Source organism: Leopardus geoffroyi, chromosome A2, assembly GCF_018350155.1.
Source record: "Leopardus geoffroyi isolate Oge1 chromosome A2, O.geoffroyi_Oge1_pat1.0, whole genome shotgun sequence".
In the NCBI taxonomy this organism is placed as follows: domain Eukaryota; kingdom Metazoa; phylum Chordata; class Mammalia; order Carnivora; family Felidae; genus Leopardus; species Leopardus geoffroyi.
Window position 1 is genome coordinate 84,208,678 of NC_059331.1, and position 72,089 is coordinate 84,280,766.

The 72,089-nt window shown below is 35.6% G+C and overlaps 1 pseudogene; it reads left to right on the forward strand.

Moving 5' to 3' along the window:
* The first annotated feature begins 10,638 nt into the window (after positions 1-10,638).
* LOC123607246 lies at positions 10,639-34,773 on the forward strand (annotated as a pseudogene).
* The last annotated feature ends 37,316 nt before the right edge of the window (positions 34,774-72,089 follow it).

Genomic DNA, 72,089 nt, shown 5'->3' on the forward strand with positions numbered 1-72,089 from the left:
AAGAAAGAATCTAGGCATGGGCTGGAAGTGGGAGGATGTACTAACCGGGTACTGACACTATTCACCTTAGAATGTAAGCAATTTCTCCACTGTGAATGGAGTGTTCAAAGTATATTCTATTGTTTTGAGACATTGTTCCTCTTTTTTAATAGGACTCTGGGGTGTATTATTACTGAAGATTGATATATGTCCTCAGATAGTATATGTGTATAGGTGTATGCGTGTGTGCGTGCATGTGTGGGTGCACTTGGTACAATATTTGATGACCAGGAAGAATGAGAAGACATGTGTTACTGACTGAGAAACATTGGCCTGTCAATACCCACTCTGGAATGTTCTTCCAAAATCCATCTGCTCCTAATCATGATATTATTATGCACTCACTAATTTAGATTTTGAGAACTATATTACTACCAATTATTATGTTCAGTTTGCATTGCCGAAAGAGAGAGGGCAAGAAGACATATTTAGTTTCTGAATCTAAAGACTTACTCCTTCCCTACTATCCTTCTTGACAATGAGTAGCAGAAGGGTAATTTTTACATTTATACTACCTTTCCCTTAATTCCCCCACAAAAATCACCAAAAGGTATATGGAAGTAACCAACATTAGTAATTTCTTAGTGGCTAATTAAAAGAAGTCACAATGCAGGAAGTTTAAAATCATTAACAAAATATGACATTATTCAGTTTCCAAAAAACTTATGGCTTCACATAAGGTCTCTTCACAGATTTAAGAAAATAGTTTTCCTGTCCCCAAATCAGTTATTTCATCTCTCTTCTTTTCAAATAAAGAGATAAGAATATGTCAAGATACATTAAGAAACAATAGTGTCTATAGGTAAAGAAGGAAATCCTTTGCATGCCTAGGAAGCTAAGTAGATGTTTGGAAGACTTGGGAACTAAAGACTAAACATATCCTAGCCAAGATGATTGCTATGGAATGAATGCTTATGCTGTCCTCAAATTTGTATGTTGAAGCTCCAGCCCCAAATGTGATTATCTCAGAGTCTTTATGGAGGTAATTATAGTTAAATGAAGTTGTAAGATCTGATGAGATTAGTGTCCTTATAAGAAGAGACAGGAGAGAGCTCACTCACGGCTCTCTCTTTCTCTCTCTCTCTCTTTCCTGCCATGTGAAGTCTCTGCCATGTGAAGACACAGAGAGAAGGCAACTTTCTACAAATCAGAAAGAAAGATCTCGCTAGGAACCAAATCGGCTGGCACCTTGATCTGGGACTTCTAGGCTCCAGAACTGTGGGAAGATACATTTCCATTGTCTAAGCCATCCATTTTGTTATGGCATTTCAAAATCAGAAAAGGATCTTCAACTCACAAAGCAAAAACATTTTTATAATATATATATATTCTTATAATATATACATTAGGATAGCCTATGAAAGGTAGAACTGGTTCCTTATTGAGGCACCCATATTATTCAGTCTCTTCAGATGTAAAACTTGTTTTCTCCAGATGCATGCTTTTCCTGACTTGGAGAACAACCATCAACTCTCTCTGTCAAAGGAACTTCAATTTACTTGATAATTTATTTTCACATTTATTTAGCACCTGAGACCACAAGTTACTTTGCTTCTCTGTTCTCCTTTCCCAGGTCTATAATGGTATATAAAAATCGAACCACAATTTGATTTCAAAACTAGTGAGTTATTGAGAAATTACCCATTTTCACTTACATGTGCATTGAAAAATTCTTATCTATTTAACAAATTAAATGTTGACCTGGTAAATCAGAAGAAGGATTTGTTTGAAGCCATGTGTCCTCTTATTTTTGGAACTAAAATTTCTATATTTTCAATTATAGGAATAACAATGTTGACTTAATATTTCAGTAACAGAACTTAAGAATAAAGGGATAAATTTAATAGTTTAAAATTCATGAATTATTTTTAAGCCTTTATAGAAAAGAAAATGTTTTTCTCCTACATACATTAAGTATGAGGATACATAGTATTTGGGAGTGGGGTGTCATTTTTCACTACTAATATTCTGTGATGTCATACAAAGTTCCAAGATGAATCACTAACTACATTGCTTTAGTAATCTCAGTTTTGCTTCATATGGCATTTGTGTCAAATTTTAATTACCCTAATGTTGGTTTAGTACAGAGGACAATGTTTACAATTAATATGCACCAAGAATTTCATAGTTTTTACATAGTACTTCAAGCCTTTGGGGGAGAGAGTGAGAGTGAGGATAAGGGAGGTAAGAAATGCCATGCTGCATTACAGTGGAATGTCTTGTCACTTCAGGGATTATTACTAAGTAGAAGGATTACAAATATTTATTCTTGTGTCTTTTTTTTTTACTTCAAGAGAAAGCAGAATGATTATGAGGAAAAGCTTTTATTTACAAAAATGTTATTCAGCTTACTTTTGAAAATCACTCCACTTTTTAATATCATATTCTTTCATGTGTCTATGTGCTTCAGTCCATTTAACATAATCAAATTTATCTTTTTATCTTTTACTATTTTATTAAAGCTGAACACAAAATAAGTTACTCTTAAAATATCTCTCTGTGGTGGTGTGCCTGGGTGGCTCAGTTGGTTAAGCATCTGACTTGATTTTGGCTCAGGTCATGATCTCACAAATTGTGAGATCAAGCCCAGCACCAGGCTCAGCACTGTCTGTCCCTCCTCTGCTTGAATGCTCTTTTTCTCTCAAAATAAAATAAACATTAAAAAAAATCTTCTTGTGCTGTTTTTCCCTGCTCACAATCATTTCCCCTATCACTGAAAATTGTTTAAAAATTGTGCTGGTAACTTGCATAGTAGTCGATCACATAAAAAGGTACTTGCTCATTTAAACATTCTCTTTTCTACTTTTTGTTCTATATATGATTGCTACAATTAAAATAGATTCTCATTAGGGAGATAGTATAAAAGAAGTGCTTTAGGGATTTGCCTTTAGAACTACATTGCCCAGATTTTCATTCTACCCTAGTTCTTTCACTGCTCAGATATGTGATCTTGAGCATGTTACTCAATTCTCTGGATCTGGTTTTCACATCACCAAAATGGGAATAATAATAGTATATATCCCAGAAGTTGTTTGGAGGTTGATATGACTTCACGTACAAAAAAACATTTAGAATATAAATGCTTTATTAATATTTGCTCTTATCATTTTCTTAAATAAATGCATAGAAGAGGAATTGTCCTTTGACTTATGGATCCTTGGTATCATCTACATTTATAAGTAAATGCCTTAGTAGAGTCATGTATCTATCTACTTTGGAAGAGTTTATATACAATGACAATTGTGATTCCATGGAAATCTGAATGGACATTCAAGGAAAACTAGCCCCCAAATTATAGTCTTTTGGGGAAGAAATCCTTTCTTCTTCCCTAATTTTATCCATAGTTGTTTGGCTATTTCTTCTTTTTTAAATTGATTTTGGGCATTTAATTTTTGTCTAGGAAATAGTGCATTTCATCATTGTATTCATTTGCTAAGGCTGCCATAACAAAGCAGCACAAACTGGATGGCTTAAATTAACAGAATCTGTTTGTCTTAAAGTTCTGGTAGGTTAGAAATCTGAGGGAAGCATCAGTTCTCATTCTCTCTCCTTGACTTGTAGATCGCAGTCTTTTCCCTGAGTCTCCCATGCTTGTCTTCCCTTCATGTGGCATTTTATTTGTAAGCATAGCAGTCATATTGGATTAGGGACCCATCCTATCCAGCTCTGGCCTCTTTTTAACTAATTATTTCCACAGCGACCCTATTTCTAAATAAGTTCACATTATGAGATCCTGGGGGTTTCCTAACATGACTTTTATGGGGATACAATGTAACCCACAACAATTAGTAATGTCAGATATTTTCTTATTGTGTTTTTTTTAATTTTTTAAGTTAATTTGTTTATTTTGAGAGAGAGAAGAGGGGAGAGGCAGAGAGACGGAAAGAGAATTCCTAGCAGGCTCCATACTGTCAGCATGCAGCCTGACTCAGGGCTGGAACCCACAAACTCTGAGATCATGACCTGAGCCAAAATCAAATGTTGTATGCTTAACCACGTGAGCCACGTAGGCACCCCTTTTATTGTGTTTTAAATAGTATTTTAGTATTCAAAATAAAGTCTTCTTTATTTTTATTTGATTATCTTCTAATTTATTTAATAAATTTGTAATTTTCTCATAAAGTATTTCAAATGTATGCATAAATAGGGAGAATAGTATAAGGAACTGCCATGTAACTATCACCCAGTATCAACAATGATCAACTCATGACCCATCGTTTTTTAAAAATGTTTTTATCTAAGTGTAGTTGAAACACAATGTGACATTAGTTGCAGGCGTACAGCATAGTGATTCGCAAGTGTGTGCATTATGCTGTGCTCACCAGAAGTGTTGCTACCATCTGTCACCATACAATGCTATTACAATATCTTTGGCCATATCCTTTATGCTGTGCTTTTTGTTCCTGTGACTTGTCAACTCATGGCCAATCTTGTTATACCTATACTCCTGCCCTCTTTAGTCATAGGCACTTTTGAAGGAAATCCCAAGTATTATATTTTCTGATAATGATTTTATATGTCTCAAAAAACAAAAGCTTTAAAAAACATGGCCAAAATAATAATATTACACCTAGAAAATAGACAATAATTTCTAAACATTATCAACTATGTAGTCAATAAAAATTTCATCAAATGCCTAAAAAAAAATGCTTTATTTCCATTTCCTCCCTCCCTCCCATCCTTCCTTTCCATAATTAGGGAGTCAGTAAATTTTTGTGTGTGTGTAAAGGACCAGAAAATAAACATTTCAGGATTTTTTGGTCACATACAGTTTTAATTGTATATTCTATTTTGTTTTCTGTTATAAACATTTAAAAATATAAAAGCCATTTTAAGCTTGCACACTGTAAAAAATAGGTCACAGACTGCATTTGACCTATAGACTATAGTTTGCTGGCCTCTGTATATCTGTATGGTTTGCTGTTTGAATTGGCATTAAGATCTATATTGTATTAATTTGAGATTAGATATGCATGAGATTTATTAGAGTAAATGCCAGTGAGAGGAAATAGGAAAGAAACGAGGGGTGTCTCAGAGCACCACCAGATTGCGATGCAGTTCTGACTGTTGTGGAGAGAGAGAGAGAAGTGGGAAGGATTGGGTAGAAGAGTCCTAGACTGTAGTGTGGTTCTAAGGAAGTTTGATGCAATGTATGGAAGTCCTCAATCCAAAGTAGTTCATGGAGGTGTCTCCAGGAGTGAACTTCTCTTAGCATCTGTGCCACAGTTAGTCAGTGGCTGGGAACAGCCTGTGGGAGACATAGCCTTAGGACAAATGCAGTGATAAATGCCAGAGCCCAAAGCTAGGGATATCAGTCAATTTGTTCCCTGCAGTTGGAGTTCAGTGAAGTGCATGGCTACCACACGTGCACTGCAATTGCTTGATGTCTCTTAATTTTTTTGAGCTATTATAAGTCTCTCTCTCTCTCTCTCCTCTCTCTCTTTCACATAGAAAATTATTTGTTGAAGAAATTAATTATTTGGCGTATGGAATTTACCAGACTGGAAATTGGTGATTATATCCCATCCGGTTACATAACATGTTGCCAACTATGCCCTGAAATTGATAATTATACCTAGACATTAGTTCTCAATTTAAAGACTGAATCATATTCAGGTTCAAATTTTGGGGAGGAATACTTTATATGTGATGTTATGATGTTAGATTCCATTGATGATGGATAAGGTGCTCCTGGTGTCTGTGCATCTTACTGACTTAACTCTCCTTTCAGCCATTGATTCAATGGATATTTCTAGGAAAAATCAAATTTATTGGACCTTACTACAAGCATACTATGTGCCTTTTCACCTACTGTCAGGACCTCCCTTGAAGCTATAGGGCAAGTGAGTGAGAGGGGCATAGGGGTTGAACTTCTGAGGATGGGTATTGATGCTCAAATTCTCCTATATTTTGTCAGTGGGAACTTATTCAAGTTGGTTAGTAGGTCCTTTTTGAAAATAATTTTTAGAATAAAACGTATTAAGATATTATTTGTATTTGTGTGCAAGATTATGCTCACATTTTACCTATTCTGTTTGATGAATTTGGATAATTGTAAAAATCCATGTAATGATTACCCCAGGCAAGATACAGCACATTTCTTTTTTATTAATACATATATATAATACATATTATATATATTTACTTATTTGTTTATTCCTAAACTTACAGTATTATATTAGCTTCAGATGTACACCATAGTTACTCAACAATTCTATACATAGTGCTCATCACAATAAATGTACTTTTAATCCCTTTTATCTATTTCTTCCATCTCCCAACCCACATCCCCTCTGATAACCACCAGTTTTTCCCTATATTTAAAAGTCTGGCTGTGTGTGTGTCTGTGTGTGTGTGTGTACCTTTTTTTCTTTGTTCATTTGTTTTGTCTCTTAAATTCCATATATAAGAGAAATCCTTGCAACACTTATTTCTTATGTTTTGGATTTTAGTCATTCCGATAGGTGTGAGGTGATATCTCATTGTGGCTTGGGTTTGCATTTCTCTGATGATGAGTGATGTTGACCATCTTTTCATGTGTTTGTTGATAATCATTATGTCTTCTTTGGAGAAATATCTATTCATGTCTTCTGCCCATTTTTAACTGGATTATTTGTGGTTTTTTGGTGTTGAGTTGTATAAGTTCTTTATATATTTTAGATACTAAACCCTTAATGGATAATGTCATTTGCAAATATCTTCTCCCATTCAGTAGGTTGTCCTTTTGTTTTGTTGATATTTTCCTTTGCTGTGCAGAAGCTTTTTGTTTTGACATAGACCCAATAGTTTACTTTTGCTTTTATTTCTTTTGTCTCAGGAAGCATATCTAGAAAAATGTAGCTATGGCCCATGTCAGAGAAATGACTGCCTATGCTGTATTCCTTTTATGGCTTCATATCTCACATTTAGGTCCTTAATCCATTTTGAGTTATTTCTGTGTATGGTGTATGAAAGTGGTTCAGTTTCATTCTTTTGCATGTAGCTGTCCAATTTTCCTAACACCATCTGTTGAAGACACTGTCTTTTTCCCATTGCATATTCCTGCCTCCTTTCTAATAGATTAATTGACTACATAACCATCAGTTTATTTCTGGGCTCTCTTGTGTTCCATTGATTTATGTGTCTACTTTTTGTGCCAGTACCATACTATGTTGATTACTACAGCTTTGTAGTATATCTTGAAAACCATGTTACCTCCAGTTTTGTTCTTTTTCAAGATTGCTTTTGCTATTTGGGGTCTTTTGTGGTTCCATACAACTTTTAGGTTTATTTGTTCTAGTTCTATAAAAAATGCTGTTAGTATTTTGATGGGGATTGCATTAAATCAAGACATCGCACATTTCTTTCATTCCAGAAAACTTCCTTCTGCTCCTTTGAAATCAGTTAGCTCCTCCTTCAACCCCCCAAAAATATTAATCTCATTTTTAACACCATAGATTTATTTTTTTAGTACTAGAAATTCATATAAATGGAAGTTTACAATATGTACTCTTTTGTGTCTATCTTTTCTCACTCTTTATAAAGTTTTAAGATGCATCCATATTCGTACATAGCTAAATCTTTTTTTTAATTGATAAGAAGTATTGCTTTTCATGAATATATCAAAATTGCCTGCATAGTCAGTTGATATCCCATAATCAGGCACTCCCTACAAGATCCTAGTAGTACACAAGAAGGTATTTTTCAAAAAATGCATAATTTTCTATTTCATATACCATAGTCTTGCTCTAGGACCCTCACAATCTGAGGTATGAGTCTCCCATTGGGCCTAGTTACAAATGCCACACCATATCTTTTCCAACAATGATACCTTGAATTCCACAGGGTCTGCAAGGAGGCTTGCATCACAGCATGAAATTTTTTTAATAAAATTTATATTGGAACAATTCACATGCAATTGTAAGAAATGATACAGAGAGATTCTGTGTACATTTTACACAGTTTCTCTCAATGGTAACTTCTTGCAATATTATGGTAAATATAATAACCAGGGTATTGATATTCATTTAGTCAAAAGACAGAACTTTTTAATTATCACAAAGGTCTCTCATATTGCATCCTACAGTCATATCCACTTCCCTCCCATGCCCATCTGGTCCTTAAGCCCTGGCAACCATTGACCTGTTCTCCACTTCTAGAATTTTGTTATTTCAATAGTGAGGTATAAATGGAAATATACAGTATGAAATCATTTGGTATTGGCTTTTTTTTCACTCTCTTTAGTTCCCTGGAGATTCATTCAGGTTGTTATGTGTATCAGTGGTCTATTCTTTTTTTTTATCGCTGAGCAGTATTCCATGGCATAGATATACCACAGTTTGTTTAAGTGTGTTGATGGATATCTGGGTTGTTTCCAAATTTTTCATATTGTGAATAAAGCTGCTATGAACATTGATACAGGTTTTATTGTGGGGGGAGAGGAGCATGAGCTTTCATTTATTTGTGATAAATGCTTGGGTACAATTGATAAATCATATGGCAATTGCATGTTTAGCCTTTTGAGAAACTGCCAAAATGTCTTCCACAGTGATTATATCATTTTATATTCTAGTTTTTCCACATCATTGTCAGCATATGGTGTTGTCACTATTTTTTTTTATTTTAACCACTCTCATAGGTGTGAAGTGATATTTTGTTTTTCATTTGCCTTTCCGTGCCTAATGATGTTGAGCATCTTTCATGTGCTTATTTGCCATCTGTTTCCTTTCTGTGAAATATCTGATCATTCATTTTTTGACATGATGAGAGTGTTTGGATAGTCTTTGAAATGTTTAAATATTCCTCTTTCTCCAGTGTATAGTTACCAAATTAAATGACTGTAGTTTCCTTTAGGAAAATATTGGGATATTTATGACCATTTATACTTGTCATGGTGGTCCAGGGTCCTTCCTCCTTAGGTTTCCACCTTACTTCCAATCAGTAAGTTTTGACTTCCAAAAACTAGTAGAGGCCATGATTCTTTATTGGGAGCGACTATCCTCTGAGTCTTGTTATCCTTAAAATCTTTTCATTTTCCAGCTTGTATAGTATCCTTATTTCCAGTCCATCTAATTTGCTCCTAGGGAGGCTGTGTTCTACTAACCACTTCCATAAGTCTCTGCTTATCAGGCTTCCCTAGCTGTTTCTCTCACCCCATCACTCATAATTATTGCATCCATCTGGCTTGTGTCCCTTCTTGATACTTGGACTCTATTGTTTTGAGATTCTGTCATAAGTATTGCTGTTATTTGACCCTGTTCTCTAACGTCATCTTCTGTATATTAGCTCTAGCCTACAGAGGAAAACTGCACTAAACTTTAAAATGTTGCTGGTGACCCTCTCACTAACACATTTCTTGTAATTTAGGTAAATATTATGGGTTTTCTGGCCCGATATGTTATATTCACTCCAGCAAGTTAGTTTTTAAATTAGTTTTTAAGTTCCTTTTTCCCCACTATCTGATATAGCAATTTAGGCATTTCCCCCTCACTTAGTGTAAGTCATTACCTTTTTCCATGCTAGGAGTTATCCTAGTAGGGTGTTTTTGCCATCTCTTTAGGCCTTTGACAGAGAGTTATATTCCATATCTTGGGAGAGGATACACTGATAGTTTCCTCCTATCCAACTTTATGTTCTGTCATTCTTGATAAGACTCCCTCAGGACCTAGTCCCGCTGGCTCCTTCTGGCACAGGATGCCTAGGTCCTGTGGCTCTTTTGAGGTACAGTTTCTTTTCCTCATTAGGCCCAGCATGTTCTCAGTCAGTAGAGATTTCAAAGGATGTTTTGTGGGGAAGAGGCCTCTTCATCTTTAAGCAAGGGAGATTGTTACCCTTTTCAGAGAGATGCGGGTCACTTCTGCAGGCTCAGCAAGTTAAAAGAATTTGAGCATTTTTCAGGGGCATCAACTAGATACACCCATTCCATATCTCAAGGTCTTACTCTTCTCCCCACTATGGTTCTGACCTAGGCACGGCGGTTCTGCCTGAGTCGGGAGTTCAACCTTTTGAATTTGGTTAGTCTGAGGATTGTGTTCTGAGCTTGGTCCTCTGTTTTCTCTGTCTTCTGGCTTCAAGAGATAACAACTTCCTTGTATGCTGTCAGGGAGAGTGTTGGTCTTTCACACTTAACTTTTACTTGCTGATTAATCACCTCAGCTATATATCATCTTATTTGGAATGATCAAGTTTAGCAAAAGCCAGTCAATTGCACTGTTCTTATAGTTGTGGTTTCCCCCATATTTCTTAGTTTATGTGCTGCACCAGCTAAGGCACTCCAGTCCTTCATTATGGCATCCCAGTACCACACTAGTAACAGTTTTAACAATTGTACTGCCATGGTGTGCCAGGAGCTATCCATATTCCACTCATACTTTGCCATGTGATGGGGAGTAATCCAGCTTCAAATTCCCATCCAAGTTTGGCTCTCTTGAACTACTCCTGGCACTAACTATCACAGAGTAGATTCCCAGGGAAGCAGACTCTGTGATGGAGATTAGTGTGCAGGTGGTTTATTATGAGTTTAGAAAAGAGAGGAAAGAAGTAGGACTTTGCAGAGGGAGAAGATTAACTGAATCCAGTTTCAACTGAAGCCTCAGCTGACCCTCAGGGGGAGATGTAAAGATGGATCGACTCTTTAGGAATGCTCTGAATTGGAGCAAGAAGACAGACCTTTCGATGTTCAACTTCACCTGGAAAGGAAATATCACCTTGGGCAAGGCAGCTGGCTTCAGTCTTCTGATAAGACTGATATAGGGCTATCTGACAGACCCTCTCTTAGTAGTTCATTTAAGAAGGTTTACAGAATATAATTCTATAGATATTTTTTCATTTTATTTTAAAGTTGCATAGTACCCCACTAGAGTTTATTCAATCCATTCCCTTTTGATATATGCATTCCCATCTTCAGCTACTGAAGTAGTACTGCTAATTGTAGTACTATAAGTAGTAGTATTACTACTAATATTAGTACTACTAATTAAGTAGTAGTAGTACTATATTAATTAGTACTACTATAAATAGCCTTATGCTCAAATATTTTTGTATGTTTGCTAGTGTAAGTCTGAGATAGACTCATAGAAGTGAGATTGCTACCTCAAAAGGTAAATGTATGCAATATTGCTAGATATATCCAATATCCTCCGCACAGGCATTTTACCATTTTGCAGCACCTACAGCAAATAATGACAGTGCCTGTTTATGCACAATCTCACCGATACATTGTTAAACTTTTGATTTTCCAATCTGATATCTGAGAAATGGCATCTCAATGTAGTTTTAATTTGCATTTCTCTTATTATGAATGATACCGAGCATCTTTTCATGTGGGTAAGAGTTATTTGCATTTGTAACTGTCTCTTTATATTTGTAACTCATTTTTCTGTGAGGTTGGTGGGTGTTTTTTGTGTATCTTGTCATTTAGAAGTACTGTCTACATTGTAGATAGTAACCCTTTTTAACATAAATTACAAATTCTTTTTTGCAATTTTCCGTCTGTCCTTTTATTTTGCCCATATATTTTGCTCTACAAAGTTTTATTTTATGTTTGTGTAATCAAGTGTCCATCTTTTTCCATACTTTTTCTGAATTATGGTTGGAAAACATTTCCTCCCTTCCATCTTACAGAGTAATTTACACATGATTTTTAAGGAGTCCAGCTCCAGGCCAAAAACTTACATGTGATCATTGAGGCGCAAATAAAGGCAAGTATAAAGTCTTTACACTGCCAGGTAAAGAGTATAAAGTATAAAGTCTTTATACTGCCAGGTATATAAGAGGCAGGCCTTATAAGAGAAAGATGCCCTCCTCACACTAGACCTGGTGCACAATCTGGAGGGAGGTACTCAGTCTGGAGGGAGGACTCAGCACCCCCACACCTCCAGTACTTTGGGATTGCAGATATATAAAGATGTGCATTTATAGCCCCAATCCCTCCATTTAGAGACCTCCTTGGCTGGGGGAAGGGCCTGGCTCAAGCCTTTCTCAGGTACCTCTGTCAGCACCTTATCCAGGGGCCATGAAGATGTTTGTCTCCACTCTCACTCAATGTTCAGTATTTTCCCACTTTTAGGTCTTCTCCAAGTCCCTTCCCTGGCCCCATACAAAGGCTACAGATAGTCTCCCATCTGCTTACATCTGACCCTCACCCTGTACAGTTGTTAAGGGAAAAATAAAACATTGGGAAAGCCAGTTAACTTTTTCCTGTTTTGCCTCTTGCTTTCAATGTCTCAGTGAGTGAAAGGCTTGACTGTTTTTTGTTTTTTTTAAATTTCAGCTTGTTGTCCTAATTTACCACCTCAACACCTGGCAGCTCAGCTCTCTCCGGCTCAGCTATTGACAATTTTAAATACTTAACATTACTTCAATTTTTTACACTCCTATCTTTGGTACATTTGTAATTTAGCCTGATTTTTAGTGTGAGGAATGGATCCAGTTATTATGTTTTTCTATAAAGCTATTTTGTCACTCCATCATCACTTATGCAAAAGAATGTCCCCCCTCCACCCCCCACTGCCACTGATTTGAAACATCATCCCTAAACTAATGATTTATTGGTACTTAAACTTTTTCCTGGAAGTGAAACTTATCACTTACAATGATGATGCCTGAGATCAATAGGGTAGGAAGGGATAATCCTACAGCAAATATTTTTAAATAATAATAAAGTCTACTGCACACTCCAATCCCCATATGTGCAGATGCACCTCCCCATCCAAAATAACAAATGAGGAACTCACTGTTATTTTCCAGTGCAATCTTCTGGATGTTTTTAACCTTAATCAATGATAAGTATCAGTGGTGATAATGGTCATCCTGTCTTGTTCCTGAATTTAGTAGTTTCTCCTAGCGTTTTTTCATGTAGCATAATTGGCATTGAAATAGATATATTTCATCATTCTTTTATTACTGAGTATTCAATTTTGCTATATTCCAAATATTCAACACCTATGTATATTAATATATTGTTTTTTTCCCAAGATCTAGTGAAAGGATGAACAATCTTAGCATATTTCCTGATTTTGAGCTTTTATTTTTTATGTAATCTTTTATTAGGTCATAATTTATTATTGCTTTAATATGCTCTTAAAATCTTACAAGGAATAAGCAATCTATTTAAATTATTTGCCACAGAGTCTGGCACAAAGTAAGGTTCAAGCAATATTAGGTATTATTATTTGCCTATAAATTCTCCTCTATTTCTATATTTCCTTTGTTTTATCTATAAATTTTTTTTAATTTTTTTTAATGTTTTATTTATTTTTGAGACAGGGAGAGACAGAGCATGAACAGGGGAGGGTCAGAGAAGGGAGACACAGAATCTGAAATAGGCTCCAGGCTCTGAGCTGTCAGCCCAGAGCCCAACGTGGGGCTCGAACTCACGGACTGTGAGATGGTGACCTGAGCCGAAGTCGGCCGCTTAACCGACTGAGCCACCCAGGCGCCCCTATCTATAAATTTTTTAATGTTCATTTATTTATTTTTGAGAGGGAGAGAGAGAGAGAGAGAGAGAGAGAGAGAGAGAGAGAATGCAGGAGCAGGAAAAGTGTAGAGAGAGAGGGAGAGAGATAATCCCAAGTAGGCTCCACCACGCTGTCAGCATGGACCCATGACTGTGAGATCATAACCTGAGCCAAAATCAAGAGTCAGACCACATGAGCCATCCAGGTGCCCATTATATATAAATTTTAAATCATATAGATTTTAATTTTTTTTTAACGTTTATTTATTTCTGAGATAGAGAGAGACAGAGCATGAACAGGGGAGGGGCAGAGAGAGAGGGAGACACAGAATCTGAAACAGGCTCCAGGCTCTGAGCTGTCAGCACGGAGCCCGACGCGGGGCTCAAACTCACGGACCGTGAGATCATGACCTGAGCCGAAGTCAGACGCTTAACCGACCAAGCCACCCAGGCGCCCATAAATCATATAGATTTTAATTTAGCTTAACATGTAAGGACATCCAATTATTCTTTTTCCATTCCTTTCCCTACCCCCCCTTCCCTTCCCCACCCTCCATTCCCTCCTTCCTTCTTCCCACCTTCCCTTCCTCCCTTCCTTCCTTCCTTCCTTCCTTCCTTCCTTCCTTCCTTCTCTCCTTGGCTGTCTGCTAATGTTAGCTGAATATTTTAACAACCTGTATTGACCATTCGTTCATTTCTCCCTTGATTTGAAATGCTCCGTTTATCATTTATGAATGTACTTGATTCTCTTTCATTGATGGGCTCTTGCCACAGTGCCATATTAACTGTATACTCTCCCAAGACATTTCCTATTTTTCTCTTACTTTAATGTTCCTAGTACCATGGTCCATCTGGTGGTGCAACACAACACTTCTCACCACTCTGTCTCTAGTGCTGCTGGTATTTGTACTGTCAGTATGAGTATATTAAAAAAAAAAAAAAAAGTAGTTAAAAAATTTTTTTGAGTCAGCATGAGGAAATAGGGAGTAGAAAAAATAGGGGTACAACTCCTATCTGTCCCCATGCTGTGGCGTAGGGGTTGACTATTTGACTTTAAATTCCTCACATTCCCTAGGCCACATTCCCTAGGCCTCACATTCCCTAGGATCACGCAGTTGTATAAGTCATAGGCTTCTACTCCCTTTCTTAGGGCTACTACTTATCTTTTTAAGTAGTAATTTTGCAGAACATGCAAAATTCCAGACTACATTTTTAAAATTCAGCACAATTAGTGATGCACTAAGGGATCATTCACTAGATGGTTGGGACATGATCTTTTGGTATCTTCAGTCCAAAATGTACTTCTCAGCTCCTCTCTTTTATGAATTTTTATGTGTATTTTAATTGAAAATTGGAAGAGGTTGAATGAGGTCTAGGTATATTGCCATCACATCCTTTCTAACTTTTAACTGTAACTTGAAAATTCCATTACTTGTTTGTAATGATAGAAATCAATGAGCTGTTAAGGTTTTCCTAAAGCTTCTTACCAAACTGGGCTTTAAGTTTTATTGGAATATAAATCTTTGACTCAATTTCCTCAGATATGTATATCTCTAATATGTTTATAACATGTATATTTAATACATATGTAACATATCATACATAGAATAAATACTTAAACCTTTATTGAATAAACTAGGAGCCATATTTCATTGGATTTTTTTAGATACTTTGCAGATATGTGGAATGTTTTGTACATTTTTGTTCTTTAAACAAAAATTTCAATAAAGTCTCTTCCTTAATGTTATTTGCCAAATCAACAGATCTCTAGAGCAGGAATCCTGTTATTCCAAGGAACCAATATGCACATGGGGCAAGATGAATAACATTTCACTTGCAATAATATGCTGAAGAGTATTCATACCAAACTTCACATCAGATTGCATAGCTGTGATTCCCCATTTAATAAGTTTTTATTACCAAATAAAATTATCTTAGGGTAAGGCACTAATTTATACATATGTAAATAGTGTGATATCTTTTGAAAAGGTTTTCTCAACTGTTCCTTCAGTGTAGAGGTTTCTAATATCATTTTGTGTAATAAATTCTGAGTGACACTAAGGAGTGTGGATGGGAAAGAAGGAATACACAAGTACACCACAGATACTTTTTTTCCCCTTCCTGTCTTGGTTTTGGAATCAGACTCAATGCAGTTATTATCACAATGGATTTGCAATGCTAGTATACTTCATAGTTCTTGATTTTTTTCCTAAATATTTGCATAAAAAGTCATGGCTGTTATAAAGGACTTTATGTAATTCAGCCTGTTGATCATAACTTTTCCCTTTAATGTTTTGTATTTTTGGTGTTTGAATTAGTTTTCCATGTTCAATTTAACTTGCGGCTTTACTAAAGCATATAATTAAAAAGAAACTTTTAACATTCTGAAATAGAAAAAATTTCCCTCATTTTAGTATAAGCCTATTTAACTACTTTCATTTTTTCTACATTCAAGACTTTTTAATGTTTCAAGAAATTATCATATTCAAAGTCACAGAGAATATTTGCCCTTGACTGTGTATGTGAATCTAACATCAGTTTAGAAATTTGAAGCCATGTGTATATATATTATGCTTCCATAATGTATATATGGCAACTTTACTATATGTGGCAGATAAAGTTCAGAGATGTATTTACAGTGGCAGAAATGTGATACTGAGACTACAGTAACAAACTGACCTTTGCCATTTTGCTGGTGAGGATTCTGACATCCACAGCAAGCATGCCCTCTTGAAAATGGGCAGGTTTTCCAATTTGGTTTTCTCTGTAGAATCTAACTAGGATTAATCAGATAAATGGGCAGAGACAGGTATCATCAATTTTTCAGAACAGAATTCAGGGTACTGTGGTTAAAACTGCAAGCAGTTTCATTTTGTTTGGTCGTGCATACAATTTTTCTTCCTTTCTGACGTCTCTTTTTCAAAGTCTTATCTTTCATAATTAAATTTATCTTTCATAATTAAATTTATGACCAAATTGGGACTGAGGATAGCTTTATTATAATTAATTATGTTGAAACAGCTTCATTTTCCTTTTTCTTTAACAAGAGCTTTCTATAACACACATAAAATTCACAACGTTTGATTCCTTAAGCTTTGAACTGATAGTGATCTCATTGTATAGTTGCAAATATGGAGGGAAAACTTCTTTTTTTACTAAAATAAAAAATATCAATGAGATAATAAACTGAAAAGTAATTTTGGTTTCACATTTCTAATGCTTATTGGACATTTATTCCTAGGGGATCACCTCACCACTCAAATTCATTTTGTCTACTATCCACTTTTCATCTTACTTCATCCCCTAGTAAACTTCAAGCTACTTAAGGGAAGAGACTGTACTTATTTATCTTTCTATCCCTGGTGTCTAGCTGGTACATAGTAAGGGCTCAATGAATATTCTTGAATGAATAAACTTGCCTCTTCTCTTGGATTACTAACTTAAGTTTATCATACTGCCATTTTCTCAGACTTCAGAACTCTGTATAATCTTTGATTCCTAAATTCAATCAGTTCCTAAATTGTATATATTCCAAATGAATGATATTTTTCAAATATAACTCTTTGCCCATACCCACTGCTATTTCACCAGTTCAAGATTTTGTTGCTTCTCTTATCCTAATGGATTAGTTTTATGTCTTCCCCAATTTCAATCTCTCTTACTCTCAATATGTTCTAAACACTACTGCAAGATACAATATTCCAAAAGTACAGAATACACCATGTAACTTTGTTAGGTGGACATTTTTAAGCCTATTTAGTCTCTATAGAATAAAGTTCAACCCACTTCGCATTCAAAGATCTCTATAATGTGATCTCAATCTCCTGTAATCTCTAGGTGTTCTTAGTAAGGGACCTAGAGACTATTATTCTTCCCACCTCTCTGCAATTTGTATATGACTCATGTGGTTTGGGGAATCACAACTTGACCTTCTTCAAGTTTAAATCTGACTTTGATTTTTTTTAACATTATTCAGGTTAATTTTATACCATCTGGTGTTAGGTCCTGCCACATTAATTCTCATCTTCTGAAATACATGTACAAGAAGTCATTCATTAAAAAAAAAAAAAAAAAAAACTGAGTTTGTTTTTGCACTGTGACTGCAAATTTTCTGTATGATATAATCACTGTTGCATTAGGGTCTCTTTAATTCACTGGGAAAACTGCAGTTTCACTATCAGTTAAAGTTGCTTTATAAAGTAGTTAAAAATGTGCAGGTTTACATGACTCAAATTTCTTAAATCGTCCTTCACATAATTTGAAACTCATTGCCTTCATCAGAGCCTCTCTCTCTTTTACCTTCTTCAGATCTTCAAAGATGTTCAAAACCTCTGCTGTAACAACAGTTCTTCAGGGAATCTTACATGGATTGTTTTTATGAATCCGCTACACAAGATGTTTCTCTAATTCTTCAAATATATTATGTTGTCTTGAGAAACATGGTGAATCTTTATGGAAAAAACACTATGACAGTTTTCTTTTTTGCTTCTCACACATAGAAAAATAACATTAACACTAGATGTCCATGGGAGAGTTTTTAACTTTTATATTGTTTATTTATTATTTATTTATTTTTATTTTCTATATTTATTCCTGTAAATATTCTGTATCACTTCCAAATTTTCTTCTAAGCTTGAAGTTTTTTTTAGGTTTCATACATTTCTCTGTTTTTGAAAACTCAGACTTTTTCACCTTCTTGGAAGATGTTGTCACTCAATAGTGTGGGGAAGATGATACGATGATTCATTGTGTGTTAACCATTAAGACCATGAAAAGTGATCCTACCTAGGAATTAAAGTAGTCACAACTGCTTCTCTGTATATGCAACTTCATTATAGCAGGACTTTCAATTCAGCTTTCAAATTCTGAGTAAAATTTTGCAAGTTATTATAGTAAATATTTAGGTAGTGATAGTAAATATTAGGTAGATAGGTCAGAGAGCGAGTAATTTCAAGCTACACATCTTCACCATTTAGTCATAATACTCTTTTTTTTATTTTAATTTTTTTTTTAGATATCATACTCTTAACTGTGTCTTCTACTTGAAATCTCTGTCCTAATAGTCTCCTTCCCATTGTGTTTCATAAGAACAAAATCCACTTGATTTTATGGTCATGTGCCATTGGCTATATTGAATATCTTTGTTTCCTCCTAGCTGGAAGAGAATACTTTTATTTGAATTGTCCTAGCTTATTAATTAAGTAAGTAAGTAAGTATTATATGGTATTTGCTAATCATGACCAACTTCAGGCTACCAACATGTCGTTGAACAGAATGGTAAAAACATACACACACAATTCATCTCTGTGGATACAATGCAGTTCAGCAAATGCTACAAATCAAGGCAGCCTTTTCCCCCATAAAGCCAGTTTACAAGCAAACCTAAGTTCAAATTATATATATATATATATATATAGTTGTTTAGTATGATAGATAGTGATACCTACCAAAGAGAACAGGAAAACAGGAAAGAGGGAGGAAATACAAAGTGGCAAAATTGAATTTTAAATGTGGCCATAAGGGAAGACCTTCTTGAGTAGGATAACAGCCTACAGAGTGAGGGAAAAGGTGGTGGAGATCATTCCAGACAAGGTATTTGTAAGAAGCCTGTGAAATGGTAGTATGTCAGCTGTGTTGGAGAAATAGTGAGAAAGAAAGACATAGTTGGAGCAGAGAGGAAGCAATGAGAAGGTTGAAGATAAGGTAACAGATTTAAGGTGGGAGGGGGGACTTAATGGGCCATAGTAGAGCTTTAAAGCCTATAATAGTAACTTTTATTTACTCTGAATGACTAGGGCAGCCATTGCACCATTTTTTTTTTTAAACAGAGGATTGACATTCACTAAGTACTTGTGAGAAATGGATTGACATGAGGCAAAAGCTAGGAGAACAGTAAGTAGGGTGTGCATTCAGGCAAGATATCATGGTGGCTGGGACCAAACTGACAGAAGTGCAAATATAAGAATTGGTCTATTTTTATATTTTATACATATTTTAAATTTTTTATATATTTTGAAGATAGATTTTGGCAGGATTTTTCAATGGATTGTCTGTGAGGTGGGGAAAAAGAGAGTGATAAACTATAGCTCCAAATGTTTGGGAATGAGCAAATGGAAGAATGAAATGGAAAAGGTTTTAAGAATAACATATGTTGTGGAAAGGTGGATATCAGGCATGTTGGGAGCTCAAATTTGGACATGTCAATCATCATATACAAAAACCTGGTTGGAGTGAGTTGAAGAAAGAATTGGAAATGAAAAATTCTGAAAAGGTGAGCAAAAAAATACAGAGGTAGCTATAGGAGGAAGCTGGAACAATTGAAGGTACTATTCTAGGACAGGAGAAATAATAGCATATTTGCACACTGATGAGAATGATCCAATAGAAAGGAAAAATTGACATTACTAGATGATTAGGAGATAATTCCTCAAGAGATACCCTCTGATAGATGAGAAGGGATGGAGACTTGGGGGGAAATGGAGAGACTGGCCACAGCTAAGGGCTGGGAGGGTTCATTGATAATAACAGGAGGAAAGGCAAAATATGTGGGCATTGATTCTCACGGATGGATAGATACAGTGGTGAGGACTTGAGGACATTTTCTTCCCACTATTTCATTTTTCTCTTGTAAATAGAAACCATACTAATGCGCTGAGAATAAGGATGAGGAATAGTTTTCAAGGGAGGAAGTGAAGATATGAAATAGTCATCTTGAAGTGTGGAAGCCTACACGGTCGAGGAACAGTACTATACTTATGGGCAACAGTGAGAAACCTCTTGATTTAATGGTCATAAATTTGAAGAGAGGCTAGTCAGTGAGAGTTTGTGTTTTCACCTGTCCTATCTAGTTGTGTGGGTGCAAATAGAGAGCAGGTGGATATAGTAATATTGGGAGAAAATTTCCTTTGTGAATATTGCAGCATTTGAAGTTTACTCTTAGAGCAATAACTGTGGAAGGGCTTTTCAAGAGGATGTATAGTACATTTAGAGTTGGATATGATATATAGAGTCTTCCTAAAAAAAACTATGAATGTTTTGATCATGAGAAAAAGTAATTGTGCTGATCATGGGAGCTTTTTACAAGCAATGGCCATTTTATCCCTGAAGTGTTGTAAGCAGTTTATTCCTCCTTCTGCTTTTGGATTTGGACAGATATTGTTTTCTCTTTGGTTGGCTTTATCTCAGTTCATTACTTTCAGTTTACATTTTATAAAACCAGAAAGTGGTTTAATACAGTGTTATGTATTTCTATGGTGCTACAATTCAGTGGCAGTATTTTGTTCATGTAGCTCCATGTTATATCCCGTTGAGATATGGGCTTAATCCAAAAAAAATTGTTTGCTCAAGACTGTGACTTCAAGTCTTCTCATTTGCTACTACTCAATAAAAAGTTCCTGTTTCATTTAAAGAAATAATATGTATTAAAATACAAAATAGGCCAATAAATACACATTTAGTGTAATCACAAATGGTTTTGAAGCCACAGATTTTAGCTTATCAAGGAGTTATAATGTCATATTATTTATTTTATTTTATTTTTTTTTTTAATTTTTTTTTCAACGTTTATTTATTTTTGGGACAGAGAGAGACAGAGCATGAACGGGGGAGGGGCAGCGAGAGAGGGAGACACAGAATCGGAAACAGGCTCCAGGCTCTGAGCCATCAGCCCAGAGCCCGACGCAGGGCTCGAACTCACGGACCGCGAGATCGTGACCTGGCTGAAGTCGGACGCTTAACCGACTGCGCCACCCAGGCGCCCCAATGTCATATTATTTAAAATTCAGAAGTAACACTGCAAATTTGCACAGTTAACATGCGCATTTGCACTAGGCAATATTTCAGACAGATCGCCACAAATAGGACAACCCAACTATCCAGTTATTTTTCTTATCTCACAGGGATGGGCTAAAACCAGTGTGATCTCAGCTGATCTATTTTATCTTTTTTAATAGAATTCACTATTTAGTAAGTGATGGGCTTTACTTTCTGTAGTGATTATTTACCGTCATTACTCAGAAGGATACTTAATTACTCAAAGAGGCTGAAAATGCTCTGCTTTTATTTTTTTATGTATTTATGCAACATTTGTTTAGAACACGCAGTATTCAAATATCAGTGGTGTGGGGCATCAAAATCAGACTGCTTTCAAAATATGGTAAAAATTTGTTAGAGAAATACTATCACAGAAACAACCCAAGGGAGTAAACCAAGGGAGTGGAATGCTGAGTGTGGAAGAGGTTCAGAACTGGAATGCTGGTGTTGAGTGAGCATGGTTGTTTGTTTAAAATTACATCACAGAAGCATGTTTATAGTACAAGGGCTTATTCCAAGCTCACTAGATTTCCTCCCTATATCTTGTCTCAATGTCATACATTTGTTATCAGTTGCTAATTAGACCAGTTTGGATCCCATGTAATTTAATTTCCACAAACTCTAAACACGTGAAATAGCCCTAGGAGAAAAACTGTAATTAATTTGAAGGTGACTACCCTGAATCTACATATATTGACAAACATGAATTGAAATATTCTCAATAAATTGGGATCTCTGGGAATTGAAATCTTTTCTGAGCATTATTTAATTAAGCATTATCCTTCAGACTGATTGTGTTGTTTTTGCCCTCTCTTGTTCTAGTCCACTACCTGATGCAAAAGTGATTGTTCTTAAATTCCAATCTGATCTTGTTACTCCCAACTCAAAATTCTGCACTGATTTCCCAAGAAAAGTTCCAAATGTTTTAGGCTAATTTCAAAGAACCCTTAAAATAGAAACATTCTTAACCTTTCTAGCTTCATTTCTTATGCAGTTTTCAAGTAATTCATGCTTTCTTCCATCTCTGGCCCTTTACATATGGTACCATCACTCCATCATTCTATGGTAGAATATTTTTGTTATATCATATCTCACCACCATTATTACTACCACTACTAACACACACACACACACACACACACACACACACACACACACACCATCAGAATAACTTCTTGTTTTCATTAATAATTTAACATCTCTCAGAAACCTTTCTTGACCTGTCAGTTTAGTTTGGCTCCTTACTCCAAATATTTTCCCATTGTACTCTGTTCATCCATTTTTTTTCACTGCATTGGAAATTCACCTTTATGCATCTCTTTTCCTTACTAGATTTCCATTTAGTGATTCTTGTGATGAATATCATAACTAATTTTATGTGTCAACTTGCCTAGGCCAAGGTGCCCAGACATTTGGCAAAAATTATTCTGCATGTTTCTGTGGAGATATGTTTTGGATGAGATTAACATTTAAATTGTTGGACTTCAAGTAAGGCAGATAACGTGGTTGGGTCTCCTCCAATCAGAAGAAAGCCTTAATAGAATAAAGACTATCTTCCTCTGAGCAAGAAGGAATTTTTCCAGTAGAATTCTTTTGGATTTTAATGGCAATTCCTCCCTGAGTCTCTAGCCTGACAACTGACCCCACAAATTTTGGACTTACTAAGCTTCCACAATCATGTAAGCCAATTCCTGAAAATCTCTCTCTCAGCACACATGCACACACACACACACACACACAAACATCCTATTTGTTTTGTTTCTCTAGATGAACCGTGAGTAACACAATCAGTAGTATGCCTTCTTCCTTTTTGTATTCTCATTTGCATAATACCTAGAACCAAGTAGGCATTCGATACTGGTTGAGTAGAATAATGAATATTTTGTCTAATACATTGCAGACACTATATAATGACAAATTTAAAAAGAAATCAGGCACAGATATTCCTTCATATGGATGATAAAACATACATAACTGTTAGTAATATGAGATAGAAGAAAATGTTACAAGGAGAGATTTGTAATACAACATTGGCAGTGGTCAAGAGTGTGAATATGCTTAGAGAAAGACTGCCCCTATAGGATCTTAGAGCACTTTTATAGCAGAGGTCAAGAAGAAGCTGATGTGCTTAGAGCAGAATTATTCCTTTGAAGATCTCCATTTCTGGATGTCTCCAGAATGCCTGCAGAGCTTAAGTAATATTTTTCTTCTGCAGCCATTATTCCTCCATCAGCAAAATCAAATGTAAGCCTCAGAATTCTAAGTACTTGAGAAAACCCTACTGCTTCTGTCACCCCAACCCTCACAACGTTAACAAAACCATCTTCCTTGGGACCATTGGAATTATTTCCTCATATTCTTGTCCATTCTCATTTTACCACCCACAAATAGCTAAGACTCTTATTATCCTTTATTCTGTAGGCTTTAATCTCCATTTAGCTTTCAAACTTTGTTTTTTCTCCATCTCCTATTCCTTCCTTGCCTCCAAAATCTTCCATTGATTCCTCTCTCCTATTTTAAACTCCCCCCCCCCCCCCGAATGTCCCTTAATCTTCTTGATGCAGGGAAAACTTACTTCTTTCTAGTGTTTCTTTTCCCTGAGTCATTTGTTTAAATGAAAGATTTTATTGGCATCACACCCTTATTTACACCATGACAGTTTCCTTGCTTTTAGAAAGCTAAACTTTAAGCTAAGATTCCATACAATAATTTTTAAAATACCAGCACTCACTTTAAAGTGACAATTTGTGTATTATTCAGGATAGGCTAGAATGTGCTGCAGTAACAAACAATGCCCAAATATTAGTGGCTTAATATAACAAAGATTTATATCTTTTGCATTCTACATGATTCTTGAAGGTTAAATGAAGGTTCTGCTCTATGATATCCTTACTCAGGAATACAGAATAATGGAAAATTCACCATCCATAATGTCATTAGTTACTAAGGAAGTCAAAGGAAACAGGGTGGATCATATGCTGGCACTTAACTCTTTCTCCATGGTAGTAACTCACAACAATTCCATACACATTTCATTGACCAGAGCAAGTCACAAAGCCACATCTAATTTCATGGAAACTAGGAAATGAAATCCTACCATGGATCAGAAGGAGGGGAACCAGAAATGTCTCTGAAAAGCACCAATATTTCCTACAGCCCTTAAAGCAGGGTAGATAATATCATGGCATACAAGATGATAGCTAACTATACTTTAAATTAATTTTTTAAACCATACTTTAAATTTAACCTTAACATTACCTGGGATCCCATTTGGAAAATATTATGATGATGAATTCTATTCTAAAAATAATTCATAAACCACATAAATAAAACCATATATTCAGCATATAATATGTATTAAAAAGGCCATTTCTTTGTTTCAATTTCCATATGTAGATATAAATCTCAAATATTTATATGCTGAATTTATTTCTACGTAAATAAAACCTAGAAGATCCTGAAACATATATTAAACAGTTTTGTATAGTTTTCTTTTTTGTTAATACATTTTTAAGTCAATGAATACAAGTAATTGTTTTCTAATTATATGTGAATGTTAGAAAAGGAACGTCATGTTCTTGAATATAAACCTTTCAAAATGAGTTTATCAAAATATACATAGATATTAAATCAGGGACTGCATTTTTATCTGAACATAAGTAAATACAATAACCTTAAACTGATGAATCCAAATATTTACTTAACTTTTATTCAATTTATGTTCTTCCCAAAAATAAACTAGAGAGAATATGTACTTTAAGTTTGTTCTTAAAGCCTGCTTATATAACCATTATTCATATAATGTCACAGGCTGAACACAAATTCACTAAGAGATCACTAAGTCTTTTTATTCCAAGATAAGAATATTATACATTATGAATATTATTCAAGTTTATAGTGGCTCTCATCTGTTTTGGGCCTGATTATCAGAAATGTAAGAGAGACATGGGCTTGTTCAATTCTGTCTTTGCTCATTAACCCTATAAAAATATGCATTCATTCTACAAATACGTTCTTCTCAGGAGTCTATAGTTGGTGTTGAAGGAGTCAACAAATTAAGGAAATGTAAATAAGTAAATTATATAGCACATTAGAAGGTAATATGCACTATGGAGACAAATGAATTAAGGAGTGGGAGTCAGGCAAGCCAACAGGAAGTGCCATATTGAATGGAGGGTCTGAAATCTCAGTAGGTCATTGATGCAGCTCTCCAATTGTTATGTTCTTTCCACTTCAACATACATTGTGTCAATTTTAGTCATTATGAAAATTTCATTTTTGAGTTGGCTTGTTTCACCACAAAGTCTTACTAAAATAAAAGGGAACTTTCTCATAAAAGAAAAGAAAGAATAGCATTAAAATAGGTTACTCAACAAAAAGTATTTATAGCAAATTCATATAGTAAGCTGCTAGTGTAGTTTTAGTTGCTAAATGACTATGCTGAGTCTTATAATCTTTTATTTGGTAAAATGTTAATAATAATTTTTCTTAGGGGAAGAATATAGTAAAATTTTACTTGATTTATAAAATACTTGATAATGCGGTAGAGATTGGACTTACGCTATAGTATAAGTGGGGACACCTTTAAATAATTTGAGTAGTTTTTAGGTACTCACTACTGGTTTTATACTCTCCTTTTATATCTGTGTTAAGCTCCTTTTTCAATTTCCTTCCAACAGTATGATTGTGAATACAGTTTGAGCACATAGTATTTAAATATATAAAGTTGAGGTATCATCATATACCACAGATCACAGACAAATTTAAATTTGGCCTTTGGGAAAATATAATTAGAGAATAAATTTCCCAAAATTATTTTTAATAAGAACTCTATCCTTGCTCTCTCTCTCTCTGTCCCTCTCCCTCTGCCTCTCTGTGTCTTCAAAAAAATTTTTTTTAAGCTTTGGCTCTCTGACTCCATCAGCAACCATTTTTACAATTTTTATTTTTTTACAGTAAAGTTTTCTTGTAAGCTTCAGAAATGACAACTATTAAATTATAACTCCTTAATTTAATCTACCCTTTGCTCTTTCCTTAAAATGTATCTTCATTGATGAGTCACATTCTCTTATTCCTTTCAACCTATGAATCATTACATCATTTCTGTGGTATAATTACCTGTGCTGCCTTCATTTAGTTACTGGAAGAGGCATTATATAAAGTTAGTGAATTTCTCTTGGAAATGATAACTTGGATTATGTCCATTTAATAATACAACTTCTTGGATATTTTCTCTTATTATATTATTACATCAAAAGAGAATGCATCGACTATTTTAAACCATTATCCAAACTAACCATAATTATAATTGCTTTTATTTACCACAGCATTTTTGGCTGAGCATTCACAAAGACTTCAGAATTAGATTTTAAACACCATACACAGACAAAGTAATACAGCAATAGTATTGAGAACAAATATATTTTGTTGGGTTGGATTAATCTTTTGTTTTGTTTTGTTTTGTTTTTTAATTGGGTGCTCAAGGAAACTGGATAATAATCATTGGCATAAGTTGTGGTTTGATAAAACATCTAGCGTACTTTTTATTTTTTTTATTATTTTTTAATGTTGATTTTTGATAGAGAGGGACAGAGTGTGAGCAGCGGAGGGGCAGAGAGAGAGCAAGGGGAACACAGAATCCAAAGCAGCCACCAGGCTCTGAGCTGTCAGCACAGAGCCCAACGCAGGGCTCAAACTCACAAACTGTGAGATCATGACCTGAACTGAAGTCAGATGCTTAACCGACTGAGGCACCCGGGTGACCCTCTCTAGTGTACTTTTAGCTTCAATTTAGATTAAGATGAAAAAAATGGAGACAATATAAAAAAAAATCCATTCTGAATCCTTCCAGAGAGATTATATCCTTGATTGTAGGTTTAGCTAACTAAGAAGTCTATTGTGTCCTAGTATTATGTCCTTGTATCTTCTTACAGTGTAGTCTAATTAGATTTGTTTCATGAATTATTTCTTGGTTAATAGAAAATTAATTGAAGCAGAAATATATTGCCTTTTGTTAACATGACATTGTTTTCATTTCTTATAAATGCAAGCACACAGGCATTCAATGAACTTGGCTTTGAAAATCATTATTACAAATTTGGAAACAGTGTTCTTAAATTAAGATGTGATAATGTGATAAATTACTTTGTCTTCCTTATTGAAAAATATTTGGACATTGAATCTGGCATTCTAAATGATAGGATAAAAACTGGATATGTTTAAAGGAAAAATCAAATCTTTCCTTCAGTTGTAATGATGTCTGCATTGTGATATTGTGATCTGAAACACAGGATTGGGAATCAAAGTCTTCCATGGTTAACATTCTTTTTGATCACTCAATTGTAAGGGAACTTGGGTAATGTATTTAACTTGTGGTACCTCAGTTTCCATATCTATAAAATGTTAATAATAGCTATTAAATAACAAAATTCAGCTGAGTAAATTTGAAAATGTAATTGGCTTTGTTTAGCCATTGGTGAATCTATTGCAATAGAAATAGAAAAGAACTTCTACTGAGCTCTAGAAAAGGAAAGACTTTGAAAGGTGGAAAGAGGATGGAAAACGGAACTTCTTAGCAAACAATGTATTGTTTCAGGCAAGGTCACTTTCCCCTTAGGGAATGGAAGGGGCCTAAAGGTCAAACTTTCTCATTAGTGTTACCCAGGTAATGCCATGTTGACTGGACAAAGGTTACATTCCTAGGGGGTAGAAACTGCAGTTAGGTTAAGTATTAAGTCTTGGTTTGCTAATGTGGGGTTTAGCACAAATGACTCCAATTTGGGATTGCGGTCTTCTTTTTAACATAGTAGGCTAGCAGACATCAGGTTTTAGCTTGATTTTGAATGTAAGAGACTAGGAACAAAAAAGGACAATGCTTTGTCAAGAAAGTGCTTCCCAGGGGTGCCTGGGTGGTTCAGTCAGTTGAGCATCCAACTTCAGCTCAGGTCATGATCTCATGGTTTGTGAGTTCAAGCCCCACATCAGGCTCAGAGCCTGGAGCCTGCTTTGGATTCTGTGTCTCCCTCTCTTTCTGTCCGTTCCCCACTTACACTCTGTCTTTCACTCTCTCTCAAAAATAAATAAACATTAAAAAAATAGTAAAAAAAAAAAAAAAAAAAAGAAAGTGCTTCCCAAATTAGAGAAAAAAGACTGAAAGTGGACATTCATTTGAAAAAGCTAGCAAATGAACAATGAAATAAGCCTGTAAATAAAAAGGAAGAGTTAATATTGATAAAATCAGAAATCAAGCAGAAAAATGCAATAACAATAGAAAACAATAAAAATCAAGACTTCATTAACAACACCAATAAAGTGACAAAAACTTCTTTGCACTTTTGCATTAAAAATTTAATGTAAAAAGAGCAATAACTGCAGATAGGAATTAGCACTGTAAAATAATTCTAGTTCATATTTATATTAACATTTTAGAAAGCTGGATGAAGTAGATACGATAGGAAAAATCTGAATATTGAACCCGACATAAGAAGATAACATATTAGTATTAATTATTGTAGAATTATTTTACTTTTTCTTTTCAAATTTTTATTTAAATTATGTTAAGTTCACATGCTATATGGAATATTGGTTTCAAGAGCAGAATTCAATGATTCATCACTTACAAGCAACATCCAGTGCTCACCATAACAAGTGCCTTCTTAATACCTATCCATCTAGCCCATCTCCTTCCATCAACTCTCAATTTGTTCTCTATCTTTAAGAGTTTCTTATGGCTTGTTTCTCTCTCTCTCTCTCTCTTTTCTTTTCTCCCCCTCCCCAAGTTCATCTGTTTTGTTTCTTAAATTTTACGTGTAAGTGAAATCATATATTCGTCTTTCTCTGACTTATTTTGCTTAGCATAATACAGTCTACCTTCATCCACATAATCGATAATCGCAAATGGCAAGATTTCATTCTTACTGATGGCTGACTAATATTCCATTATATATATATAGTGCAATTGCTGGATGGTAGGGTAGTTCTATTTTTAGCTTTTTGAGGAACCTCCATACTGTTCTCCAGGGTGACTGCATCAGTTTGTATTCCCTCACAGTGGGAGAGGGTTCCCCTTTCTCCACATCCTCGCCAATACCTGTTTCTTGTGCTGTAAATTTTAGCCATTTTGACATTTTGTGAGGTGGTATCTCATTGTGGTTTTGATTTGTATTTCCCTAATGAGGAGTGATGTTGAGCATCTTTTCATGTCAGCCATCTGGATGTCTTCTTTGGAAAAGTGTTCTCTATCCTTAGGAGTCTCTTAAATGGATTTCTTAGATGGATTATTTGTTTTTTTGGGTGTTCAGTCTGATAAATTATTTGTAGATTTTGGATACTACTCCTTTATCCAATATGCTATTTGCAACTATCTTCTCCTATTCCATCGGTTGCCTTTTAGTTTTGTTGATTATTTTCTTCACTATTCAGAAGCTTTTTACCTTGATGAAGTCCTAGTAGTTCATGTTTGCTTTTGTTTCCCTTGCCTCTGGAGACTTGTCAAGGAAGAAGTTGTTGTGACCGAAGTCAAAGAGGTTGCTGCCTGTGTTCTTCTCTGGGATTTTGACAGTTTCCTGTCTCATATTTAGGTCTTTCATCCATTTGGAATTTATTTTTGTGTGTGATGTAACAAAGTGGTCCAGGTTCATTTTTTTGCATGTTACTGTCCAGTTTAAGTATGGTGGAATTATTTTAAATTAACAACACACACACATCTAAAAAAAAAAAAAAACTGGCAGATCCAAATAGTTTTGAGCACACATTCCTCTTAATATCACAAAGAAATAATTATGAAATTTAAATCAGTTCATCATATTTGAGAAATCAATAATTTCCCAATGAATTTAAGATTAGTATAAATTTGATATAAAAAGGAATTAAAGACAATTAAATTTAGCAATTTATTTGAAAAATAGCATGGCCAGTAGATGTTATTTTAAAATATTAATATTAATTTTTATCGTATTAACCAAGAAAAAATTACATTACTCTATAAATTACTGTATAGAAAGTATTTGATAAAATAAAAATCTAATCCTGATAAAATTTATAAGGAACTAGGGCTAGAATGAATGTTGTTAACCTTCCAAAAACTTTTAGACAATGTTATATTTAAGAATATAAATTTGGGGGGCGCCTGGGTGGCGCAGTCGGTTAAGCGTCCGACTTCAGCCAGGTCACGATCTCACGGTCCGTGAGTTCGAGCCCCGCGTCAGGCTCTGGGCTGATGGCTCATGATGGCTCAGAGCCTGGAGCCTGTTTCCGATTCTGTGTCTCCCTCTCTCTCTCTCTCTGACCCTCCCCCGTTCATGCTCTGTCTCTCTCTGTCCCAAAAATAAATAAACGTTGAAAAAAAAATTAAAAAAAAAAAAAAAAAAAGAATATAAATTTGGAAAGTTTTATCAAAATCAAGAATAAGATCCAAGCAATCAAATAAGAAAAACCAATGTGATGTGTAAGATATTGGAAAGGAAATGACAAAAGTCATTATTCACAATTAATATGATTGTGTACCAAAGGGGAGCCTGGGTGGCTCTGTTGGTTAAGCGTCCGCCTTCGGCTCAGGTCATGATCTCACAGTTCGTGAATTGGAGCCTCACATTCAGCTCTGTGCTGATGGTTTGGAGCCTGGAGCCTGCTTCAGATTCTGTGATTCCCTCTCTCTCTGCCCCTTCCCCGCTCACACTCTGTCTCTGTCTCTCTCAAAAATAAATTTAAAAAATTAAAAAAAATTTTTTAAAATATGGTTGTCTACCAAAAATATATGTAAGGTTCTATTTAAAAGTTATATGTACTCTTAAGAGAGTTTTTTAAGATGAATGGATATGAATTTAAAATTACTGAAAATATAGATCCCTTTACTTCAGTGAAAGCCAATTAGAAAATTTAATTTAAAAAGATATCCTTCAAAATACTCAATAAGACAATGAAATTTGTTATAAATGCTTCAAACAATGTTCAAGATTTCCCCAAAACTGAAGATGTCCTAAAAGATCTGAATAACTATATATTGGCCCCATTCACAAGTGAGAACACTCAATATTGTAAAGATATACATTCTCTTCACATTTTAAATTCAGTTCAATATTAGTTTAAGTCACACTAAGATTTCTAAATTGACAATTTAATTTCACAGTTCAAATGGAAGGAGAAAATGCAAAAGAATAAATATGACATCTTGTAAAAAAAAATAAGAACAATAAGGAATGTCTTGCTCTATGAGATCAATACATTCTCCAAAGCTTTATTAGAGAATAAATAAACAAAGAAGAGTAGAGCTCAAAACAAATTCATGTATAATGGAAATCGCATATAATGCATATTGTATGTGAAATGAGTCAGGAAAGGTAGATTACTCAATAAATAGCTGAATTTCATTACTTGATATTTATATGAAAAAGAGCAAAACTAATAATGCAACAAACTAAATGATAATTTGCAAATTAATCTAACATTTTATTAAAAAAAATACCATGACGAAATAGGCCTTACTTTAAGAAAATAAGGATAGTGGAAATCCTTAATAATTAATCCTTCACATTAACAACACTAAAATCACATTATCGTATAAGTTTGTTTATTACTTTATAGAAGTAACTGGATAATACAGGCCCCAGCGAACAGAAAATACACATAATAAATGAATAAATATATTAATTAAATGTTTAAAGTAACATTTTCAAACCATAAAATTATTAGATTAAAACACAGTAAAGTGTCATAAATTTGTGTTTCTCCTACAAATTTAGTACCACATACTTTTTCTTCGCCTTTGCGATAGGAGAAAACAATATTAGATTTTAATCATCCAGTTCTTAAACCAGCTTCTACAAATGTCACATGTTATTGGGACACAATGCTGGCAGTATTTTTTAATCCCTTTTGTTCCTGCTAATAGAAAGTGAAAACTATACACTAATCACTTTAGCTATATTGATGCATAAGAAATAATCAGCATTTTATGCAATCATTCTGAGAGTAGTATGAATGACTATTACCTCCCCTTTCCAAAAAACATTTTTCCAATTTAATATCTATTAAAAATGACAGAAGAATTGTGAATAATGAATTTTAAAAACAATACTTTGAATGGGAACATGAAAGATCAGCATAAAGTACCTAAAATTCAGAATAGAGTTAATACATTTGGGTTCAACTCTTGGAGATGCAGTTGTGTATGTATGACATTAGACCAGATGTCTAATCAGGTTTATATATGGTTATATATGATGTTTATATGGCTACCTATCTAGTGTTAGCATCTCCTTCCTAGATGTAAAAATGTTTGCTTATATAATTGTAGCACTGGCCAAGAGAATCTTATGTAAATTAAAGAATAAGCAAGCCACTATGAATATTTAGCCAGCAAAATTATATTTGTTCTAATGTCTGAAACTTTTGTTTTTCAAGGTTCTGTTTTTGTGGAGTTAATTTATCTACTTCCAGAATTCTAGTTGCCAGAAGTCTAAGACATTTCTTTGTGGAACATAGAATATAAAGTTTCTAATCTGAGACTACAAGCATGAAAAAGATTAATATTCCTCTAAAGATTTCCAATTAACTAAGCAACATAATTCACATACAGTCCACTGTTAACTTGTGAATTATTAAATATCATGTTTAGGGTAATTTGAAAAAAATGAAAATTATTTTTGTCATGTTTATGGTATCTGAGAAAAATTATCGTATCTCAAAGCAGATGAATTGGACTCAACTGGTTTAACCAATTTAATCAGGAGTTCTAAAAAAATTTAAAAACAAGACTAGCTAATTGAATGAAAAGAATGATGTCATGTCCAGTTCCCTGTTCATGAATAAAGTTTTAGCCTTGAACTTCTTCTTTGGTATATTTGTGACAAAGAACACTCAGCTCAAAAACAAACAAACAAAAAAGACTAGGTAACATTATATGATCTTTCATCTGAACATTGAATTTTATTTTCATACTCTAATAGATATATGCAGGTGATAGAACCATCACCACCATAATTTGATTTATTAAAAATAAATTGAAAAATGAAAATATTTGTAACATATTACAAACTATTATTATCAGTATTAAAAAGCTTTTACTTGGGCGCCAGGGTGGCGCAGTCGGTTAAGCGTCCGACTTCAGCCAGGTCACGATCTCGCGGTCCGTGAGTTCGAGCCCCGCGTCAGGCTCTGGGCTGATGGCTCAGAGCCTGGAGCCTGTTTCCGATTCTGTGTCTCCCTCTCTCTCTGCCCCTCCCCCGTTCATGCTCTGTCTCTCTCTGTCCCAAAAATAAATAAACGTTGAAAAAAATAATTAAAAAAAAAAAAAAGCTTTTACTAATAAGTGAAATATGCAGTAAAAGTTTAGATATAGGAGGCTGGGTGCAGAGAGGCTGGGGCTGTGGCCAGGCGTGGCTCTGCTGGCAGGCAGCCGCAGCTGCAAGGAGCTCAGTGTGGCCCCAGCCCCGCCATGACTGCTTGGATGCAGGTTTAACTTTTTTATTCAGCAAAAATGTGGATTCAGAAAAGCACCCAGGAAGGTTGAACCTAGAAGATCACCGGAACAAATGGTGAAACATGCAAGAGAAGTGCTTTGATTCCTCCTGTAGGAGAAACAGTCTTTTATCCTTCTCTATGTCCTATAAGGACCCTTGTAAAGCCCTTGTTTTTCACTGTTGGGTTTAAAGGTGTGCATTTGGATCAGCTGTCATTTGGCATATGGATCACTGAAATCCAGGGTCCAGAGTTATTTTGATGGTATAAAATCTGGTTGGTTGGACAGCATAATACCACAAAAGGAAGGAGACTTCAGGAAGGAGATTAATAAGTGCTGCAATAACCTAAGTGATGACCAGCAGACTGTGACAGGTTTGTGTTAGCTTACACGTTTTAGTCATTCAAGGGAAGAGAAATCAAACCAAAAGGTATCATAGCTGCAAATGTTTTTGTATTCTGTTTATGGAGAGTACCTTCTCTACAGCAGACAGTGATCAGATATTTCACATCCAACTCAGCCTCAAAGGTCCTTTGTTCTCCAATGTTGCTGTCAATATTCAGTCATTTCTCCTTGTTTCACATGGCAGCAAATATGTATGTTTTGTGGAGCTTCTCCTCCAGCATAGTGAACATTCTGGGTCAAGAACAGTCCATGGTAGTGTACTTATCTGCAGGCATTATTTCCAATTTAGTCAGTTATGTGTGTAAATTCACCACAGGAAGATATGGACCATCACTTGGTGCATCAGGCGCTATCATGACTGTCCTTGCTACTGTGTACACAAAGATCCCAGAAGGGAGGCTCGCCATTATCTTCCTTCTAATGTTCACATTCACAGCAGGGAATGCCCTAAAAGCCATTATTACCATGGACAGAGCAGGAATGATCCTGGGATGGAAATTTTTTGATCATGCAGCACATCTTGGGGGAGCTGTCTTTGGAATATGGTATATTACTTATGGTCATGAACTCACGTGAAAGAACAGGAAGCCTCTAGTGAAAATTTGGCATGAAATGAAGACTAACGGCCCCAAGAAAAGAGGTGGCTCCAAGTAAATCTGGGGTTGGATGATGCTGGTGCGTGTGGCCTATGCTGCCTGGAGATCCCCAGGAATACATTGGCCCTGGAGTGACCACATCTTTGCTCCCTGCCTGGAACACACCCAGCATCTAGCTTTCCTAGTATTTTAAACTGTCCCCAGTACATGTCTTACTAGAAAGTGAATTATGACAAAGTCATGAAGTAAAGGTTTATATCTCTACTTGGTAAAAACAAACAAACAAACAATAAATAAATAAATATCGCAAATAATAAAGAAAAAAGATTAATAAGTGTACAACATCATTTTTCCTAATAAATTTGTATATATTTAAAAAATGGTAATCCAGGATTTTTGCAAGTATGGGAGAGAAATTGCTGGTGGTGTATAATTCAGCAAATCATTTCTAAAGATTTTGAGTCACGCGGGTATGTATCTAAAATCCAATTTTAATTTGCTGTATTTACTCAAAGGGAATAATTAGGAATATGCCCAAAAAAGGTCTTTTAAAAAATGTGCTTAAAAGGGTAGATCTTATTTACATTTTATTTTTTCTTTCTGTTTTCAAAAGATGGGTATTCTCTGCATTTTTGTCTCTGTTTAATTTTAAACATTGAAACTACAGGATTTTAAAAAGCTGAGCATATGTTCATCATTATGAAATTCTTGTGAGATCATTTATTATGAAACAGTTTTCCTGTGTAGTGACATAGTGGAAGGAATGTGTATTTCTCCTTGCTCTAAAATCATCACAAAGACTTCAGTGGGGGTCTGTTTTGAGTTCATTGCTGTAGAAGTTTTTGATTAATATTTTATAAGCTTATTGAAAGCAAATAGAAACCATTAAAACCATCAAAAACTGTTTATTTGTTTTTAAGATTTAAGTCAATGTTCAATTCACATAGAAAAAGTAGCATTTCTGTTTCAGTAAGGAACATTTACAATGTATCATGTTAATTCCTTGTTTTAGCCAATGAAAAAATATGGAAGATCATTAAATAGAATTTTCACTACTTAAACTTAGCATTAATAATGCCTACTTTGGAGAAAACAATATCTATGCCACTCACATTACAGTTTTTAAAAATTTTTTATAACATTTGTTTATTTTAAGAGACAGAAGGAGAGCATGAGCAGGAGAGGGGTCGAGAGAGAGGGAGACACAGAATCCGAAGTAGGCTCCAGGCTCTGAGCTGTCAGCACAGAGCCCGATGCAGGGCTCAAACTCATGAAGTGTGAGATCATGACCTGAGCTGAAGTCCGAGGCTCAACCAACTGGACCACCCAGGGCCCCCCATGTTACAGTTTGATAGTCATAGTATCTATATGCTTCCTGAGCATTTGCTTCTGCTAGTTTAAATTGTTTCTGCTAATAATTTCTTTTTGAGATGGGAGGTTTGTGTTTGTTTGTTCATGAGTATTATTTTTATAGTGAAAGAAAGAAGGGAATTATTGAAATTCTAGAAAAATAATGAAGCATGTGAGAAAATGAATATAGAAATCTATACTTGGAGGAGAATTTGATCTTTCTGCAATTTAATGGCATATTCTGTTTTTTTCATTCTGTATTGCTGATTTTTTATACATAAGTTCCTTGAACAATTTACTTCTCTGGTTGAGATGTCTTCTCTATTATAAGAGTCTAGTATTTGTTTCTCTACTTTTATCCAGTTCAGCCCTAATATCAAATCAGCAGGTAATGTTTGAGGGCTGTATCATGCAGTGATCTCAAACTCCACTTGTTTAGGGGCGCCTGGGTGGCTCAGTCAGTTAAGTGTCTGACTTCAGCTCAGGTCATGATCTTGCGGTTTGTGAGTTTGAGCCCCACATTGGGCTCTGTGGTGACAGCTCAGAGCTTGGAGCCTCCTTCAGAGTCTGTGTCTCCCTCTCTCTCTTTCACCCTCCCCTATGCACGCGCGCTCTCTCTCTCTCTCTCTCTCAAAAATAAATAAACATTAAAAAATGTTCTTTCAGGGCGCCTGAGTGGCTCAGTGGTTGAGCCTCCGACTTCAGCTTATGTCATGATCTCACAGCTCATGAGTTTGAGCCCCATGTTGGGCTCTGTGCTGACAGATCAGAGCCTGGAGCCTGCTTCGGATTCTGTGTCTCCTCTCTCTGCCCCTAACCCACTCGCATTCTGTCTCTGTCTGTCTCAAAAATAAACATTTAAAAATTTTTTTTCCAAACTCCACACATTTAAACCTAAGCCCACCTTTTCTTCTCAGGTCCACCTGACTTTAATTTCTAATTATTAAAATCATTTTATTTTTTTCAAAGTAATACATGCTTACAACCAAAATGTCAAAGAATACTGAAGGGGTTATATTTTTAATTCTTTTTCTGCTCTCGAAGAACCACTTTGTAACTGAAAGAGTGGACCTACGCCGGCCGCCTCCATCTTGTTCTGTGTCCTGCATCTTGAGTGACTAAGTCCCCGACATGGCCCCTTTCCCGAAAACCACAGAAAGGAATTCCTGTTCAAACCTTAGACCACGCCTCCTCCCCTTGAGTAACTTCCCGCTCACCCGTTCAAACTTCCCGTTCAAACCATGCCCACAACCAGCGCAACAGGACTCTGACCCTTCCCTAGCCAATCGGCTAAGGCCACGACCATCACCCCCCCCCCCCAACTGCCCCTAGACCCCTATAAAACCTTTGTGCTTTTGAAACACTCTCTCTCTCCGGTATCTCACCGCTGCGTCAGTGCAGGTAGGGGATTGAGCTCGAGCTAGCTCGAATAAAGGCTCTTTGCTTTTGCATTGGACTCGGCTCCCTGGTGGTCTTTGGGGATCATAAATTCTGGGCATAACAGTAATATTTTTATATGTCATCATTTATATTCATATTTCTATTTGGCTAAGTCAGTGATGAATTTTTATATCTACTGGCATTCTAATATGGTAGCTGAGGATATGCCTTCTTACACCATACTCCTACCTCTGGTCCTTCCATCTCTCCTTTATAATTACAATTTTTGGTTCAATCAACAGTCAGTGTTTATATTGCTATGAGACTGTAAACATAATTCCCTACTGAATAAAATACTGTAGTGTACTATAATTGTACTTATTGTCTAATGGAACTTTTTCCTATTCATACTGATAATTTCTTGAGTTTTTTTCTTAGTTGTTTATGTAAATCACTGTTTTCCTCCATATGTTCCCATGTATACTTTAAATGACTGGAAAATACACAATCATGCCAACCTTTGTCCTTCCTTCCTTCCTTCCTTCCTACCTTCCTTCCTTCCTTTCTTCTTTCCTTCCTTCCCTTCATATTTTCTCTCCCTTCTTCCTCTCCTTTGTCCTTCTTCTACTTCCTATTCCTTTTATTTATGGAAGGACTTCTTCATCTACAATCATGATTTGTTGCTCTTCTGGGCCAGAAAACAAATTTTGCCCTTGACCTCTCTTTGTTTTTTGTTTGTTTCAACCATAGTATATCTTAAGAATTCTCTTAGTTGGGGGCGCCTGGGTGGCGCAGTCGGTTAGGCGTCCGACTTCAGCCAGGTCACGATCTCGCGGTCCGTGAGTTCGAGCCCCGCGTCGGGCTCTGTGCTGGCAGCTCAGAGCCTGGAGCCTGCTTCCGATTCTGTGTCTCCCTCTCTCTGACCCTCCCCCGTTCATGCTCTGTCTCTCTCTGTCCCAAAAATAAATAAAAACGTTGAAAAAAAAATATTAAAAAAAAAAAAAAAAAAAAAGAATTCTCTTAGTTGTTTATGTAAATCACTGTTTTCCTCCATATGTTCCCATGTATACGTTAAATGACTGGAAAATACGCAATCATGCCAACCTTTGTCCTTCCTTCATTTCCTAAGGAGAGTCATCATGGTAAATAAATTGTTTTACCTTGAATGTCTGAATATGACTTTTTTTCCCACTCAATGTGATTCATAAGTGAGAAGTCATTTTCCTTCTGTGTTTTGAAAGCTTTACCTCACTGGTCCTTGGCTCCCTTAAGTTGCTCCTGAAAAGTATGAGCCTCATTTCAGCCTCATAGTTCTTGCTACATGCCTCTCAGGGTTTCTCTATGACAAACACCCTCACTTTTAATTAAATTTCCTGCCTCTGCTTGAAAATGGCTCTAATTTTCCCAATCAGCGATTTGCCTTTCTTTCAACTGTTTTGTCTGATTCAAAAAGTCTACTGTCATGAGGAGACAGACTTCATTGTTTGATATTGACCACTGACAGCTTTGAAGCCTCATCCCTTCCCATACCCATGGTATCCCACAACTGGACAAGCTGATAAGAAAACCTGGGTGCTCCCTACCTTGGAACCAGTAAAAGATTCAAACCTTGCAAATCTCTACCTGCTTACGTGGGAACTCTGCATCTATTTCCACATCCTAACTGCAACAAAATCCAGGCTAGTTTCCTTTCTTTGCTCTCGTAAGCTATTTCAGACCTGTTTGAAATTCCTGCCCTGCTCTCCCTAGAGACAACAGTTATGTAAGTAATAAAGCTTTTCATACCCTTTATTACTTGGTAAGTAATAAAGCAAGAAGGGGTGCTTCTTGCTTTTGCAGAATGACCATAACTTTACTATTATATCTGCCCCATATCTCTTCTTCTCTATAGGTTGTTAGCTTTTTAATTCTTTGCTGGATTTTAACAGGAATTTGGGGGAAAAGAAAAGACTAAGAAGATGAATAAAAGGCTATGGTCAATTTATTCTAGTTATGCAATAATCCCCCATAATTTCCTTTAATACATCACACTTAATCCTTAAAGTCATGCTTAACTCCTGCTTCTTCTTTTTCCCCATACCCAAACTTTGTTGATTTTTTTTCTTTCAGTGTCTCCATGGTGTTAACTTGCTTCAGCACTGGCACTTAAAATATCCTGATTTGCTTGTTTATTAACACAATTTAAAAATGGAATGCTTTCTGCCTTAGCTTCAGTTGAGGTCCAAAGGCTAAAAACAAACCAATAGGTGGTATCTTTTCTCATAGTCTTTTTTTTTTTCTTCTCTCATATTCTTAAGTGAGTTACAAAGACAATTATGTAAAAATTTCAGCAGAGATGGCTCAAAAACTAGTTTTATCATATAAAAGGGTTGACTCTGAAGGGGTGGTTCTGATGTCATTTTAAAATAGATCCTATCTGAGTGCGTCTCATGCAGCTGCTTTGAGATCTGCCTGGAAAGAGCCCTGCAGGGTACGGCAGAATGCTGGAGCTGAGGCGGGCAGATAAGCAGGAGTCTGGTGGAGTGGCTTTGCCCTCATTTAGGTAGTTGAAGTTAGTTGTTCTCAGTAGGAGAATCTTTGAGATACCTATGAAAGCACAACATGATAAAAACAGTCAGCTTTTGAATACCTGCCAGAGTATACTAACATCAGAATATGACTGTACTAGCAAGTAAAACCATCTCTATACCTTATGTCTCTTCCAGCTGGCCAGTTTTGTTATCTGCCACCAGCATTTTGTAGAGCCTTTGTAAATGGCTCCTATGCTGGCTCCCTGATGCAGGGCCCACATTTGAACCATAGGAAATAAACACCTCTGGGGAGCCAACAGTGGATAGTGGCTTGATCTGACAATGGTAACCTCTGTGAACTCAATTGCCAGGCAGGTAATCTAGTCAGAGCCTTTCACTTTTCTCCAACATTGAGTAGAAAACCAGTCCCTTTGCCCCATCAAGCTCCATAGGGCACATATCAAGCTGTCAGAATGATGCCCTAAAGCCCCTTTTACTTGGCATGAGGTATGAGCAAAGACCTCCCTCCTGTTGATCAAGGAGAGAAAATGCTTAAGCACTGCAAATTGTTTCTCAAAATAATTTCCTCCTTTGGTGTCTTTCTGCTGAGGTAGCCTGGCCTCTGTTCAGGAGCCTTCTTTTATTGAGCAGGTTTTTAAGTGACCTCACTTAAACCTCAGACCATTTCTCTGACTTCAACCATTTTATACTTTTAAGATAAGTGTTATGCTAATGATCAGACAATTAGTTTTGAGAAAGATCCTTGGCATTTTTTGTATAATGCTCTACTCTCTCACTTCGAAACCTGCTACATATTATAACATTGTGTTATATTTTTTAAATGTGTTGATTTAGGGGCACCTGGGTGGCTCAGTTGGTTAAGTATCCGACTTCAGCTCAGGTCATGATCTCAAGCTAGTGGGTTTGTGCTCTGCATCAGGCTCTGTGCTGACAGCACAGAGCCTTAAGCCTGCTTCGGACTCTGTCTCTCCCTCTCTCTGTCCCTCCCCTACTTGTGTTCTGTCTCTCTTTCTTAAAAATAAATAAACATTAAAAAAATAAAAAAAATAAATGTATTGATTTATCTATTCTCTACCTTGCAGCTTAGAAACAAGTTCATATGAGTTAAAAATGATTAGAGGGGAAAACAGTACAGTGCATTAGAAAATGTGAGCTACAAATATGGCTAATACAAAAATGTATTTGATAAAAACCTATATAGTTACTATGGACAAAGAAGGCATAGCTCTGAGCCTTATCACAATCAAGATCATATCTTTTATATTTCAATTACTTATTTAATATTCTGTCTCCCTTAACTAGATTTTAAGCTCTGTAAGAGCAGTTTTTTGTTCTTGTTTTTGTTTTTTATTTCTACTTGTGTTTTTTTCCCCCCAGTGGGACTGATCCTTCACCTTTGAGACTTTGCATGATGAATGTCATATGCCCAAAAACTATTTCTTGAATAGAAGAATGAATAAATAAATGTGTTTATAAGAATTATTTTTCTTTTGCAGTTGAAATACAAATTTTGAGTACATGTATTGCAAATATGTTCTCCCTGTCTGCTATTTGTTTTTCAACATTTTGGGGGGGAATTTGCTGTCTTGGAAAAGCTTTTTTCTAATATAACTGCATTGAGGTAAAATTTATATAAAATAAAATTCAGCAAACAATCTTAAAAAAAGAAAAAGAACAAAACTAAAGGCATCACGGTCCCAGATTTCAAGATATACTTCAAAGCTGTAGTAATCAAAACAACATGATACTGGCATAAAAATAGACACATAAGTCAATGGAACACAGTAAAGAGTCCAGAAATAAACCCATGATTATATGGTCAATTAATCCATGACAAAAGAGGCAAGAATATGCAGTGGGAAAAAGACAGTCTCTTTAACAAATGGTGTTGGTAAAATTGGACAGCTACATGAAAAAATTCAAACTGGATCACTTTCTTACACCATACACAAAAATAAATTCAAAATGGATCAAAGACCTAACTGGGAGAAGTAAAACCATCAAAATCCTAGAAGAGAGCACAGGCAGTAATTTCTCTGACATTGGCCACAGCAAAATGTTTCTAAATACATCTCTTGAGGCAAGAGAAATAAAAGCCAAAATAAACAATTTGGACTATATTAAAATAAAAAGCTTTTGCACTGCAAAAGAAAATATCAACAAAACAAAAAGGCAACTTACTGAATGGGAGAAGATATTTGCAAATGATACATCTGCTAAAGGGTTAGTATTAGAAACATAGAAAGGGCTTATACACCTCAACACCAAAAAACAAATAATCCAATTAAAAAATAGGCAGAAGACATGAACAGACATTTCTCCAAGGAAGACATACAGATGGCCGACAGACACATGAAAGGATGCTTCACATCACTCATCATTAGGAAAATGCAAACCCAACCCACAATGAGATATCACCTCATACCTGGCAGAATGGCTGAAATCAAAAACACAAGAAACAACAAGTGTTGGCGAGGATGTGGAGAAAAAGGAATCCTCATGTATTCTTTTTATGAATGCAAACTGGTGCAGTCACTGTGGAAAATAGCATGGAAGTTCCTAAAAAAATTAAAAATAGGATTATCATATGACGCAGTAATTCCACTTCTGGATTATTTACTCAAAAAATGCAAAAACACTAATTTGAATAGATATATATGCACCCCTATGTTTATTATAGCACTAATTATAATAGCCAAAATGTGGAAACAACCCAAATGTCCGCTGACAAATGAATGGATAAAGAAGGTGTGATGTATGTATATAATAGAATATTACTTAGTCATAAAAAGAATGAAATATTGCCATTTGCAACAACATGTTTTAAACTATTGCTTAAGAAACAAATGAACACAGGGAAAAAAAGAGAAACCAAAAAAGACTCTTGAATATAGAGAACAAATGGTTACCAGAGAGGGGAGGTGGGTGGGACGACAGATGAAATAGGTGAAGGAGATTAAGAGTACACGTATCATGATGAGCAGGGAGTAATGTATAGAATTGTTGGATCACTATATTGTGCACCTGAAACTAATATAACACCACATGTTAAATTAAAAATAAATACATTTTTAAAATATATAATTCACCAATTTAAAGTGTACAATTTGATGAGTTTTTACAGTTATATATAATTGTGTAGCCATGACTACAATCATGATATGGAATGTTCCATCACCCCAAGAGTTCCCTTGTCCCCTTTGCAGTCAATCTCTTAACGACTGTCCTTCGTTTGAATTGGTTCTTGTAGTTTTTCATTGACTTTAATTACAGGTCATGGTAGTATTAAGAGATGTCCTGAGGAATTTTCTGTATTCCAGATGTACTTACTTACATATTATCTGCCAGTCCACAGATGATATTTTGGGCACAAACAGCACATGCAAGGAAGGCAAAACCATACCCAGAGTAATTGTCTATTTCTGTAATAACAAAACATTATCCCTTACATGGCAGAAACAGTCCCATGTAATTAACCTGCCATAGGTAGCTAGCTGACCCTGGGGAATGGTCCCACAGTGGGGACTCAGTGTTCTCAGATGTTGGCAGATTGGGTACTCACTTATGGTTGTAGCCAGGTCAGTCTTGGTAAGTAGAAGTTCAGGTTACTTAACCCATGGATTACCTCCATCCCTGCCAACAAGGACACCTTGTACATGATTCCATTGGGAAATGACAGACGTGACTGAGGAAAGAAGCTGACTGATATCCATAAAAGACCTTTCAATTTCTATTCTATCCACTTGATTATTAAAATCTTCAACTTTTGTTGTCATCTTTTGGTGGATATTCAGATGGGACATAAATATCTTCATATTCTTTGCCCATTCAGAGAGGTCTCTCTACATACTTCTTCTCTGGACTTCCTTATCACCAATTTTCCAATCATGTTGCTTTCAGGTCGCTTACCAGAGGCCTAAACCACTGGCCACATAGGGACATGAAACAGAGTAAGGAGGTAGAAAGTGACTGGGTAGAGAGAGGGAGGCAGAAGTTGCTAGCTATATATATATATATATATATATATATATATATATATATATATATATTGTGGTCAGAGACCTGAGAAGTTAAGAAATGAACTGAGACCAGTATAGGGAGAGGAAGACAGACATGTGAAGAGCAATCTGGTCAAAGGCCTGAAGGGGAAGATTAAGTTCCGCCCATGTGACAATGGGAAAATGACCACCAGAGGGCGAATAATTATAGACCCTTCTATCTGGCTATTTCTCCTTCCAGACAAAATGAACAATGAGGTACACCATTCAAAATTCTATTCAATGGAATAACTTCCCTTCACCATTGTCCTTTAGGGAGGTCCCAGTGCTATAGCTGTCCACTTTCAGGTCATGTCTGTACATTGTACAGAACCATCTGAGGTCTGAGTTTTCCCTTTCTCAGTCAACATTATGAAATGATCAATAAATGCTTTGGAATGAGACAACAAAAATTTAAGAGCATAAGTAACTTTTAATGTGTTTATTATTCTGACTCACTAGGTAAGCGAAAACAGTAAAACTTTCTATAGTGAGACCGGCTTTGAGATTTAGCTACATAAAGAGAGAATTCTAGATTTCAGTAGGAATTAATAAAATACAAAGATTTGTTCTACATGAGAGCCAGGTTAGACTGTAGGCTATTTGAAAAGTGTGCCTCATTATTGTTCATCTCTAAATTATTTTCAGTCAGTTTGGGATTGCAAAGTATTTTTAATGATTTTCATGTTACACAATTTTGTAACACAAACTAGAACAATCATTCTTAAACTTTAGTGAGCATAACCATCACCTGGAGAGTTACAGTAAGACATTATTTAATATTTTGGTAGGTGCAAACATAAGCAAAATTTTAAAGTATGTATTTTTTAAGATGAATTTTTATTTTTTTCTTTTTAAATTTTATTATTATTATTACTATTATTAATACTATAAAAATTTATTTATTTTAAGAGAGAGAGAGAGAGTGTGTGTGTGCTAGTCAGGGAGGGGCAGAGAGAGAGAGGGAGAGAGAATCCCAAGCAGGGTCCATCCACACTGTCAGCACAGAGCCAAATATGGGGCTTGAACTCACAAACCATGAGATCATGACCTGAGCGGAAGCCAAGAGTTGGACACTCAACCGACTGAGCCACCCAAGTGCCCCGTTTTTTATTATTTTTTAATGTTTATTTATTTATTTGGAGAAAGCGAGAGAGAAAGTGCAAGGGGAGGGACAGAGATAGAGGAGAGAGAGAATCCCAAGCAAGCTCTGCACTACCAGACAGGAACCAGATGTGGGGCTCAATCCCATGAACCATGAGATCATGACCTGAGCCAAAATCAAGAATCAGACACTTAACTGACTGAGCTACCCAGGTGTCCCCTCCAAGATCAATTTTTACTGTACTTTCTCCATTTTCTCACTGTACTGACCTTTGCTCCATTCATTTTTATCACACCGTTGTCTTGCTTGTTGAGGTCTTCTCTCCCTTGTCCTTACCCATTCTTATGAGAGCTTTGTACTCCATTAGTATTATACAAATTTCCAAACTGACATTCCATCTTCTAGTCCAGTGGATTTACAAATTTCCAAACCAAGCTGTAGAAGAAAATATAAGTAGAGATGTGTTTGTTGAGGTTCCTGTGACACATTCTGGAACTTCTAAGGTTCCCTGAAGGAGCATTTAAAAATTACTTCTCTGGGATACCAAAATTCAGTTGTTTCTAACTGACATTTGAGAAAGCATGTAGCAAGGTTATTTCAATTAGGTTAACATAATACTAAATTTTACACATATTATTTTTCCTATGTATATACTTTTGAATAGAAAATACATATTTATATGCTGAAAGAGCAGACCTAGGGTGGCTGACTAGTGACTATGTCCCCGACATGGCCGCAGAAAGTTCCTGCTCAAACCTCAGAACACGCCTCCTCTCCTTGAGTAACTTATGTTTTCTAAGAAAGCAGGCTACTGATTGATGCATTCTTCCGAAGTCTGAGATGGGAGGAAGGGGAGTGTGAGAGGCGTGGAAAGTGTGAGTAGAAAAGGGAGGGCTTCTCTCAGGTAGGGGCCAGAGGCAGGAGCCCTCAACCCTGTCCAGGCTTAGAATGACCTGGGAGCATTTTACCCCTCCCCAAACCAATTAATCAGAGTCTCTGGGGATGGTGTTTAGTGCTAGGTATTTGTATAGCACAGCAAGGCTGACAGCCAATGGTTAATAGGTGACCAGTGAGAAACGTTCTGTATACACTGAGGCCAAACATGTTAGAGATCCTCAGACACAGTGGTTCTTAAACTTCAGGTGCATCAGAATCTCCTGGAAGACTTGTTCAAACACAGATTGCTGAGCCCCACCCCCACAGTTTCTGATTCAGTAGGTCTGTGACCACCAGGCCCAACATTTGCATTTTTAACAAGTTCCAGGTGATGCTGATAATTGCTGATCTGGGACCACACTTTGGCAGCCAATCAGCTGAGTTCAGACCCTTCTTCAGCCAATCGGCTAAGGCCATGATCCTTATAAAACATTTGTGCTTTTGAAACTCGCTCTCTCTTTTCGGTATCTTGCCTCTGCGTCGGTGCAGGTAGGAGATTGAGCTCCAGCTAGCTAGGCTAAAGGCTCTTTGCTTTTGCATCGAACTCGGCTCCCTGGTGGTCTTTGGGGATCACGAATTCTGGGCATAACATATACCAGATTCAATATTCACTGGTGGAACTTAGGACATCACTGGAAGTCTTTTAATATGGTAGAAAAATATTTGGCTAGGTGCCTTTAGAGTTCCTTAGATTGATTCACAGGGTAACATATATTCTGTTCTTCAATTTTTAAAAAAATTTTAATGTGTATTTATTTTTGAGAAAGAGAGAACGGGGGAGGGGCAGAGAGAGAGGGAGACATAGAATCGGAAGCAGGCTCCAGACTCCGAGCTGTTTGCACAGAGCCCGATGCAGGGCTAGAACCCACAAACCACAGGATCATTACCTGAGCCAAAGTCAGATGTTCAAATGACTGAGCCACCCAGACATCTCTCTCTCTTTCTTTTTTAAAAATATTTGTTTTATGTTATTCTTTTAAGTAGGCTCCACACCCACTGTGGGGCTTGAATTCATGACCCTAAGGTCAAGAGTCACAGCCTCTACCCCCTGAGCCAGCCAGGCATCTCCTATTCTACTTTTTCTTAAGAATAATCTTGGTCATATGTAAATTAGAGTATTTAATAATAGACTATTCACTCAATATTAGCGAATAGGAACATTGGAAACATTAATGTTCTGCTAAATAATTTATTTTAAATTTCTTTTTAAATTTCAACTTGGACCATAACAGTATACACAACTTCACCAGTTTTAGCTTGTCTTTTATATCTCTAAGTTTATTGTTTATGTGAAGAATAGGAAAAATTATTAAAAATAGCATTATTTCACAACTCATTGGTAAACTAAAGTACGGGGAGATGTTAAATGTATATGTGGTAATGGGCAAATGGATAGTCATATTACTAAAATCTCAAGAATTTTGTAGTGTATGTTAGAACGATGATCTTCTAACAAGCAAAAAGTCACAATTTTAAGTTCAACTGATGTGCCACAAAAAATTACACTGTGAAAAATTGTTTCTTCATATAAGAATAGCGGTGATAGTTTTAACTTTTTGTTAATATCAAGTTATCAATTATGAAGCATTAATATCTTCTGATAAAATGGCTAGATTCTGAGGTGGCAATTAAAATGTGTAGTTCTAAAAATAGAAAATATTCTTTATATATGTACATATGCATATTGCTGTACATATGTATGTTATACAAAAGTATGTAACAACCATTAATTGCTATTGTTTTATGCATCTAACAAACATTAACACAGCAAATGGTATATTTATATAACTATTCCAAAGAAGTATTCATTGAAAAATACCTTGGGAATAGATTAATGGAATTTTAGAAATAGAATGAATATCTAACTTCATTGTTCCTTTTTATCTTATAACAGATGACATTAGGATACAGTAAAATGATTACTGAGGGTCAAATAACTAGTTAATTGAAGATCTGTGATGAGATCCCTCAGATTCACAAATTCCTAGCCCTACGTTTGCTCTTCTGCATGTGCCAACTAAAATGTTATTGGTTATTTATCCATTATGTCCACATTTGAATAGGCTTTAGGTTGGTTCTGAATTGAAAGGGGATTTCTCAATTAAGTTTCTTGATTTAATTTTGGATACCAAAATGCTTGCTGTGAATTTGGACACATTCCTGGCTTCAGACAATCCATAAACCCAATGAAGTCAGGGCTTTAATCAAGGGAATAGATGGAACCTTTGAAATGCTAAACAATGAAATTGAACTGAAGGAATTTCACCCATTTCTTCTTTTTCCATTTACCATATAACTTTGAACTGATTTGAAATCCCCTGGGGTGACAACTTTAGCTGAAGAGTTCAATAGGCTGTAAACTCCTCAACCTCACAGAAATGTGAAATGTAGCACTTTTTCACTTTGAAGAGTATTGGGATCAATATCTTTTAAATCTCATGTGAGCTTTACCTATCCATATTATTTTTATTTTTGGGTATTGTTTTAATTTTTTACATTAACACAAATACATAAACAAATACAAAAAGAATAGAGGGTCTATTGGAAAATGCAGGCATAGGAATTCTATCTTTTGCTTTTTCAGAGGATTTCAACGAGTTGCCTTTAATTTTCTCGTTTAGTAGTGTAAGCATCACTAGTGATTTAAATGCAGAATTTCAGATCTTCAGTCTGTACCCAAGGATATTACAGGTCTTTTCCATGTGAGTTTTATAACGCCAAAATAAAGAGAGGTGGGCAAATAGATTATGCAAAAGAAAAAGTTAATAACTTTTCCTTTTGTAGTTTTCTTTTGTTAACATTGTAATATGAAGAACTTATTAGTACAAGACCACAACATTTTATCAATTGTAAACAGTTAAGTGAGATACCTGTTTTGAAAGAAGTTTAGGGAAGGACTCTATTAATCACTTATTGGAAATCACCTTTAGATTTGTTGTTTAAGTCTGAGGCACTTGACAGATGAAAGAAAGCATCTCTGAAATTTAAGACTAAATGAACATTTTTGGAAAACTACATTTCAACACAAAAAAGGAATATACTTCAGTTTGAATCATAGTATTTACCTTTTGCAGTGAACACCCTGAAACAAGAAGGAAGGGGAAAGTGTACAAAGGAACAACTTCAAAAGACTGAACCAGAGCAAATGATTCTTATATATTTAATGTTTGATGGGTTTGAATGTTTGCTGAAGATTTTATTACCTTATGATGTGTTTTTATTAACTAAAGTACAAGAGAGAAAGGAAAGAAGAATTTAAAAATTTAGGGGGAAGGATAGAAAATATGCTTGAATTCACTACTACCAGAACCTAATTTCTGCTGGAAGTTTCTTAACTCTTTTTGACTTGCTACCTTTTTTCTTCCTCAGCTACTCCCAACTTTTCTCAACATTCCTATCCAACTTAGGACCATTGGTGTTAAAATAATATTACTCATATCTCTAGAGAGCGCCACCTGCTGAAGGCCCTCTCAGAGTGCAGTCTCCTCCTCAGAATCTCCTAACTTTCCTCTTAGTTATTACTATTATTTTCCTTATCTCTAAGAAAGAGTATTCCTTCTACTTTTTAAAGCTAATTCAACCCCAACTCCTCCATCTTTAAGGAATATCTGTAATTAATTATCAGCTATCATATATTCATATTTAATATCTTCTCTTTAAATTTTCCCCTGAGTCAACAGACTTGTGAACACTTCAAGCTACTATTGCTCCTTTTTCCTCCATCATCAAAATAAGTAATAATTTTCAAAAGTTATTCTATAGTCACTGCTTATTCCTTTACTTTCTATTCATTAATTATTTAAATTATATGTCTACTCTTTCTTAATCTTATGCCCTTTCAATAAGTCAAATCCATTTTGTTTAGACAAACTCTTAGTAGGTACCTCTAGACTTGATCTCTGGTTCTTGTTTGCAAGGAGCAGATAGCCAATTTAATAGCAGATTTGCAGATAGCAGATAGCAGATTTGCCCAATTTAAGCAAAAAAGCAATTTAATGGAAGAATGTGGGATCATACAAAGAATTGATGGGAAGACTATGAATATTAATAAAATTCAAAAATGAAGAAGAAAATAAGTCTTAAAACTCAATAATAAAATGACAAATAACCCAACTAAAAAGATGGGAAAATAACTTGAAAAGAATGTATATGAATGACCAATAAGCAAATGAACAGATTCTGAAGATCATTAGCATTAGAAATACAAGGCAAAATCCAAGAGAAACTTCTTTATAACCAATAGGATGGCTATAATAAAAAATAGTGCATAATAAAAGTGTCAAGGATGTGGAGAAATTGTAATGCTCATACATTGTTAGTGAGAATGTAAAATGTTGTGGCTACTTTGGAAAACAGTTTAACAGTTCTTCAAAATGTTAAACATTGAGTTACCATGTATCCTGGCAATTCCAGTCCTATATATATAGCCAAGAGAAATTAAAACATATGTCCACACTAAAACGTACATAAAAATATTCATAGCAACATTAGTTGTAATATCTGAGAAGTGAAAAAAACTCAAATGTCCATTAACTGATGAATGGATAAACAAAATGTGGTATATCCATATAATTATTCAAGATAAAAAGGAGTAAAGTACTGATACATGCTACAACATGGATGAATCTTGAAAATATTATGCTAAGTAAAATAAGCTGCTCATTATATGACTCCATTTATATGGATATCCAAAAGAGACAAATCTATAGAGACAGAAAGTAGGTAAGTGTTTGCCTAGAAGGAGGTGGGTTGACAGCTAAAGTGTACAAGGTTTATTTGGGGATGACAAACTTCTACAATTAGATTGTGGTGATGATTGCAAACTCTGTGAACATACTAAAAAACAAAGAATTGTATATTTTAAATAGGTAGATTTTTATGTTGTGTGAGTTGTATCTCAATAAAACAGTTTTTTAAAAGTCAATCAGGGACCAAGAAAGGCCACTCAGAATAAGACACACCCAGCTCTGGACACAGGATCCGTCAGTTTTCCATGCTGCTATGGTCCTACCACTTCTGGATACATACTGCCTCTGCCTCCAGTGGGCACAGATAGCGGGATTTTTGGTTGATGACAGGAGGCCAACTCTTCTAGCTTCTTTGTGTTAGCCATTTCAGATTCATGCCCTGCGTAGGATCATCTGATTGCTTAAATTTCAGACATGTCTCTGAAGTCAAGGGTCTAGAACTTGAGGGAGCAAGTGCCTGGCCTTCTTTGAAACAAAAACAATGTCCAATTCCTTAAATATAGATGGGGAGTTCAAATGCTGAGCAGCCGTAAAATGGACAATGTTACTTGTAATCTATTTACAAGGCTTTGAATACGCTTTCTGTATGGTCAGATGGACTCTGTATCATGCCTGAACATGTTGAGACACTAGGAGACTCAATACTGAACCCCTACAACCAATAAGATTCCACACACCTCTGCGAGATCAATCTTATTGAAGCATAGCCTAGATCAAACTTCTGCCCTGCTCAAAACCCTTCAATGGTAAAACATGAATTCCATGGTAAACAAACAGTAACTAGTGTTCAAGACCCTTAAAAGTTTAGAGTCTCGGGGCGCCTGGGTGGCGCAGTCGGTTAAGCGTCCGACTTCAGCCAGGTCACGATCTCGCGGTCCGTGAGTTCGAGCCCCGCGTCAGGCTCTGGGCTGATGGCTCAGAGCCTGGAGTCTGTTTCCGATTCTGTGTGTCCCTCTCTCTCTGCCCCTCCCCCGTTCATGGTCTGTCTCTCTCTGTCCCAAAAATAAATAAACGTTGAAAAAAAAAAAAAAAAAAAAGTTTAGAGTCTCCATTTCCATAATACTTTTTCAATTTTGTCATTCATATAAGCATGTATTAACAAAGATTTCACTCTTCTCTCATTTCAAGTATACAATTCTGTTGTTTTTGGTAAATTCAACTATCATTTTGAAAAATTATTTCATAAGTAGATAAAAACAGATAGAAAAGTTTGCATCATTCCTAAAATGCAGCAAATTTAATAATTTTTTACTAATAATTTTTACTAATTTTTACTAATAATTTTCTAAGAAAAGCTAGAATTTAGATTGTTTTAAATTTAAATTAAACTAGTTATATTTTTCTTAAAATGGCATAAAGTATGTCCCCAATCCCTTTAAAAAAATCTGAACAGAAGAGCCTGGGTGGCTCAAGTCAGTGGAGCATCCGACTTTGGCTCAGGTCATATCTCACAGCTCATGAGTTTGAACCCCATGTCGGGCTCTGTGCTGACAGCTAAGAGCATGGAACCTGCTTCAGATTCTGTGTCCCCTCTCTCTGCCCCTTCCCTGTTTGCCCTCTGTCTCTTTCTCTTTCTTTCTCTCAAAATAAATAAATATTAAAAAAATCTGAACAGACATTCAATTATTTAACAAGTGATACATTTTAGGGCCAGTGGGAAAAATGGTCTCAAATAAATCTGCTTTAAGCAAACTATCCTAAAAGTATCTTTTTAACTATAAGCCCATACCCTGAAATGGATGTAATTTTATCCCTCTTTATTTTTTGGCTTCTTTCAACTTCATTGAAGTATAATCAAATTTCACTAAACTTCATATATTTATAGTGTACAATAGGAAAAAAAAATAAAGTGTACAATCTGATCAGTTTGGGCTTATGTATACATATCAAAACAGTAGGATAAAAACATTTCCATCTCTTCCCAAATTTTCCTTATACTCCATCCTTCCTGCACCTCCATACCTGACCTGCTTTCTGACAATATTGGTCAGTTTATTCTCCAGGATTTTATATGAACCTAATTATCAAATTTGGATTTCTTTCTTTTTATTATTTTGTATGTTTTCTGACTTTTTTCGCCTATCATAATGATTTTGTGATTTATCCATGTTATAGTGTGAACTAATAATTAGTTTCTTTTTATTGCTAACTAGTATTTCATTGAATAGATAATCACAATTTGTTTGCCTATTCATGTGCTGTTGGACGTTTAAATTATTTACAGTTTTTGTCTATTTAAAGTAAAACTGTTATGATCATCTATGACCTAATCTTTGCCTGGTCATTTAATTTTCTCTTGGGTAAATAGGTAGGAGTGGAATATCTGATGTTGGTGAATGTATGTTTAAGTTTTTAAGAAACTTTCCAACTCTTTTTCAAAGTAGTGGTATCATTTTATATTTTCACCAGCTATGAATGAGAGTCTTAGGTTCCCATATCCTTCCCATTTCTGTTTTAATTTTATTAACAAATTGTTCATCCTGATGAGTGTGGTGTTTTATCTCAGTGTGGTTTGAATTTACATCTCTAAAGACTAATGATGCCGCACATCAGTGTCTCTAGGCCATTTCTGTATTTTCTCTTTTGAAGTAAATATTGAATGTTATTGCTCATTTAAACATTTTTCTTTTTTTTTTTTAATTTTTTTTTTCAACGTTTATTTATTTTTGGGACAGAGAGAGACAGAGCATGAACGGGGGTGGGGCAGAGAGAGAGGGAGACACAGAATCAGAAACAGGCTCCAGGCTCTGAGCCATCAGCCCAGGGCCCGACGCGGGGCTCGAACTCACGGACCGCGAGATCGTGACCTGGCTGAAGTCGGACGCTTAACCGACTGCGCCACCCAGGCGCCCGTAAACATTTTTCATTGTTTATGCTATTATTATTGATTGTGAGCATTCTTTATATCTTTGATTTATGTGTTTTGAATATTTTCTCCTAGTTTGTGTTTTGCCATTTCATTATCTTAATTGATTTTGGAAAAGTAAATTTTAAGTTTTAGTGAAATCTAATATATCATTTTAAAAATATGGTTAATTATTTTTGTGTTCTACCAAAGAAACCTTCAATCACTTGAAGGTTGCAAAGATTTTGTATTTTTCTCCGAGATAATTATAGCTTAGGTTTCATATTTAAGCCTTTGATTCATTTAAAAATTTTTTTTCTGTATACAGTATGGTAAGAGTTACCATCCATTAATTTCTCCATATGGGTATCCAATTGATGTAACAACATTTTGAGTCACCTAGAAGGCAATGTTCCATTGATTTATATGTCACTTTTCTCGATTTCTATATTGTCTTGACTAGTATACCTTTAGATTATGTCTTGAAATCAAATATAGTAAGGTCTTTTACTTTGTTCTTTTAAAAAATCATGCTAAAAACATTTATATGCATTTATATACATTATATATATATACATGCATACATTTATATACATTATATAAATATATTAAGATTTCTGGCTCATATGGTAGTTGTATTTTTAACTTTTTGAGGAACTTCCATACTGTTTTCCAGCATGGTTATACCAGTATGCATTCCCATAAACAGTGTAGGAAGGTTACCATTCCTCCACATCCTCACCAAAATCTATTGTTTCCTGTGTTGTTAATTTTAGCCATTCTGATGGGTGTGAGGTAGTACCTAATCATGGTTTTGATTTGTATTTCCCTGATGATGAATGATGTTGAGCATCTTCATGTGTCTGTTAGTCATCTGCTTTGGAAAAATGTCTGTTCATATCTTCTGCCCATTTCTTAACTGGGTTATTTATTTTTAAGGTGTCAAGTTTGATAAGTTTTTTTTATAGATTTTGGATACTAATTCTGTATCAGATATGTCATTTGCAAATACCTTCTCCCATTCTGTAGGTTGTCTTTTGTTGTTTCCTCTGCTGTGCAGAAGCTTTTTATCTTGATGAAGTCCCAATAGTTCATTGTAGTTTTTGTTTCCCTTGCCTCTGGAGACTTCTCTAGTGAGAAGTTTCTATGGCCAAAGTCAAAGAGGTTGCTGCCTGTGTTCTCCTTTAGGATTTTCATGGTTTCCTATCTCACATTTAGGTATTTCATTCATTTTGAATTCATTTGGGTGTATGTATTGGAAGAAAGTGGTCCAGTTACATTCTTCTGCCTGTTGCACTCCAATATTTCCCAACACCATTTGTTGAAGAGACTCTTTTCCATCGGATATTCTTTCCTGCTCTGTTGAAGACTAGTTGACCATATAGTTGTGAGTCCATTTTTGTGTTTTCTATTCTGTTACATTGATCTGTGTGTCTGTTTTTTTGTCAGTACCATTGTGTCCTGATGACTGAAGCTTTGTAATATACCTTGAAATCTGGAATTGTGATGCCTCCAGTTTTGCTTTTCTTTTTCAAGATTTCTTTGGCTACTTGGCATCTCTTGTGGTTCCAGACAAATTTTAGGAGACTTTGTTCTACTTCTGTGAAAAATGCTGGTGGTATTTTGAGAGGAGTTGCATTAAATGTATGGATTGCTTTGGATAGTATAGACATTTTAACAATATTTGTTCTTCTAATCCATGAGCAAGGGATGTTTTTCCATTTCTTTGTGTCTTTTTCAATTTCTTTCATAAGTGTTCTATAGTTTTCAGAGTACAGATTTTTTTTTTACTTTGTTTAGGTTTATTCCTAGATATCTAAGGTTTTTGATGAAATTGTAAATGGGATCTTTCCTCGATTTCTCTTTCTGCTGCTTCGTTATTGGCATATAGGAATGCAACAGATTTCTGCATGCTAATTTTTTATATCCTGCAACTATGCTGAATTCACGTATCAGTTTCTAGTAATTTTTTGGTGGAAACTTTTGTGTTTCTACATAAAGTATCATGTCAATTGCAAATAGTGAAAGTTTGGCTTCTTCCTTGCCAATTTGGAGGTCTTATGCTAATTTTGTTGTCTGATTGCTGAGGCTAAGATTTCCAGTACTATGCTAAATAACAATGGTGAAAGTGGACATCCCTATTTTGTTCCTGACCATAGAGGAAAAGCGCTCAATTTTTCCCCATTGCAGATGATGTTAGTTGTAGGTCTTTTGTAAATGACCTTTATGATCTTGAGGTATGATCCTTCTATCCCTCCTTTCTTGAGAGTTTTTATCAAGAAAGAATGCCGTATTTCATCAAATGCTTTTTCTGTGTCTGTTGAGAGGATCATATGGTTCTTATCCTTTCTTTAGTAATGTGGTGTATCATGTTGATTGATTTGAAAATATTGAACCACCCTGCAGCACAGGAGTAAATCCCACTTGATCATGGTGAATAATTATTTTAATGTACTGTTGGATTTGATTTGCTAGTATCTTGAGAATTTTTGCATCCGTGTTCATCAGGGATATTGGCCTGTAATTCTCTTTTATAGTGGGGTCTTTGTCTGATTTTGGAATCAAGGGAATGTTTGTCTCATAGAATGAATTTGGAAGTTTCCCTTCCATTTCAAGTTTCTGGAACAGTTTGGGAAGAATAGGCATTAACTCTTTAAATGTTTGGTAGCATTCCCCTAGTAAGTCCTCTGGCCCTGAACTTCTGTTTGTTGGGAGATTTTTGATTACTGATTCAATTTGTTTGCTGGTTATGGGTCTGTTAAAATTTTTCTATTTCTTCCTGATTTTGGTAATTTTTATGTTTCTAGAAATTTATCCTTTTCTTCCAGATTGTCTGGTTTGTTGGCATATAATTTTTCATAATAGTCTCATAATTGTTTGTGTTTCTGTGGATTGGTTGTGATCTCTCCTCTTTCATTCGTGATTTTGTTCATTTGGGTCCTTTCTTTTTTCTTTTTGATAAGTCTGGCTAAGGGTTTATCAATTTTATTAATTTTTTCAAAGAACTAGCTCTTAGTTTCTTTGATTTGCTATACACTTTTGTTTTGTTGTTGTTGTTTCCATATACTTTATTTCTGCTCTAATCTGTATTATTTCCTTCTTTCTTCTGGCTTTAGGTGTTATTTGCTATTCCTTTTCTAGCTTCTTTAGGTGTAAGCGTAGGTTGTGTGTTTGAAACTTTTATTGCTTCTTGTGGTAGGCCTGTATTGCAATAAACTCCCCTCTTAGGACTTCCTTTGCTGCATCCCAGAGGTTTTGGATTGTTGTGTTTCATTTTCCTTTGCTTCCACTTAAAAAAAAAATCTTTAATTTCCTGGTTAACCCATTTATCCTTTAGTAGGATGTTCTTTAACCTCCAGGTGTTTGTGATCTTTCCAAATTTTTTCTTGTGTTTGACTTCAAGTTTCATAGCTTTGTGGTCTGAAAATATGCATGGTATGATCTCAACCTTTTTGTAGCTGTTTAGGCCTGATTTTTGGTCCAATATGTAAACTGTTCTGGAGAATGTTCCAGAATGTGCACTTGAAAAAAGTGCTGCTGCTTTAGAATGAAATGTTTTAAATATATTTGTGAAGTCTATCTGGTCCAGTGTGTCATTCAAAACCATTGTTTCCTTGTTAATTTTCTGTTTAGATTATCTGTCCATTTCTGTAAGTGGGGCGTTATAGTCCCACTATTATTGGGTTATTATCATTGAGTTTCTTTCTGTTTGTTATTAGTTGATTTGTACATTTAGGTGTTTCTAAATTGGGGGCACAAATATTTATAACTGTTAGATCTTCTTTTTGGATAGACCCCTTAATTATGATAAAGTATTCTTCATCTCTTGTTACAGTCTTTGGTTTAAAATCAAGTTTGTCTGATATAAGTAAGGCTACTACAGCATTCTTTTGACACTTATTAGAATGATAAATTGTTCTCCATCCCCTCACTTTCAATCTCGAGGTGCTTTAGGTCTAAAATGAGTGTCTTATAAGAAGCATATAAATGAGTCTTATTTTTTAAACATTATGATACCCTAAGTGCTCTATAGAGCACTTACATTTACATTCAGAGTAATTACTGATAGATAAGCATTTAGTACCGTTGTATTAACCATAAAGTTGTTGTTTCTAGAGATTTTCTCTTTGTTGCTGTTGGTCTTTCTTCCCCTATCAAAGGGTCCCCTTTAATAAGGTCTGGTTTTGTGGTCACAAACTCCTTTACTTTTTGTTTGTCTGGGAAACTCTTTATCTCTCCTTCTATTCTGAATGGCAGCCTTTCTGGATAAAGTATTCTTTGCTGCATTACTTTTCCCTTCCACACATTGAATGTATCATGCTACTCCCTTCTGGCCTGCCAGATACCTGTGGAGAGATCTGCTGTGAACCTGCTTTGTCTTCCTTTGTGTGTTAGGTATTTATTTTCCCTTGCTAAGCAGCAAGGAACCCAATCTAACCTAAGCTGATTAGGGATTTATTTTCCCTTGTTGCTTTCAGTATTCTTTTCTTGTCTCTATATTTTGCAAACTTTCCTATGATAGGTCTTGGTGTTGGCTGGCTTTTGTTGAATTTTTGGAGTTCTCTGTGTCTCCTGGATTTGGATGTCTGTATCCTTCCCCAGATTAGGGAAGTTTTCACCTATAAATTGCTCAAATAAATCTTCTACCCAATTTTCACTCTCATCTTCTGGGACTCTGATGATGTGAATGTTATCATGTTTTATGAAGTTGTTGAGTTCACTCTAAGCCTACATTTCTGATCCAATACCTTTCTTTCCCTCTTCTTTTCAGCTTTGCTATTTTTCCATAATTTTATTTTCTGTCAGGTATGAGGTGTTATCTCATTGTGGTTTTGATTGATGTGTAATGTGTGATGTTGAGTAACTTTTCATGTGTTGGTTGGTCATATGTATGTCTTCTTCTGAAAATGTCTATTCATATCTTCTGCCCACTTTTAATTGGATTTGTTTTGGAGTTTTGAGTTTGATAACTTCTTTATATATTTTGGATACTAATCCTTTATCAGATGTGTCATTTGCAGATATCTTTTCCCATTCAGTAGTTTACCTTTCAGTTTTGTTGATTGTTTCTTTTGTCATGCAGAATATTTTATTTTGATATAGTCCCAATAATTTCTTTTGCTTTTATTTTGCTTTCTTAAAGAGACATATCTAGAAAAATGTTGCTATGGCCAATGTCAGAAAAATTATTGCCTGTGCTCTCTTCTAGGATTTTGATGGTCCAGGTCTCACATTTAGATCTTCAATCTATTTTGAATTTACTTTTGTGCATGATATCAGTAAGTGGCACAGTTTCATTCCTTTGCATGTTGCTGTCCAGTTTTCTGAATACCATTGATGAAGAGACTGTCTTTTTCCATTGGATATTTTTTCCTGCTTTGTTGATGATAGTTTACCATATAGTTGTGAATCCATTTCTGCGTTTTCTATTTTGTTCTCTTGATACATGTGTTTATTTTTATACCATTACCATTCTGTTTTGATCACTACAGCTTTGTAATGTAATGTGAAGTCCAGAATTGTGATGCCTCCAGTTTTGCTTTTCTCCTTCAAGGCTGCTTTAGCTATTTGGGGTCTTTTGTGGTTCCATACAAATATTAACATTGTTTTTTTCTAATTCAGTAAAAAATTCTTGTGGTATTTTGATAGGGCTTGCATTAAATGTGTAGATTTTTTTGTGTGGTATAGACACTTTAACAATATTTTTTTCTTCCAGTCCATAAGCATTGAATGTCTTTCTATATTTTTGTGTCATCTTCAATTTCTTTCCTAATTATTTTATTGTTTTCAGAGTACAAGTCTTCCACCTCTTTGGTTAGGTTTATTCCTAGGTATCTTATTGTTTTGGTGATATTGCAAGTGGGATTGATTCCTTAATTTCTCTTTCTACTGCTTCATTATTGTTGCTTAGAAATGCAATAGATTTTTGAATGTTGATTTTCTGTCCTGCAACTTTCCTGAATTCATTTATTAGTTCTAGTAGTTTTTTGGTGGAAACTTTCAGATTCTCTATATAGAGTATCATTACATCTGAAAATAGTGAAAGTTTGACTTCTTCCTTGACAATGTGAATGCCTGGATGCATTGATTTCTTTTTGTTGTTTGATTGCCATGGCTAAGACTTCCAGTACTGTGTTGAATAAAAGTGGTGAGAGTGGACACCCCTGTCTTATTTCTGACTTAGATGAAAAGCTCTAAAGTTTTCCCCATTGGGGATGATAATAGCTGTGGGCTTTTCAACGTTTTTTTTTTTTGTTTGTTTTTATTTTTTTTTGGGACAGAGAGAGACAGACCATGAACGGGGGAGGGGCAGAGAGAGAGAGGGAGACACAGAATCGGAAACAGGCTCCAGGCTCTGAGCCATCAGCCCAGAGCCTGACGTGGGGCTCGAACTCACGGACCGCCAGATCGTGACCTGGCTGAAGTCGGACGCTTAACCGACTGCGCCACCCAGGCGCCCCAACTGTGGGCTTTTCATATATGTCCTTTATTATGTTGAGGTATGTTCCCTCTAAACCTACTTCTTTGAAGCTTTTTATCATGTATGGATGTTGTACTTTGTCAAATACTTTTCTGTATCTGTTGAAATAATCATACAGTTCTTATTTTTTTCTTTTAGTAATGTGATGTATCTTGTTGATTGATTTACAAATATCAAACCACCATCGGAAAGAGGAAATAATATCACTTGATGGTGGTGAATGATTTTTTAAGGTATTTTTGGATTCAGTTTGCTAGTATTTTGTTGAGGATTTTTGCATCTATGTTAATCAGATATTGACTTGTAGTTCTTTTTTCTGGGGTGTCTTTATCTGGTTGGTGTCAGGGTAATGCTGGCTTCATAGAATGTATTGGAAGTCTTCCTAATGTTTTCTTAAAGAAGTCAAATACATTAGATACATTTATAACTTGTGTCACTTCATACACAAGCAAACCACAACTTGTTTAGGTAAGAGACAGCAAACATTTTAGAAGACAGACTATTGCTTACTTATGTTCATGTTAGTTGCCTAGCCCAATGCCTCCCAATTTTCATACCTATATTTTACTTGTGTTTTCTGTCTTTATCCAAAGAGTTATTTACAATCTATAAAATTTCAGTATAATCCATAAAACGTTCATAATAACTGCTAATTATATTTTCACTGTGAAACAGGATTTAGGTTAAATGTCTTTTTAAAAAGACATTTTGTCACAAAAAAGTTAAAGATTTTTTAAATGTTCATTTATTTTTGAGAGACAGAGATGGTGAGAGGAAGGGAGAGAACTAGTGGGGGAGGGACAGAGAGAAATGGAGACACAGAATTTGAAGTAAGCTCCAGGCTCTGAGCTGTCAGCACAGAGCCTGATGTGGGGCTTGAGCTAACTAGCCATGAGACCATGACCTGGGCTGAAGTCAGACACTTAACTGACTAACCACCCAGGCACCCAAGAACATTTTTGATCTACATGACATCAATGATGGTGCAGAATTTAACTGGCATGGCAATGAAATATACGTGAGACATCATTTTAATTATTATGTACATCCAATTTGAATTTGTTATTTGTAGTGGGAAAAGAGAACTATAGTTTTCTTGGTGGTAGAGCTCTTGATTTCTTCAATTACTCATGAGCTATGAGGACAGAGATTGAGTTGTGGTCTGCACTTGCTATGCTCTTGCAATAGAGGAGTGTGACAGGCAGAAGTAGTATATGTGGATGAGAACGAGATTCCTAGATCTGAACTTGGTTACTTCATTTAAAAAAAATTTTAATGTTTTTATTTATTTTTGAGACAGAGAGAGCGAGCATGAGTGGGGGAGGGGCAGAGAGAGAGAGAGAGAGAGAGAGAGAGAGGGAGAGAGGGAGACAAAGAATCTGAAGCAGGCTCCAGGCTCTGAGTTGTCAGCACAAAGCCTGACCTGGGGCTCAAACCTAGGAACAGTGAGATCATGACCTGAGCCGAGGTCTGATGCTTAACCGACTGAGCCACCAAGGTGCTCCTGAACTTGGTTACTTCAGATTTCTGTAGGTTGTATTCCCATAGTGGACCTGGGTGAGGTCTGGACAGCCATTGTTAAACGTTCTGACTTGACTTTGGGAAAAGCTAGTTGTCATAGGCTGTAACTTAATTTTTTGTCTTTCATATATTTTATCTATTATTTAATTTTTCTTTGCCTTGTTTATTTTTTGCATCTTATACTTCAATATGTTAATTGGTTGCTGTCTTATTTCTGATTTTCTTTTTTTTTTTTTTTTTTTTTTTTAAATTTTTTTTCAACGTTTATTTATTTTTTTGGGACAGAGAGAGACAGAGCATGCACGGGGGAGGGGCAGAGAGAGAGGGAGACACAGAATCGGAAACAGGCTCCAGGCTCCGAGCCATCAGCCCAGAGCCCGACGCGGGGCTCGAACTCACGGACCGCGAGATCGTGACCTGGCTGAAGTCGGACGCTTAACCGACTGCGCCACCCAGGCGCCCCTTATTTCTGATTTTCAAGTGTGTTTAAGTTGAATTTTATTTCCATTGATGTATTTTTAAAGTTTACTTCCAATGTTTTTTTTTCTTTTTAATCACTTCATCTTTTTTTTAATGTAATAATATTTTTCCTAATTTTCTACTTTTCTGATTAACTCAGGAAGTTTCCATTTTGTAGTCATATTTTTTTTTTTTTTTACAGATTATGTATTTACTTTGAGAGAAAGAGAGAGAGATTATGAGTGGTGAGGGGGACGGTAGAGAGAGAGGAGAGAAAGAATCCCAAGCAGACTCTGTGCTGTCAGTGCTGAGTCCAGTTTGAGGCTCAGTCTCACACAGGGTGACATCATGACCTGAGCCAAAATCCAGAGTGGGTCATTTAACCAACTGAGCCATCCAGATGCTCCTTTAGTCGTAATTTTAACACATATTTTATATCCTAAATAAATACTGACATGCTATTCCTACTTTCTGTTACTTTAAAATCCACTAGAATATTGTAGAATAGTTTATGCTTTGTCAATTAGCATTTATGCACTTCTTCATCTTCTAGAACTTTTATCAGCTCCCCTGCCCATTCTGCCCCCTCGCCTTTCCCCTTACCTTATCTGGTTCTAGGTTTCCTGTGCAATAGAGTAGGTCATGCCACCTCATAAAAAGTTTTCTTTGAAATTCCCACTAGCAGGGAATGTTCCCATTTTGTTTACCCTCAGCTCGCTCCATGCTCCCTCATCACTTTTACTCTCTGTTATTTGGAAGAAATAGACTTCCCAGTCTGGGGAAGAGATGACTGGGGAAGAGTAGAGATGTACATCTCCCTCTGACCGATAGCCCAGTAGACCTGCAATTTAAGCTAAAATTGTAGTTTTGTGCTTATTTATGGAGATGTTTATCTTTTTTTCTGATCTTGTGTATGTTTGACTTGCTCATTTTGTATTTTACCTGTCATTGCTACATACTTGGAGGAAAGGGGGCTCCTTAAAGTCTGAGTCTACAAAGCTTGACAAGAAATTTTAAACTGTATCTTGTTATTACAGTATCCCATGCTGGGTCTAACATGGCACTTGAAAAAATAGAACATGTTTATCCAAGTATTAGTAAAAGACTTGTAACATGAATCTTAAATTTACTGAAAAGAAAGAAGCCAAATGAAATCATCTTCATTAGAAGTGGCTATTTTTTATTGGATTCATAGAACTATAGGTCTGTACTGAAAATTCCATAAGAGCAATACAAATCTGATTCAATTTGCATAGCTTTTATTCACAGACAACTTTGTAAAGTGAAATACACCATCATTCCCATGGATTTTGACATTTTGCTCCATGGGCACCAAGGGAAAAAAAAAATCTACTTTAACTCGATTAAGCATAGCTGGAAGACCTAGGCAGTCACTTCCAAAGAAAATTAATACCTATGAATCTACAATCCATTGTGCTTTTTAGTCACCTCTTATAAATACTGATCCTTGCTTTTTCTGGATTTATCTGGATATCTGAACTTTCTCACACTATAAAGCTATTGGATTCAAGCGCTGTAATTGACCCCTCATGTTTTTCCCTCTCATTTGGCCCTTGCTCCCTGCAGCATCTCGCATTTTCAGAAGTTGCTGATTCAGAAGTCAAGCAACCTGTTGGTTCTGAAATCCCTGTCTTCCCTGTCCCCTCATTCTGTCAGGGAGGAAGACCTTGATCTGCCCTTCAAGGTCGTTACTGCCGGACTAAGAATCAAATTGACATGAGACTGATTAACAGGAGAAAATACAATTTAATAGGCATACATGTGGGGAATCAATATAGAAATGGAAATTCCACAGACAGTGAGGCAACAGGAAGCTTGTATGAACTAAGGAGAAGGGCAGGGTCTGAGGATATAAAGGAGAGAAGGCCATTAGTAGGAAGGTGAGAGGAAATGTTCGGAAGAACAAAGTTTTCTCTATTATACAGATAAGTTTCTTGGGTAAAGGAGAGTCTGTCAATAGCTTTCTTTCTGGTACAGCCTCTCCTTTCCAATGTAAATTTAGGCATTTGAGGACCAAGAAGAGTGTTTTTCCTGTGTTTGCTGGGTTTTGATTACTTTTAGCTCAAAATAATGTTTATGTCAAAGTGACCTATTTTGGGGCAGTGTGCTCTTGGCCCCTACAATTCTTTTCTTCCTTTCATCTTCTATTTCTTTATTCTCTATCATCTTGCTAAAAGTGTTACCAAAGTGGTAGGTTTTTTCCCTACTCAATACCATTCCCAAATAGCAAAATAACAAAACAGTATTTGATAGCAAGCAGGTAATTCATGGAGAGTGAAGAAGGGGAGCTCATGCCTAAAGGTAACTTTTCCCTGATTAGGTCTCATGGTAAGGGTTTTTTGGGTTATGGCAATCAATGGGCTGGTAAGCAAGCTGATGTTGGTGTTTTCTGGGGAAGACGGGAGGTCTCTTGAAATCAGTGTGCTGCCTCTTTTCTTCTGTTAAATGGGTGCAGGTGTGTCCTTTTTTTTTTTTTTTTGAGAAAGAGAGAGAGCACACAAATGAGTGCACACACCACACACACAAGCATAATGGGGGTAGAGGGGGCAGAGGAAGGAGTGGAAGAATCCCAAGCAACCATCCTAGGGCTCTATTCCAAGACCCTGGGATCACGACCTGAGCTGAAATCAAGAGGTGAATGCCCAAATGACTCAGTCACCCAAGCCCCCCAGTTGTGTTCTTTAGTAGAATTAGAAGGTAAAGATCAGCTGGAGGGTTCGCAACTGGTGACTGAACTGGAACAAACAGGTAAAAAATGGGTCATGGGGGCTTGTTTGGAGCTTGTAGCTTCTGGCATCTGGTCTTCGTTTCCAATGGCAAGCAGCATCAGTAAGCAGTGCTAGAAAACTGAATTCTTGTGGCTTGTTATCAAGTCCCTGGTGACAAAATGATTGCATTAATTCTGTTGGACTATAAGCTTTGGAATTATGGAGATGAGGTTTGAATTTTTCAGTACTGTATTATCACCTAGCATGGTACCTGATATATAGTAATTGAATATTTCTTGAAGGAAAGCTTTGAAAGTTTTTTCTAAATATCCAATCCCTTCCAGCATGATTTTTTTTTTTTTTTTTTTTTTTTTTTTTTTAGTAACATCAGAGTGCATGGATCCTGTTCTTTGATTATACTCACCACATTACAATGTAATTATTTAGTTCATGTGTCTTCTCCCCTACCAAGTTTCTACAGTTCCTGGTCTGGGCACAATATCTGAGACATAGCAGTTACTCATTGAACGTTCAGTAAACTGATTTGTTAAATTATTTCATAAATGTGAAAGGTTATATAGTTACCTCAAAGCTAGGAATCATAGTTTTTAAATTTTATTTTTATGAACCCTAATAACTACCGGTCAGAATATAAACTGCCATGAAATTAGTCAGGAATTGAAATGAACAAGTATTGGTGGGTGAAAGTGAAACAAGTTAACTTTGGATTTGAAAAAAAAAATTACAAAATTTACAAATTAAAAGTACAACCGATTTCATTGGATGCCATCATGCATCTACTTGACTGTGATATTCCGGAATTATTCTCACATATTTCTTCATTTTTTATTATGACTTCTGAATCTCAATTTTGTTGCTTATTGTTTCTTACTCCCTTCTCGCTTCAAAGTTTATTCAGATCCAATTTTCCCTCTCATGAAGCTCTCCCTGAATACTCAGTAAATATTCTCTATTTCTTCTGTAGATTTTACTAGTTTTTACTACTTGTGCAGTGCGTGGAAGTTATGTGCCTTGTTACTTAAGTGCTTAAGCCAAATATGGGAACCAGATTTCCCGGGTTAGAATCTGAGCTGCATCACTTATAAACTGTGCTACTTTTGGCAAGTGTCTTAGCTGTTCTGGGATTCAAAATCTCTCCTCTGTAGAATAGAAAAAATAAACAGTTCTAGCCACATTGGATTGTTATCTTATTATGAGAATTAAATGGGTTCATATATGTAAATTGCTTGGCATAGTACCTAACAAATAGTAGGTACTATGTAAGTGTTAATATTTTTTCTTTCTCTAGTGCATCTGAAATCTTTTTTTTAAACCCTGTAAGTTTTAATTATGTTATCCTAATATTAGGATGAAATATCTACTTCATTCAGACTGACATAAACAGACCAGTGAGAAATAGTGTGAGGTAATGGCTAAGAGCAAAACTTCTGGAGCCAGACTGCCTGTGTCCAAATGCCAGCTCTGTCACTTATTGGCTGTGTCACTTATGACAAGGTACTTAAAAACTCATAACTTCTCATACCCTCAGTTTTATCCCCTGTAAAATGTGCATAATGTAGTGCCTATGTAACAGTGTAATGCTGAGAATGAAAAAAGTTAATGAATGTAAAGTGGCTAGAAAAGTGACAGATGTACTAACTATTCATGAAGTATTGGCTATTTTCACTGTTAAACCACCCAGAGTAATAAATCGTCACATGTTTTAATGTATTCATTTTATTTTTTTTATTTTATTTTTTTATTTTCTGAAAAAAACTTTAATGTTTATTTATTTTTGAGAGAGAGACAGAGCATGAGTGGGGGAGGGGCAAAGAGAGAGGGAGACACAGAATCTGAAGCTGGCTCTAGGCTCTGAGCTGCCAGCACAGAGCCCAACGTGAAGCTTGAACCCATGAACCACAAGATCATGACCTGAGCTGAAGTTGGACACTTAACCAACTGAGCCACCCAGGTGCCCCAATAATATATTAGTTTTGCAAGTCTTGTTTCTCTCCTAGATTTTAAACTCCTAGTGAATGGGTATACTTATTTATTTTGAGAGGGAGAGAGAGAGAGAGAGAGAGAAGGAGAGAAGGAGATAGAGACATAAAGGAGAGCATGTGCAGGGCAAGGGCAGAGAGAGAGGGAGAGAGAGAATCTCAAGCAGGCTTCATGCTTTCAGCGTTGCACCAGATGAAGGCCCAGTCCCACAGACGGTGAGATCATGACCTGAGCTGAAATCAAGAGTTAGATGCTTAACTAACTGAGCCACCCAGGCGCCCCTAGGCTGTATCTCTTATTGTATATGTAAACTTGTGCGTGTAATGCTAAGCTTCAGTTTACCCATCTGCTACATAATAAAAATATTTGTGTCACCGTGTTATTTGCTGATTGCGTTTGGCTGTTAAGTATCACAAAAAACAAAATAAATTATCTCTATTATCTTGATAGAAAATGATATTCTGATATTCTACTAAAGTGTGGTTTAAATGAATGAGATATTTCATTTCCATAAAACAGGATGCCAAGAAGTAGGTTATTGTTGGCTTTGTTTCACTATCTCAAGGATTTCAGTCTTGTAATGTTCTGAGACTTTTCTTCATCACTGAAATATCACTGTTTTGGCATCTCCATTCCTCATGGCTACATCCAAGTTAGGAAGGAAAATTAATTAATGGAAGAGAAAGAGGAGGTTGCTGTATCAAGAAACAAATATTTTCCTGAAATCCCCAAGTCTTCTATATACTTTGCTTGGATAGATTGTCACATGGCTTTTGCTAGATGTAAGGCGATGTAGAAAGATTAGTTTTCAGCTTCAAAATATAGGAAATGAGAGAAAACAGGGCTAGAATAAATGTTGATTTATTTTACTTACCATATAAGTAGATTTACCTCATAAGGTCTTTCTACTCAAATGATTTAATGGAAGTAAATTTGCTTTTAAAATTTTACAAAAAGACATGTGCAAAAATGGAAACAGTTATTGGATTTCCCAGAACATCTAATTCTAAGCATATTATAAATTGCTTCTCATGAGAAGAGTATAGATAATTTAAAACATTTTGATAATTTAATTTTCTATTTACAAAGTTAAATCTATTTTCTCAAAATACTGTTTAAATTCAGTCTTAAAAATTAAATTATTTTCATTAGATTCCATTCCCCATTTTAATTCATTGAATTTGTTATCTTTAACATAAGAGGAATACTTGGGGTACCTGGGTGGCTCAGTCAGTTGAGCATCTGACTTTGGCTTAGGTAGTAATATCACGGTTCATGAGTTCAAGCCCCGTGTTGGGCCCTGTGCTAATGACTCAGAGCCTGGAGCCTGCTTCGGATTCTGTGTCTCCCTCTCTCTCTTCCCCTTCCCCACTCTCTTTCAAAAATATATAAACATTAAAATTTTTTAAAAATTAAATAGGAGGAATACTGATAAACTTGGGTTCATTCATTCACTTGTGCAATTCAATAAAACCTCACTATAATACAGGAAGTGGGATCCAGAAATTCCAGTTTTATAAACGCACGATAGCATTATTGCAAATTGAATGGTATGACCAGGAGTGATCACAGTCTGACAGACCTACCAAGAGTTTTGACCCCAAATGTGGTTTGGCAATCTCTGTTAAAAGATATACACACTGGCTCATCCATCAATGGAATTAATGCCTTCTTCTTGTGGTTGTGATGGAACATCAGGGACAGTAGAAGTGATTTTAGTTAATCCTTTAGTTATTTAGTGCCCACTATTGTGGCTGGTGCAAAGAGAACAGGCTAGAGGACATACTGGGAAGGTCAGAGAAACCTTGTGAGAAACCAAAGAGAAACCTTGTGAGATAGGGTTGCCTGTTGATTCCCTGTGGCTAGCCTTGCACTTCATTCTTTCTTCCCTTTTCTTTCCTCCCTCCAAAGGTAAGAGCTTAAACTCACTTTGGGAATGGGGTCTGAGTGAATGTACCTTACTATGGGGTTTTACTGTAAATATTTCATCCTATTATATGGTAGGCACTGTGTTTGAAACCAGGGGACTATTGGTAAATGAACAAATAAATATTTAATTACTAATTTGGATAACTGTTGTGACATACTTAATGAAACCCCATGATAGGAAACAAACGAACAAACAAACAGGCAAACAAAATGGGTCCATCAGAATGACTGTAAAATACTCGATGAGAAAGTTATATTTAAAATAAGAAAGGAAGTATGAGACGGTATATCAATTAGACTCCTTGCAGTGAACTGATGGTATAATCCAAGTAGTCAAATAATAAGTGGGGTTTTTTTTGTTTTATTTATTTTTTTTATTTTAGAAAGAGAAAGCACAAGAGTTTGCATGTTGGGGAGAGGCCAGAGGGAGAGAGAGAATCTTAAGCAGGCTCCATGCTCAATTCAGAGCCCAACATAGGGCTCAATCTCACAACCCTGGGATCATGACCTGAGCTGAAATCAAGAGCCAGTTGCTCACCTGATTGAGCCCCAGGAACCCCAATAATAAGTGTTTTTAATGAAAAGAATACATTAAGAGGAGTTGGCAGGTATATGGAAAAACTTAAGCAATAGTGCAGCAGTAATGTGTGTTAGGATGAAGGAGGAGTAGAGGGCTTGCCACCTCTTAAAGAGGCAAAGAATATGAGCAATTATTCTGCAATCTTGGTGTAAAGGAACACTCATAGAATTTTTGTGTAAATTTTGGAAGGATGCAACTAAGTCCTGCGAAGGTCATTTAGTGTATGTTCACATGAATATATGTTTTCATAAGATTTGAAAAATGAATGTATTTTAACTAGTCATTTTCCTCTGTGTCTTCTCCTCCTTCATGTTGGCTAAGAGTTTTGGGGCCTAGCCAAAGTGAATTTGAAATGATTGAAATGTTTGGGTTTAGTGGACTATCAGGTTTGTAATCACCTCCGTAGAAGTTAGGTTATTTTTAACCATTCATATGTAATGTTTAGGAGAATTTCTGCTGCCCACTTGCTGACTCATTCTGCCTGAGTGACAATTCTACAGGTCTGATCATTATATGGGCATATATGGAGGAGAAAGTAATGGATTTTAAACCATACAGAACTAGAAACTAGTCTGTGGAAACTTCATATTCAAACATGTCAAAATTTCAAGCACAAGAATAGGTCTCTTTGAAGCCTTGTCAAAATGAAAATTTCTTTGAGGAATATGTTGAAAAATGCTGAGGGTAAAGTTTAAATGGTACCATGACTTTTTGCATGATAGAAATTGTATAAAATATAATTTACCGGTTTTCCTGTATTTGTAAAACACCAAACTATAAGCAACAATACAAACATCGCTATGTAAATTATGACACATATTTTACAAATCCCAGCTATCAATATTTTTTATTAAATACATTGGTAGAAAGAATAATTATATTTCTATTCACTTGATAGAAAATGAAATCATGAAATCAGTGTCACCTGAAGAGGTAGTCAAAGAGTATGCAACCAAACAGTATACTAGAGATGTGCCAGAGAGTTGATTAATCAGTATTATTCTTTTTTCTCCTAGATTTTGTAATTTTTGTGGTATTTGTCACATTTTAGTTAATTTTTGTATGTGATTTCTCTTCTCAGTATAAATATTTACTTTCCTGTCAGATATTGTATTCATAATATTATCCTCTTTCTTAAGTGGCTCTACAAAATTTAGATCTGCCCTTGAAACAAGGGTGTTTTATGAATAATTATCTTCTCCAGTGAATAAAGAAATAAGGAACACTTAACAGGCTTTCAATGACTTACTTAATTTGTCCTTAATTAAACTTTTTCAAAATGATGGCGTAACTGGAACTATTTCTGGGAAGACAAAGATTACTTTATTGTTAGAAAATGCCAACAGTCTACCACTACCAGCTGTATTCATTAATTCTCAGGAAGCAAGATGTCTGTGTGTGTGAGAGAACTTATTACTACTAGTGACTATTTTGAAAACAGAGCTCAATGACATGATGGAAGTAAATTAGTGAAACAGTTTATTGTAAATATTCCCTTTGACTGAAGACAATATATAAAAATAAAAGCCAAAGGTAACATTTTCAAGGAAGATTTCATCAAATTAATCATCTCACTCATAAACATTCATTGTATGTGTTCAATATTGAGGAGGCTTATGAATTGTCCATAATTGTATTAATCTTATAGCATAGCATCTGATACTTAACTGTTAGCATAATTTATTACATTATATTATTGATTAAAACACACCAGATTATTTTAATTTTCTGCATTAATCCAAAATATATCCTTTTACTTCTAAGTCATATCTTGGGAAAAATATATATAAAAAACAGCCTTGAAGTGGTACTAAATCTGTCCTTTAGACTCCAGGGACATTGCAAAGAATGGGTGTCTGTATATGAAACTCAAACTATAAGTCATTGTTATTTGCCATCTAAGTCTGTAGATTTTTTGATGAATGGATAGGTTTCGACAGGGAAGACAAAGTAATACTCCTGAAGCATGAAACTGATATTCTTACTCACATACTTAAATCCTTGTCTCCAGGATAAAATTCGAACCCTTTAACACATACCAGGCCCTGACTCGTTTCTCAGTATAGCTGCCGTTTCATTCTAGGCTTCAGCTGTGCTAAACTCCTAGTTTGATGACTAGGTCTTACTCTTTTTTTTACCCCAGGCTTTCATACGTGTGGTTGGAACACTGTATCGTCTTCTCTTTACCTGACAAAGTCCTATTCACCACTTTCAGTTTTAGTCAAAGTAACTTTTTTATGGCTCTACTTTGCAATTTCCCCCCCCAAAAAACTCTGAAAATTCTTGTTTAATTGTCTCTTTTTCTGCTAGAGTGCAAATATTTAGGGAAGGGGTCAAGTCCATCACCTTTATGTGACTGGCACAAGGTAGGGGCATTGAATAAATCAAGTATTTTTGGGGCAATTATTTTTTGGGCAAGTCTTAAGGTTCCTCATTTCAAATATTGTGCTAAGTAAACAAAGCTGAATTATTCCATATCTTATTATTTCAATTATTTCCTGAAATAGGCAATGTACAGAGACAGAATTTACATCTTTGAGTTCTACTTGTGTGGGTTGGTATAGAGGAACACACATAAGCTAAGACTCAGCACCACATGGCAATTCAGAAAATGGAGAGTGGTTATTCCAGTTTGGCTACACTGAGAGACAGCAGGCTGGAAATCAGGATGCAAGGATACGTAAGGGCCACATTAATAGGAGCTTTCAAAGCT